At 33.1% G+C, this 72089-nt stretch overlaps 2 protein-coding genes across 4 annotated transcripts in view; one reads left to right on the top strand and one right to left on the bottom strand.

Annotated features, from left to right (window-relative positions):
• LOC124362435 (ATP synthase subunit beta, mitochondrial-like) overlaps positions 1 to 8899 on the bottom strand; it is an 8964-nt gene extending 65 nt beyond the window's left edge. Inside the window, 9 exon segments of the mRNA XM_046816934.1 lie at positions 1 to 283; positions 285 to 347; positions 2262 to 2654; positions 3087 to 3368; positions 3872 to 4056; positions 5162 to 5323; positions 6009 to 6143; positions 6269 to 6445; positions 8738 to 8899. The exon segment at positions 1 to 283 is cut by the window's left edge and continues 65 nt beyond it. Of these exon segments, the coding sequence (XP_046672890.1) occupies positions 230 to 283; positions 285 to 347; positions 2262 to 2654; positions 3087 to 3368; positions 3872 to 4056; positions 5162 to 5323; positions 6009 to 6143; positions 6269 to 6445; positions 8738 to 8855 (1569 nt within the window). The 5' untranslated portion in view covers positions 8856 to 8899 and the 3' untranslated portion in view covers positions 1 to 229.
• A 33336-nt stretch (positions 8900 to 42235) lies between these two features.
• Positions 42236 to 71105, top strand: LOC124362434 (ubiquitin carboxyl-terminal hydrolase MINDY-3 homolog). Of its 3 annotated transcripts, none has more exons than XM_046816930.1 (8): positions 42236 to 42486; positions 50990 to 51123; positions 52917 to 53125; positions 56876 to 56990; positions 59341 to 59494; positions 60111 to 60408; positions 62379 to 62538; positions 63727 to 71105. In XM_046816930.1, exons 1-8 carry the CDS (start codon positions 42378 to 42380, stop codon positions 63871 to 63873), a joined length of 1326 nt encoding a protein of 441 aa, XP_046672886.1. In that variant the 5' UTR covers positions 42236 to 42377; the 3' UTR covers positions 63874 to 71105. The 3 variants fall into 3 exon arrangements, with proteins under 3 accessions (XP_046672886.1, XP_046672888.1, XP_046672889.1); XM_046816932.1 differs by lacking the exon at positions 63727 to 71105 and adding an exon at positions 63277 to 63405; XM_046816933.1 differs by lacking the exon at positions 63727 to 71105 and adding an exon at positions 63127 to 63264.
• Positions 71106 to 72089: the final 984 nt, after the last annotated feature.

The following is a 72089-nucleotide window of genomic DNA, read 5'->3' as shown; positions in this document are numbered from 1 at the left end:
ACTTGTGGGAATACAGTAACAATGCGGTAAACAAGGCTAATTCGAAACATAGCTTTTGATTAAAAAGTAAGTGACAAGTTCTGTGTTAAATTGAACATAAAGTAATGGAAATTTAATGTTTTTTTTATTTGCGTTCTACTTTCTCTTCTTCAACAATATTCACATGGTGAAAATAATAGTTGGAGCTGAAGAGGCTTCAGTCAGGAAATGCATACTATCATTGGTTTGTTTAAGCTGACTTGGCCAAAGTTTCAGCCTTGGCAACCACCTCCTCAATCGGGCCCGACCATGTAGAAAGCGACCTCAGGTAAATGATCTAACTCTCCAGCCAGGATTTTGTTGAATCCCTGAAAAAAAATAAATACTTTTTTATTTCTATTTAGCATTATGTTAAATTACACTTAGGTTTTACCTCACTAACACATGAAATTAAATATTTTATTTCAGAAACAACATCAGTGTTTTTAAAATTGCCAGTGTCAATAAATGGGACAGCAAGTTATTGGTTCATTACCTAAGTACGAGGGCTGCTATTTACGTTTCTGACCTTGGTAACAATGATTGTTGGTAGGCACCAGCTGACGTTTCCAGCGCAAAGTTCACATTGTTAAACATAACCTCAACCAAAAATTGTCTTATTTCATTGTTAGTGTTATTGACACTAGGTTGAAAAATTGATCTTAGGTGAAAATGGAATTGAATTGTAAACATTTTTTGTGCAATAATTTTTCACAACATTCAACATGGCCTGATACGACAAGAGTGCACAGATGAACTTAATAATTCCTTATATGGTAATGAAGTGCCTTCCTACAGCACTGTGAAGAACTGGTATAACGAATTCCACCATGGCCGTCGAGTGAAGGTTGTCCAACATCGGAACATCGGTTGTTGTAAAAGAAAAGATCGATGCTGAGCATGAACTGATAAAGCATGATCGTCATGTGACATATCGTGAGATAGAGACAAAAGTATGACAAGCATCAATAAGATTTTGCATTACATTTGCATGTGAAAAAGATTTGTTCGAGTTGGATAATGCATAACCTGACAAACACTCAAAAGGAGGCTTATTGATGAAAGAAAATGTTGAACAAATTGGCTCAAGGTGTATAAAAAAGTTTGTTCGAGTTGGATATCGCATAACCTGACAAACACTCAAAAGGAGGCTTATCGATGCAAGAAAATGTTGAACAAATTGGCTCAAGGTGTATTAAAAGCAGTTTATGACATATGCACTGGTAATGAATACGGATATACTCTTATGAACCTGAAACAAAACAGCAATCCACTGATTCAAGACAAGCCAAATCCAACCAAAGTTGTTTGTGGAAGAAGCACATCAAAGCAAATGGTTGCCGTTTTCTTCAGAATTACCGGTCACGTGGTGAATGTGCCATTAGAGCAATGTAGGACGGTCAATTCAGTACAGTACACCACTATTTGTTTGTCAAAAGTCTTTGAGAAACTTCGGGGAAATGCCAAAAACGCATCATTCTTCATCATGACAATGCAAACTGCCACAGATATACTGAAATAATAAGAGTTTTTGACAGGGCAAAACATTAAACTGATGGGTTATCCACCCTACAGCCCTGACTTGGCACCTAATAACATTTTTTGTTCCTGAATATCAAGAAAAAACTATGTGGGCAATGGTTTCCTACACCTGAAAAAGCAGTTGTTGCATTCAAAACCCATGTTTTCGAAGTACCTGAAACGGAGTGGAAAGAGTGCTTTAAAAATTGGTTCCAACGCATGCACAAGTGTATCAATCTTCATGGAGAATATTTTGAAAACAATTAAACAGGTTTTGTCCTTAATCTTGTATTTTTATGATTAGGCCAGAAATATAAATAGCAGCCCTCTTAACAAAATCACCTTTTTGCTCATGCATTACTGAAACACTTTCTGGAAAATATATTGCGAAAACTAAATCCGAAAAAAATAAATGTGAATCAGAACAGAACAGTATTAATCATTGTTGTGATCTTCAGCCAGATAAGACAGAAAATGATAGATGATCAGTGCCATAATAAGTTAAGTCTTATGCTAGAATTTAATAACAAAAGTCAGTAACAAAAATCCTCTGTCAAACAACACATATTTTAACTTACAATTGCATTTGATTTAATGAGTGTTTGTATAACATTAGATGGAGTAAAGGTTTAATACAAATCAATAGCAAACTACCAAGTCTCAATTGAAAAAAGCAATAGAAATATCACTCATTAAACACAATATAGGACTATTCCTCGCACCTTGATAGTTTCCTCAAGGGGCACCAGCTTGCCAGCGTGGCCGGTGAAGACCTCAGCCACCTGGAAGGGCTGTGACAGGAACCTCTGGATCTTACGGGCTCGGGCAACAGTCAGCTTATCCTCTTCAGACAATTCATCCATACCCAGGATAGCGATGATGTCCTGTAGGGATTTGTAGTCCTGGAGGATCTTCTGGACACCTCGGGCAATGTTGTAATGCTCAGCACCGATGATGTTGGGGTCCATGATACGGGAGGTGGAATCCAGAGGGTCGACAGCGGGGTAGATGCCCAGCTCGGCGATGGCTCGGGACAGTACAGTGGTGGCGTCCAAGTGAGCGAAAGTGGTAGCAGGAGCAGGGTCAGTCAAGTCATCAGCAGGCACGTAGATAGCCTGCAAGAAACATACTGCATTCAGCTAATATATAAGATATTCCATCTATGAGGAAAATATTTTTTTATTGATTTGGGTAACAAGAAGAATACATTAACCTAAACTGAAGTATAATAAATTATATTTTATTTTATGCACTAACAATAGAAGCTTTGACACTAAAACCGTAACAATAGAACTTGAATCAAGTTATATATAAACTTACGATTAACAAACATTTATGTGAAATAATTATGTTTTCTTAAGTTGAGAACTGAAAAATATTGACAACATATTTATGTTGAATGTATAAACTATTACTCCTAGAATGGATTTCATGTAAGTCGATAATACCAGTATAAATTAGTAACATAACATTAAAATAAAACTTACACGAACATTTTCCATTTCTGAACTGTTACTTTCCAAAAACTAAACAGACAGAAAGCTGACCTGCACTGATGTGATGGAACCCTTCTTGGTGGTGGTGATACGTTCCTGCATGGTACCCATGTCAGTGGCCAGAGTGGGCTGATAACCTACAGCGGAGGGGATACGTCCCAGCAGGGCAGATACCTCTGAACCAGCCTGGGTGAAACGGAAAATGTTGTCGATGAAAAGCAGTACATCCTGTCCTTCTTGGTCACGGAAATATTCAGCCACAGTCAGTCCGGTCAGAGCTACTCGGGCACGGGCGCCTGGGGGCTCATTCATCTGTCCGTACACCAGCGCTACCTAAAATAAATGATTTTTGTTACTCAAAATATTTAGCATTTAGTAAGTCTACAAAAATTACGTGTTATTTTCTCTTAAATGAAACTAATTTTTTTCTTGTCAATTTTCCTGAACAAAATATCATTGTCGTTCAAAGTTTTAAAATAATAAAATTATTTTTATTTGGAATTAAAGTTAGATACTAAAGAAACTAAACCAGTAAAAAATACCTTGGAGCTAATTCAAACCATGAAAATAAATTATAGATAGAAAGAAAAGCTTTTTAAGACAATGTAAACACCATTGTTAATACTGACAATGAAATAGTATTTAAAACACAAAACCGTTGCCTGTCATTTATTTACTAGTACACAAATATTGTAGCATGAAAGAACCAAAAATTGGTGTTTGTAGGGATTTACAGTAGAATTAGAAAGATAATATGCTATTGAGTATAAGTTTGTCCATATAAACAATGTACATTTAAAATAACACACTGAATTCATATGTGCAGCTAGTCATACCTTAGATGTCTTGTCCTTCAGAGAAATTACACCAGACTCAATCATTTCATGATACAAGTCATTGCCCTCTCGGGTCCTCTCCCCGACTCCAGCAAACACGGAGTAACCACCGTGAGCCTTGGCAACGTTGTTGATCAGCTCCATAATCAGTACAGTCTTGCCCACTCCGGCACCACCAAACAGACCTGCCACAGAATATTACATTAATGTCAAGATTAAGACTATTATGTTTATCTCTTCCAGCAGGCCTATAACTCCAGCAAACACAGAGTAACCACCGTGAGCCTCAGCAACGTTGTTGATCACCTCCAAAATCAGTAGTCTTGCCCACTCCGGCACCACCAAACTAACATAAATAACAAATAGGGGACTGAGTGATCCCCTTCTTGCCACCAACGCTTACTTTTTGGAGGCAGAAAGAAAAACTGATCGTCATAATAACATCATTTAATTTTCACAGTACGTCAAATAAAGTCTATTCTTTCTAATAATGTAGTTTTTTAGGTCCCAAGTAAGTAAAACTTCCAAAACTTTTTGCCTTGGGATTATAACAAATTAACGCCTAATCTTCTAGAAATATTAATAAAACTTATTGCAGTTAGAGAACAACCTGAACATATGATCATAATGTAGTTAGTATTGAATATAATCACTGTATAGATTATTTTGTCAAAACATTTTAATTTTGTTTCGATACTCAAAATCAACTTGTAGAATTCGTCTAAAGCACACTTTTAGATAGCTATCTCATAATAAAGTATCAACTATGGCTTAATAAAGTTTTCCAGGAAATTTTCACTTAAGTGAGCATAGAGAAGAGGTCTATTGCAATGTAGAAATAGCATCTAAGCTCATTAAAGAACATAATAAAAAATGAGTATGGTGGATTAATATTAATAAATAACTTGTCGGGAGCAAAATTCAGTAATAAAATTATTGATATGTCACTTTCTCAAAAACTGAATAAAGGGGTTAAATCTACCTATCTTCAAGCTTATCTTAAACAAGAATTTCAATACATTTTTATTTGAACTGAAATCATACATTTGTATCTTCTTTTAGCTTTGGTTAAACAACATTTTTGCCAACATGTTACCATAAATAATATATCAAGAATAGAAATATAGATACATAAAATTAAGTTAAAAAGTTAATGCTCTGTTATAAATAGTAACCACTATTGCTGATTTCTTTTATCAAATATTTATTGACTCTATTGAGTCAAAATAAATTCATAATTTATTGACCAGACTTAAAAGCTACAAAATATGGCTATTGGGACAGACTCACCAATCTTTCCTCCCTTAGCATAAGGAGCCAGCAGGTCTACGACTTTGATGCCAGTGACTAAGATTTCTTGCTCTACACTCATGTCTACAAACTCAGGAGCATCAGCGTGGATGGCAGCATACTTGTCAGTGTTAATAGGGCCTCTCTCATCAATAGGTTCTCCTGTAATTCATATTACATGTCCAATAGTATTACAACGAAACTAGTGAAACAAAGTATGTCTTCAAAATTGTTCGTAAAAACTTGTAAAATTCAAAATACGAGTGTGACATTTCTATCTATATTTTTGGAATATGACTTTCAATTAGAGTCGTTTTTGTATTTTTATAGGGCTAAACAGCAAGTTAAATAGCTAATTGAAAATTATTAAAGTAACTTATTAATACACTTGTATAACGCAAGAGAAGCTATGATTTTTTTTACTTTAACTCATATTTCATTATATTGTGATATATCAAGTAGTCAATGGCATAGAATCTAAATCAAAAATAAATTATTAGAACAAATTAAAACTCTATAAATTTTTTAATATAAAATCCGAGCTTTTATTATCCCATTTCCTTCATTGTGAGATGATCATACATGAAAAAAAAATGTTGAATGCTATAAAAAACTACAAAAAAAAACTTAAAAAAATAAAAATGTACTTAACTTGACTTAAATACAACCATAATTAACTGGGGTTACAGTCTATAAATTTATAAAAAGATGATCATTCTAAAACTAATATAAATTTTGCTTCATAATATAAGTAATAATAAATTTAGCTTTGCATCTAATTTACCCACCACATTTAGCTTTGAAATTAATAATTTATGGACTATGATACAGAAAAAATAAAATTTACCAATAACGTTGATGATCCTGCCCAGAGTCTCAGCTCCAACAGGGATCCTGATGGGAAAACCGGTGTCCAGGACATCCTGACCTCTGACCAGACCCTCAGTACCATCCATGGCAATAGTTCGTACAGTGTTCTCTCCTGTATAGCAAACAGATATTTTATTTAGATTTTCCCCCTTGACTTTCAATCTTTTACTAGAATGTATCAATTTACTTCTTTAAATAAATAAAGATATATTTAAATCAATATCAGCACATACTGACCCAAGTGCTGGGCAACCTCCAGTACAAGCCTGGGTGTTCTGCCCTTGACTTCCAGGGCATTGAGGATGGGTGGCAGGTTGTCATCAAACTGTACGTCCACAACGGCACCAATAACTGCCACTACCTTTCCTTTGGATCCTGCACCAGCAGCTGCTTTTGGTGCTGCAGTCGCATATGCTGAAAAAAGAAAATTTAATTTATATTTCCAACAATAAATACTGACATCCAGACTTAAGAAAGTAAGGATATTTTGCCTATAGTCTTTATTTAAATTATTGATTTTTTTATACATGTGGGTAGTATATTGTATTAAATATCACAAATTTACTTTAAGCATGTTAACTAAAAAAACCATCTAAAGCCGTACTCAACAACTTTAAGTAGTATAACTAAGTTATGCTTTCATTTCCAAAAAAAGAATTTTTAGGTGCTCACAAACTATACATTACACATAAAATAATACATGTTTTTTGTCTTACCAAAACTTCATTGTTTTCCATTTTTTTTATCATTTTCCTAAAAAAAAAAACAAAAAAACTAAAAGTAGTTTAAGGTGGCAGTTTAAGAAAATATTGAAAGAATATCTTTAATTTTAAAATTGTTATGTAGCAAGTAAAAAGTAATTCTGCTGAAATCATAGATTGGTAGGCCTCATGGTGTGCTTGCAGAGTGCGCAAAAGGCTTTTGAGGCATAAGTGCATGTCAATAGGCCGTCCCATAGAAGAAGAACCTTGAATTTGACGGATGTAATCAAGACACATTTCTAGTAACTCAGTATAACTTCTGTACTGTATTCACTTTTGTAAATTAACTTTATTTAAATTTACTATTAACTTTTGTGTATTTGATTTATAAATTATGTATGTAGTTTTATCATAATAAAACATAATAATGATATCTGCCATTCAATGAAATGTAGTGTTTGTGTACTCTTTATTAGTATTATATTCAATGATATAACTTATTCTGAAAACTAAGTTATATATTAGGGTCTAGACAAAACAGTCAGCCTAAATAAAATTTATTTGACTGTTATTTTTATATTTTATTAATACATTTTTTATTTAAATCTCAGTATTTTAGATCTAAAAATGACTCCCACGTGCTAAAATTTTTCAAGTTACAAGAAATCAGTACGAATTTTGTATATATCATACTTTTTAAACTTATTTATTCAGGGTTACTATTCATATGTATTTAATACGACTGTTTATATAAGTTAGCATGTGCAAACAAATGTATATTTTCATATATAAAAACTGTTTTATTGGCCATAGAATAGAATCTAGTTTTGGTGTAGCCTAGGCCTATGTGATTTTTACCACAATTTAGTAAATGTTATACTGTTTTGTTTATTATATTTTATAAATACACATATCCTAAATAGTTTTTTATTCACCATAATATTATTACTTTTTATACTGTAATTTGCAATACAATGTAATTGAAATATAACGTAATTTGGTTTAAATAGTTATAGGGAGGATTATGAATATCGATCACTGAATGTTGGACACTTATTATACTGCAGCCAAATCTGATCAATCATAAAAGAGGAAAAAAAATAATTTAATAACAATAAACGCAAATAAAGTGCATATTGGCAAACAAGACCTAGAGCACAGAGGAAAAAACAATCAAGCTTCACCGCAGAGATAGGAATTGCAAAAATCCTGAAAGTGTATTGAAAAACTCAAACTATCCTCATACGCAATTGGTAACCCTACTAAGACCTCTTAAATTACTTGTTTTATTTAATCAATATTGTTAGCCTATATTGACTAAAATATGTACAAGAACAAATATGTTAAAAATACGTTTTAACAAATATACTAAAAATGTATGAAACTAAAATTTGCAGCCTTTATTGTTAGTTAATAAAGGTGACCTACTTTACCCTTGAGGACTTATCACAAATAGAAGTTATCAAATAAAACAATTTAATTACAAAATATTCTACAATTAATTAATTAAAGTAAAAAATAGGAATCAAGGGGAACTAAAGTAGGTCTAGATAACAAATCTAGGATTAGAATGGGTACATCTAACTTATATTGGAACTGACTTGTAAAATTTAGGCTAGGACAACAAAAAAATTTAAATAGTATAGTGTGAATTAAGGATACAGTAGGATTTTGAAGGTTTACAAGATATTGCTAATAAGAACATATGGATAAATAAAAATAATAAAATTTATGAAAATGTGTATCCCACTCAGAAAGGTTGCAATGGCCGGATCTGAAAAGTTATATTAAATTAAAATATAAATATAACACAGAAAAAAACTAAAAAACACAAAATCTAAATTATATAAAAAGGAGACAAATTAAATTCTATCTAACTTATTAAAAATCTATAGTAAAGTGGGATCATCTGATCGACGACCTCCATTACCCTTGAAATGGGAAGTCCGCCTGGCACAACACAAAACCTATAATATAGTTGGAAAACACAAATTTCAATACTTACATGTACCAGCAAGAGCTCCAATGATAGTTGAAGCTTCATTTTGAAGAAGCTGGGGAGTTTTGGAGGATTTTACTCCCCTCAAAACCCCGGCTGCCGCTCTTGTTACCGCATTCAACATGACGACCGACAGAGGAGAACGATCGATGGAGACGAGAAAGAAGGGTCACGTGATCTAATTTTCTTGGCACTTGCGCAGACTACTTTTATTGGTTGCTTCGGTTTGGATATACGCCAAATGACAAATCTCCCTAGCAGCACTATATAAAAAATTATGGTTTTTTTATTTAAAAGATTAAACACTTCAATTATTAAATAAAACTACTTAAATGGTTCTATAGATCTTTCGTTATTATAAATATTTATTTATAAATGATTATTGAAGGTTTTATCGAATCTTTAATTGTGTGTTAAAGATTCGTATTTCTACACCAAGGAAGTATCCTCATGTATCTAAAGAACTAAGGACGTATCTACTGAGCATATCTCTGATTTAGAATGTAGAGATATTTATAGTATTAAATATCAAAAGCTTTTATTTTGTGGCTGAAAGGTAATTTATTGAGAATCTCAAAGTTTGAGGTATTTGTAGAAGAACGCACTCCATAGATTCCCAATACCATTTCACAATAAGTGATCAGTAGAATGAGTAGAATGAGAAGCCTGTTTATGATTTACATGACCTTGGAGCCATTTAAGTTGGACACCTTTCTTTGGTATGGATTCACAATCGAGGCCTTCATACAATAACTATATTAACACTTTATACTTTTCTATTTTATATCGATGTGTTAAGACAATTATCTTTATTTTAACATTTTCCAAGGATTACAATAGTGTCAAATATAAATAAAAATACATATTGGTATAGAACAGTGTTAGTCAATATTTGATCTCACTGGATCCCCCAATTTACGAACTCATCAACTGTATAAAAGGATTATTCAGCAATCAGGATTTCAGCTTCTGCTTGATGACATTATTTTCATCTTCTTACTTGATAACCTCAGGCTGGATATTAAACAGTTAACTTCTTGGTAAAATTCGTTTTCCGAATACGGTACCGATTTTTTTCTGGAAAATTAAAATTTGTAGCCCTTCCGGCCTTGTAGGTTATTATCCGCCATACCGTTATTATCACATTCATACGTAATCACTGGTCAAAGTTTTAAAGATCAAAGTTTTAAAGACACTGTAGTCATTGTAACCAAATATTGATTTAGCCATTAAACAAACAAGCAATATGCTGTCAGGTGCGGCCTCATAGCGCCACAGCTCACAGCGCCACAACAAAGGGGCCGTTCAAGTATTACGTAAGCACTATGGGGGGGCGGGGGGGGTCTTTGCTTTGCTTATTTTGGATGACATGGGGGGTAGGGGAGTCTAGATGATGATTACGTCATCGGTAGTTATTTTCTTTTTTACACGAATGGCAACCCACACATTGTCTTTGCTTGAAAACGAAACGCATTTTCGGGGATTCCCGCAAGTAATACATACGTTTAGTGAACAGTGCGCGGTAATTCCCCTACTCGCGTTAGAACCGAGTAAGGGAGTTACCGCGCGCTGTTCACTTGTCTAAATTTCCTCTATCAGTGTATTGTTTCGTTTGGATGCTATAGCGAGTAGACGTATTGTAAGCATAGTAAAGCAAGTTAACATTTGTGTTACCATTCATTCCATTAGCCAAAGTTTAATGTTTAAATAAGATATCGTTTCAAATAGACAAATCCAAGTTATACCAAAAATTGTTTGAAAGTTTTAAAAAATCTCATACAAGTACGAAAGTACAAAATGTACAAAAGTTAGTTAACGAAGTGTGGCGAAATTACAAATTACAAGCAAAATCCGACAAGGAACTTGAAATTATTATTGTATCTAAGAGAACCGAAGAAGAATTGCAAGCGGCGACTAAGAATAAATCCAATCTACTACATTTTTTTTCTAAGGTGAGTGACGAAATCATTTTAGGTACCTATGAATACCTACTAGAAATATTAGAAATCGCCAAAAAGTTTCTCTTTGCTAATTAGAAAATATTATGGCCTATCTTAAAGTAAAGAGGTAATATTCATTATATAGATTTATTTCTTATAATTGATTCCGTCAATTGGTCACAAAATACAGGATGTTAGTTTTATACACACACACACACACATATATATATATATATATATATATATATATATATATATATATATATATATATACCTACAGAAAACTATAATCTATTCAAATAGGTATTTAACAGAATGTAAACAATCTTTATATGTCTTTTTATTGAAATATGTGGTTTAAAATTGTAAACTGTGTAAAATCTGTTGTAATTCATTTAAAAACTCAACAAATATTAAAATTGCTTTTCTGTAAGTACATAAAGGTGCGTACAGACATCGCGAGGCGTGCGCCGCGAATGGTTCGCACGTATAGCCTACATGTGCCGTAGCATGCCTCAGGTTGATGTATGCGAGACGAACCATTCGCGGCGCAAGCCTCGCGATGTCTGTACGCACCTTTACAAATATCTGATTTTATAATTGCATATTTCAATAAAAAGACATATCAAGATTGTTTACATTCTTTTAAATACCTACTTGAATAGAGTATAACACCCTGTATTTTGTGACCGGAACGAATTGCTCGTTTAAAGATATTAGATTTAAAGCCATAGGGTTTTGTATTTACCATATATATTGCCATACGTTGTATTTATGTAGCTTAATAAGAGAATCTTTAGCAGAACCCATAGAAAGTTTTTATTTTTAGGCAACCTGTAAACCTGCAGAAAAAACACAAATTACACAGCCAGCTTCAAATATTAAAAAACAGGAAGAAGATAAAATAAAAACCGGTAATGAATCACAACAGCAATGCGAAATTAATAAAAATACAGATAAACAGAGACCAAAACCTTCTCAGGAAGCTATGAAAAATAAGATTGCTCTACTCGAAAAAAATCTGAATGCTTTGTATTCTGCCAGAGATACTATGCCAAGCCGTGCTGAAGTTGATAAACAGATCATTAAGTTGCGCGAGGAAATAAAAACAGCAAAACAGTCTTTAAACAGGAAGGTTCAAAACGTAGTTGCCCAGAAGAAACACAGGGATGGTATGAAAAGAAAGTTAAAAGATATTTGTCATGAAAATCCAGAAATGAAAAAAAGACTATCTCTGAGGGATTCAGTGGGACGTCCTAATCTTGAAAGCAATCAACCTTTACTATTGAAAACAATCGCGGATATAGCTTTATTTGGGAGTGCAGCAGATGATAGAAGACGAACGGAATCAATTCGCAGCGTAAAAACTCTTGATGAACTCACACAAGAATTACGTAAATAAAATGGGATTTGACATTAGTCGCAGTGGGACATATCTTCGTTTGATTCCCAGAAAATCTAATTCTGCAGAGGGACGAAGACATGTATCGACAGTCCCTGTTAAGCTCATTCGGGCTCAAAGTGATCACCACAAGAGCCACTTAGATAGCAAGTTCGCAGAAACATCAATCCATTATTTAGAGAACATAGCATCCATACTAGGACCAGATCAAGTATTTTTCATATCTCAAGATGATAAAGCTCGAGTCCCTATTGGCGTAACTGCGGCAAATAAGCAAGCACCTCTTCTAATGCACATGGAATATAGAATCAAATTGCCTGATCACGATTGGATAATCGCTGAGCGTCATAAATTAATACCATCTGTTTATGCTGGTATCAAAATCACTTCCAATATGCTAGGACAACCGCAAGCCGTTGGATATTCTGGACCAACATACATCACTATTCGAAGTGGAAAGCATAGTTCATCTACTGCTAATACTCATGCTCAGGATTTCGAGACGCTTCTCGAACTTCAAGAGTTTCGACCATTAGCTAAAACTGACCATGGACTAGTAAAACCAGTGGTAATCATGACGGTTGATGGAGGGCCAGATGAAAATCCGCGTTATCAAAAAGTCATAGGGTTTGCTATACAACACTTTAAGCGACATGATCTCGATGCATTGTTTTTAGCTACCAATGCTCCCGGAAGAAGTGCGTATAACAGAGTAGAGCGCAGAATGGCTCCTCTTAGTCGGGAACTGGCTGGTTTAATATTGCCTCATGACCATTTTGGGTCTCATTTGGATGAACGTGGCGTTACAATTGATGAACATTTAGAAAGATCTAATTTCGAATTTGCAGGAAATGTATTAGCTGAAGTATGGAGTTCAATGGAAATTGATGGCTATAATGTTAATGCAAAATATGTTGGGGCAGGTGAACAAGATCTTCCTGATTTTCCAGTCATTAAATGGTATTCAGAACATGTGCGTGAAAGCCAATACTTGCTCCAAATTGTAAAATGTAGAAATACAGAATGCTGTCGTCCAAGAAGTGGCCTATTTAGATTACTAGACAAGTTTCTTCTACCACCTGTAAAAGTAAAACAAACAGTTGATGACTTGGTTTTAGATGAAGGAGGGCAATTTCTTAATCTTCCAGTCAATTTAGCTCTACGCTTAAGTGCTTCACTCAAAGATTTCCTGCAAATGCCATACGATTATTTTTGTCCGACGGTACAATTGAGGCTATCAAGTCGAACATGCAAAACGTGTGGTCTTTATCATGCTTCCGTCAAGTCACTAAATCGTCACATCGAAAAGATCCATAAGAAAGTAAACACGCACACTGATAGGAAAGTTAGACCTGTAAGAGTCGCTGCTCGTCGTGCTAATGAACTGATGTGCATTATTCAAAACTTAGAGCACCATGATGTTGAATGGCTCGATGAGAATGACGTAGACATTCCAAAATCGGATGAAAGCGAGCAGACTCACAACACTGAGCAGCAATCGAAGCAATCCAATGTCATCGAAAACTTAGAATCATGGATTCGGGTTTCATGGGCTGAAGACTGTTAATTTGAATTTAATATATGTACCAAAAATTTAAAATAAAGTTTGTTATGTTAGTAAGATATAATATTTTTGTCCTTTACTCTATGTTGAATACCGTTTCAGTAAAATATAATCTCTATCCTAAATCTATTTTCTTATTTTTCAAATTATAATTATAACGTTATAAAATTAAAAAAAAACAATACATTAATTGACAAATGTTTACGTAAGCATTTGGGGAGGGGGTAAGAGCTTTGCTTACTTTTGCTGACAAGGGGGATGGGGGGGGTAAATAATTGCAATAAATCTGCTTACGTAATACTTGAACGGCCCCAAATGTGTGGCGCTATGAGCTGTGGCGCTGTGAGCATGGATCCGATTATTTATTCGGTTGTGTTGGCGCTGTGAGCACTCGACCAAATCTGTGGCGCTGTGAGCGTGGATACGATTATTTGTTCGGTTGTGTTGGCGCTGTGAGCACTCGGGCCAATTCTGTGGCGCTATGAGCCAGTCTCTACTTTCTGGTGTTGCATAGCGCCACAACCTCCTATTGGTTCAAATTTATTAAATATAATAACCTTGGAGGGGGACACTTGATGTAGGGGAAATATTGCTAAAAAAAGTGTTTGTGTGAGTGGCTAAACGAAGAATTATATTGTGACATTGAGACCCATTCCTTCGTTTCACTTGTAAACAGCATCTAGGTTATGTTGATATGTGAAATGTATTGGTCTCATTGGCCGTTCCCAGATTTGATCATTACAGAGTTGTAAATGTAAAACTTCACATTTTATTTATTATCTCATTTACAGATATAGTTCCAACAGATTACACGAGTTGATTGGAAGCAACATATTTCGACAAAGTAAATTTAAAAGGTAAGTCAATTTAATATAGCCTCTATATACTGTATATATATGTTTAAATATATATTCTTCACTTATTGCACATTACTTGTTCTAGATTTACAAATAAATACTTAAAATAGGCTGGCATTACCTTCCGACACCAGTTTTGGCTGTGGCATTCCTATCTTTCAGACACCCAAAACTATTAGGCCTATAAACTTATAAACCACTATTGTCTAGGTAAGGAAACCTAGCTTCATTTATTGTTCCAAAATACATATGTGAGCCTCATATTTCGTTGTGAAATTGAAAAGTAGGCCTAGGATACACCTAAAGTTAAGCGTATTTGAGATTAACTGTGAGAGGAGCAAATATGGTCTTCTTCAGTTTTCCTAATTTTGGTTATAATAATTTGTTTGATCACTGTTAATATTAAATTCACATTATAACTTTTTTTAACCCAAATTAAAAGTAATTCTTTTCTAAATTTTGAACTACTAGCTTTATATATAATTAATTAATAATATAATTTTATATAATATATTATTTGTGCCATCTTATTTAAGCATTCACAAAATAAAGAGATGCAAATCTCAACATAAACTTAAATTATGAAAATCTCTTTTTTTAGTACAAATTATAATTTAATTATCTTGTGACCTCTTAACAGTTAATGCAGGGAGAACTTCTCACTCATTTAGAGTACCTCAAAATGGATATTTCAACTAGGATCAGTAGTTATTGACTGATCATCAGAGAAGCCTATCACTTGAGCAGCTGGAAAAATGTCTGTGATATTTCTGTCTACCTCTCTGTCTGTCCACATAATATCTTGAAAACGATCTGATCTATAGGCTTGAAATTTTGCATAAAGCTTTATTGACATACAGGCTAAGGCAGACCACCCGTCTGCAATGTAAAGCGGCTGAACAGAGAAACCTACTTTCTTCGTTTTAATAAAAACGCCCTTATTTCAACCCCAAAGAATTCAGAGAATTAATTGTTGTCACTAAAAAATACCCCAAAATGGCACTTTTGGAGGAGTAGGGGCCAAAGATTTTCAAATGTAAAGGTAAGTCGAGCCAAAGCTCATTTTAAAGGTCACTGATTATTTTGGAAAAAGTTTTAAATTTATTTTGTTTTTTGTATACAAGTTGGTCCAAAATGTCAAAGTTGTACATTACACAATTTGTTTTGCTGTTCAGAATTCCAAATTTTTATCCAAGGTTACCGAAGAAGTGCTGTTTACAGTTGTAACTTTTCAGCACATTTCCAGTTTTTTTAATTAGTTCAAATAGATTATTTCAAACTGGTAAAACCTAACAAATTCAAATAGCAAGGTACGATTTTCATTATATAAACCGATAGCTCTCTTAAAACTAAATAACAATGCTAGTTATGTTTTAACCTATTTTTAATTAATCTGTACACAAGAATTAGTTTTAAAAATTTTAATTACAACATAAATGTAACAGTTACATGAACATCAACCCTCCACCACCCCCCAGTCTTGTTTCAAAACTGAGACCACTCCTTGACAAAATTTTGGGTAATTCTAAGCAATATATGGGTCAACCTCGATTTTTCTCATATTACAATATAATGTTCCAATAGTCAATTAGAAAAGGAAATGACTAGAATTTCTTGCCGGAAAGCAGTTATAGGGAGCAGGCAACCGCCAGACGGTCATATATTGCTTAGAGTTACCTATTAGTGATCAGGGGCACTGACGTGATCTGGGCTTCAAATTTGGAACTACTCGAGTTAATTTTTTTTTCTAAAAGAGCAAGCAGCGCGAAGCGCTGCGCAGCGGGCAGGCATCGTGCTTGATCCTTTTTTTTATTACAAATTTCTGATAAATTGTTATTACATATTACAATATAATGTAAGTAATGTATGTAAAACAATTTTAAACACATATTACATGATGGAAAGCAAAGTAAACCAATATAATCCGCCCAATACAAAATCTCCGTAAAAATCTGGTAAAGGAATCTGTGTCATTCCTTTGGCCTGAATCAATTCAGTATATACGAAGATCACGCACGATGCTTGCCCGCTGCGCTTGCTCTTTTAGAAAAAAAAATTAACTCGAGTAGTTCCAAATTTGAAGCCCAGATCACGTCAGTGCCCCTGATCACTAATAGGTAATTCTCGCAGTTGCCTGCTCCCTATAACTGCTTTCCAACAAGAAATTCTAGTCATTTCCTTTTCTAATTGACTATTGGAACATTATATTATAATATGAGTTGCCTGCTCCCTATAACTGCTTTCCGGCAAGAAATTCTAATCATTTCCTTTTCTGATTGACTATTGGAACATTATATTGTAATATGAGAAAAATCGAGGTTGACCCTTATATTGCTTAGAATTACCAAATTTTGAAAGATCCAGCTGCACATATGTGAAGTATACTGCAAAATCCAGTTTTTCCGGGAAGATATCAGGCACCTTGGGAAGAACGATGTCCTCACAAGAAAATTTTTTCATTGCTGTCAGTCATTGAGCCTGGGACCAGCAGAGCGCTACGTCGAAGAATGATATCCACACAAGGAATTTCTTCTGTGCTGTCAGCCATTGAGCCTGGGACCAGCAGAGCGCTACGTCAAAGAATGATATCCACACAAGGAATTTCTTCTGTGCTGTCAGCCATTGAGCCTGGGACCAGCAGAGCGCTACGTCGAAGAATGATATCCATACAAGGAATTTCTTCTGTGCTGTCAGCCATTGAGCCTGGGACCAGCAGAGCGCTACGTCGAAAAATGATATCCATACAAGAAATTTCTTCTGTGCAACTCTTTAACTGACTATCAATCATTGTGGAGGGCAATTTAAAACAATTTGGGCACAGCTGGAGTTCTGAAAATGAATAAGAAAATCAGACCTAAACATTGTAGCATGTTTACACTTCAATTTCAAATTTTGAATAAACTTTTAATTTACTTCACCATGGAAACAATAAAGTGGCATTGTTAAAATTTCTATTTAAAAATTTTAATTTTTCCTTTCCGCCATTTATAAATAATACAGATGAATACTATTTATGCACTGGCAGTAGAGGCTACATGGTAAAGGCTATCATCATTGCGACTGCGTTCACTTTGGAGTATTTACCTAGGTCGTTGAATTCCACTAACTACTATGACACTATGTCCCATGATCTGGTGAATGGAAATCTTTGCATAATGTATTATCATTTTAAAGCCGCGTTTACACTGGAAACAAAACATGTTTACAAACATTGTTTATAAACTTTGTTTATATTTTGCTACTATCATGAAATATTTTGCACGCAATGTTCATAAACATTTTAGGACAGCCACTCTTGAAGATGTCGTCTGACAAGGAGGATGTTCTTCTCCTAGCTGTCGCTACATGTGTTTTGTTATGTGACAGAGAACCCAGGAGGTCTGGGTAAGGCCTTCACTTGCGTCACAAGGTGTTTATATTGGATGTGAGCTATTGAAAGACCTTAAAAAAGACGACGTGGATCTGGGTGGGGAAATAAGATGTGATGGAAGCTTTAAAAATTTTTGTCGAATGACAAGTGAAGATTTTGAGTTTCTCATAACTAGTGTTGGCCACAAAAAAGGAAGGAAAAACAGTAATTTTAGGAAACCAATACCCGTCCAAGAAAGACTTGCTATTACCTTGAGGTTTTTGGCTACAGGCGATTCCTATGCTAGTTTGCAGTACTTGTTTAAAGTTTCTAAAAGTACAATTTCTATAATAGTTCCTGAAGTGTGTGACGCTTTAATAGAGTGCTTGAAAGAAAACATTAAGTTAAGTGCTGGATAAATTAAGCTGGGCAAATCAATTTGAATTTAGTATAATTTTTATTAATGATCCATTAGAACAGGTTAATTGATAAGCTAAGGAAAGTTATAAAAAAACAGGTTCTTCTTCATGATTTTCATTTTGAGGTGGCATTACATCAAGAGAGTTGGAATTATCCTCGTTTGAGACAGATTTTGTAGTGCAACCACTTTGGTTAGAAATTGCTGAAGTCGACCGTGGCGGTGGGTAATGGAAATCAAACGCACCTCCATAAGCGTACTCTTACATTTCAGCTTTAAACAAAATATTATTTATATCATGTTTTACTATGGCCTGTTCTCTTTTAGTTTGTAACTGTCGTATCACTGATGCTACGTGTTCTCCATATATGTCAAACTGATCCTTAGGCTTATTCAGTATTGATGTAATAACAGAGCAGGCATTTTCCGCCATTTTAGTTTTGCTCATTTTCTTTGCGCTGCTTACTGGCATCGCAGAAGCTGGCTGTTGCAAAACTCTTTTCCGGTTTACTTGTGCAACAGATTTTTCCTTGGGAGTACCTTCTGTTGTTTTTGTGGTAGATGCTATATCATCGTCAAGGCCGTCATTTGAAATGTTGGTATTTTCTTCTCCTCCTACCTGAACAGAAACCTGTCACTCAGACATGTATATTATAATAGGGTCTACGTGTTGTAAATACATAGAAACATGTATAATTAATACGAAAATGTTCAATTTCCAGATGCCGAAAACTAAAAAAGAGAGGCTAGCTACAGCCAATGAATGGAATTACCAATGGCAGTTTCCGCACTGCTTGGGTAGTATGGATGGGAAGCATGTGACCATGGAGTGAGTAGTGGAAGTGAATATTACAACTATAAAGGATTCTTTAGTATTGTGTTTATGGCTGTAGTTAATGCAAACTACAATTTTATATATGTAAATACAGGATGTCAAGGGCGTTTGTCAGATGTTGGTGTGTTTGCTGCAACTGAATTGGCTGCAAGACTTGAGGAAAAATGTTTGGATTTACCAGAAAATATAGTATTACCAAATCGAGAAACTTTCAACTGGCCAGTGCCTTACATGTTTTTAGCAGACGATGCCTTTCCGTTGAAGCTAAATATAATGAAAAGATTCGCTGGTACATTCACCCGTGGTACAAGAGAGAGAATTTTTAATGGGCGCCACTCCAGGGGAAGGCGTGTTGTGGAAAACTCATTTGGTATTTTATTAGTTGTTTTTCGAGTACTGCGTAAGCCAATGCTATTGCAACCCGTAACAGCAGAATAGGTAGTTATGGCCTGCGCCCATCTACACAACTTTCTGAGAAGGAATGCATGCACCTCGTCGGGGTACTCTCCTCCCGGGACTTTTGACTCAGAGGATGAAGTAACTGGTGAACTTGTTCCTGGGGAGTGGAGACTCTTAGGATCCCCTACCGACACGTTGTTGAAATTGAAAACAGTACCAAAGAAATCTTGTGAAATAGCAAGGTCAGTTCGCAATGAAGTCAGTTTCTTTTTTCTAACTAAAGAGGGTAGTGTTCCTTGGCAGCACAAATATTAAAGACAGAAAAATGAGGATCTATACAAATATTTAAATATTTGTATCCTAATAAGATTGGCTCCAAGTTTGTACTAATAGTGAAAGGGTCATGCATTAACGGTAGTATTATTGTAAATAGAAATTAACATTGACTCAGGTTGACCTGTATATCTGTAGTAATTTATTGTACTCGCACACCCCGAGTAATTAAACACAAGTAATTAAAAGGTATTAAAAGGATGATGATGAATTAAAAGGTAACAGTATGAGCTTAAAATGTTAACAATTAAAGTAATGCTAATGTTCTGTCAGTTTTAGAAATGTTAATATTTTGAAGCAATTTAAAGTAATAAGTAATGTTAATTTTAAAGTAATGTTAAAATTAACAGTATTAGCTCAACGTTTAGCAATTAATAAAAGCTTAATATGTATGTTCAATTACCTTGTGTGTGTTTTATTAAAATAATGTTACACCAAATATTGTGTATTTAAAAACGTTACCTGTACATGTTCCTCTTCTATAGTGTCTAATGGAGACAAGCCGGATTCTTGAGAACGGATTGAAACATTTTTGTCTTTTAAAAACAATAACAGTTTGTAGCAAAACCATTTTTTTTTTTTTAGAATCAGAATCTCTTTATTCACATTATTATTAAGACATGTAATGGCGTCCAATAAAATTTTACAAAGAAATATATCTTCATGTCTCTTGCTTTACAAATTAGGTTTTGTAAGTTCATAATATTCTTTCACGGTGTACAAAGGTCGTTCCATCAACCAGTTCTGGAGACTTCTCTTGAGATTTTTCCCACTGAGCCTTTTCAAATGCTGCGGCAATGCATTGTACATCTTGCATCCTGTGTATGATGGCTTCTTGCTGTACTTGGTAGTGCGGTGCGGAGGGAGAATGAAGTCTGTGGCCCTCCTGGTGTTATGTGAGTGTAAGTTCTCACCTCTTTGATTTGCCATACAGTCTGCATCTGTTATCACTGAGAGGACATATATACCTACAATGGTCAGTATTTTTAGAGACTTAAAAGCTCCTTTGCAGCTGTTTTGTGGATTTAGATCTGCTAGAATTCTGATGGCCTTTTTTTTTTTTTGTTGGATGAGAATTTTGTTCAGATTATTTACAGATGTTCCTCCCCACACCGCAACTCCATACCGCAAATGAGACTCAACAAGTGCAAAATAGGCTGTCCTTGCTGCCTCAGGCCCTGCAATCCACTTCATCCTTCTGATCACAAAGATTCCTGTGGTGAGCTTTTTACACAGATTATTTATGTGTGCTGTCCAAGTGAGTCCATAGTCGATAGTTAGACCAAGTAGCTTTGCTTGTTTCTCTTGGAGAGTATCTGTGCTTTCTAACACTGGATCATGCTTCCTACTAAAATTTATGTGCATTGTTTTTGAAGGGTTTATAGCCAAGTTGTTCTGAAGGCAGTACTGAATTGTTTTGTTTGTTGAGCATGATATCTGTGAGTACATTTCTTGTGCATTATCATTTGCCAGAACCAATGTCGTGTCATCAGCATACATAATAGTTTTTATGTTATTGTTGCCAAGGTATATAGGGAGGTCATTTGTAAACAGTACAAAGAGGAAGGGACCCAAAACTGAGCCCTGAGGCACCCCTCTGTTCATCAAATATGGCTTAGATCTGAAAGTTAATTTCTTGACTTTCTCTGACATTTGAACCTCGACAATTTGACTGGGCCCTTGGAGATAACTTGCTATCCACTTTTTTGATGTGTCTTGAAAGCCTAGTGTTGACAATTTGTTTACAATCAGGTCATGCCCCAGACAGTCAAAGGCTTTACTGTAGTCTAGTAACACAGCCGAGACATGCTTTTGTTCCTCTAGCCGATCTGTTATGTACTCTACTAGACTTGTAATGGCAGTGACAGTTGACCTTCCCTTTAGAAAACCATGTTGGCTGTCTGTGATCAAGTTTTGACTTTCCAGTTGTAATAACATTCTCTTTAGTGCAATTTTCTCAATTATTTTTGAGAAAGTGGATACAAGCGATATTGGTCGATAGTTTTCTGCCCTTGTTGCTGGGCCCTTTTTGTGCTTGGGGTATACCTTGGCCACCTTTAACAGTGAGGGAAATTGTCCACTGCTAAATGATTTATTTATTATGCTAACCATAGGTGGGGCTAACTGATTTGCACAGTGCTTTACCATCTTTGATGGAACTTCATCAATGCCACAGGAGAGCTTTGGCTTCGTGATCCAATAGTTTCTAACACCTCGTTCTCCTCAGTTAGTGTCAGGCTTAGTGTGTGGTTGCATTGTGAATGTATAATGCCTTCAAAGGTTGTTTCCACATTGTGAAACTGATTCCTGCTTTCCTCCAAAGTTAAATCTGCCACTGTCGAAAAGTAGTTGTTAAGATGCTCAGCGATCAGCATCGGGTTTTCTTCTGTTTTCCCATCTATTTCCAAGTGAAGTGCAGCATTGGAGGAGTGGCTTCCCTGCTTCTCTGCATTTATGATGCTCCACAGTGCTTTAGGTTTGTTATTTGATTTGATTAGGTGTTCATAGGCTGCATCACGTCTCAGATCTCGAAGTTTGAGGTCATAGGTTTTCTTTTTTTCAGCCATTATTTCTTTATCTCTTGTGGTTCCTGTGAGTTCATACATGTGCAATGATTTAAGAAAATCTTCTCTTAACTTATTCACCTCATCATCATACCGGGTTTTCTGCTTCCCCTTTGGTTTTGTCCTAACTATTTTGTTTGGGGAGGCCAGGTTTAGGGCATTGATCACAATCTTGTGAAAAGCATTATATGCCAGCTCAACATCATGAGCATTATACACTTCATCCCAGGTTTCTTTTGCAAGTTCATTTTTTAAGTAGTCAAGGTTTTGTTTGTTAAAACTTCTTTTATATGAGCTGCCTTGTTTATTGTAATTTGTTGTTGTAGTTAGGATTCTGCACAACTGCCCAGTATGATCCGACATTCCACCCTGAATAATGTCGAAGCACAATTTGTCCTCCAGTAGATTTGTACAAATGCAATCAATTGATGTTTTGGTTAAGCTTGTTATTCTGGTGGCTGGTAGTGGTAGTCTTCTAATTCCAAAGGTTGACAGTTCCTCTTCAAGTAGGCTGTTTCCAGGATTTGTAGAGTCTAATCTATCTATGTTGATGTCACCCATTAAGATTAGTGGTTTTACATCACTTCTTACAAGGTTAAGTATGTTTGATATGGCCTCTATTGCTTCCTTAGTTTTACTCGATGGTGGACGGTAAATGCCAAGAATGTGGAATGATTGCTTTTTTGAACTTACTTTAGCCAGTGCGGCTTCAAATACAAGTTCTTGACAGTAATCCTTTACGTCAATTTGTTCCACTTCCAAGTCTTGCGTATCCTCAACATAAATGGCAATTCCTCCCAGCTTATGGACATGTCTACTAAATTCAGTTATTAGACTATAGCCCTTTAGGTTTATAAGTTTCAGTGTGTCTGGATCAAGGCCATGTTCAGTTACAATCAGTATTGATGGATTTGCAGACTCGATGAAGTGGTTTAGTCTTTCTACTTTTCTTGATAGGCCTCTCACATTTTGGTGTAGAATGCTAAATTGCTGATTTACTGTGTTTGATATTTCATTCTTAAGTTTAGGAATACTCTGGGTTTGTATGCTTTCTTGTATCTGGTCTTTTTTTGGCCTTCTATTCCTAAGAAATAAGCATCCTGTACGTAGTCAGGGTTGGACGAACTGTAAATAGTTTTGTATTTATTTATGTTTTGCTCAAAAAAAGTGTTCATATGTTTCTCCTGGATTTAGAAGCTTAGCAGTTGAGGGTGGATTTGTGATCAGTTTCTGAGTGTGCACTGTCGCAGTTTTATCATTTCCAGGAGTTTTTTTGTCAGCTAAGAGCTTAAAAATAGCAGTTTTCCCATTGCAGTTAGAGGGAAAAGATGATCGACCATTTTCATCTTTGTATTTGGTTGTTTCCTGAGGAACAATATCAGGAGTTATATTTTTCATTTTACCATTCCGGGACTTGTTCTTAGCCATTTGAAGTGACACGCTAAAATGGTTCCTCCTAACAGATGTTTTATTCCTGCTTGAGTTGTGCAAGGAGAGACAGGATGGCTTCATTCTGGGTGATTTTAATTGGCTTTGTGGCTGAGGTATAGGTTGTGTACTGAGGACCTGGGTTTGAAATTGAATTTGCAATGCTTGCATAGACCGTTTAATTTGGTCTTGACGAATTTTTAGCGCAGCCAAACCTACCAGATGAGATGGAGAAGGACTTTGGATTGTTTTTCCTGAGTCGCATGTTTGTGTTGTTGACTCTGTATATGCCTTGGAGTCTGTTGGCAACTCAGACTTTTGGTCCAGTTTTAATTTGTTTACTATTCCTTGTAGGTGCTTAATTTCTTTTTCATCTGGTCCGATGTGGATACTTACCAGATACCAAAATTCTAGTTTGCAGCCGCTGCACTATTACTCTCCAGTCTGAAGTGCCATTGGCTGTCAATTTCAAATCTGATAATAAATACCATCTAATATGAAAATCCGCAAAGTCCAGTTCTAAGTTACATTGTGGATGCTCACCAGTTGCCAAAATTCTCATTGTAAGCTACAGCACTCTTGGCCGTCCGCTCAACAATTTTATATCGAACACTTTACAGTTGAACACAATTCACTGGGGTTGCTGATTAATGGTTTCAAGTTGACTGTATTCCGTCACCAGCTCTTCATAATTGTAATGTTTACTATTGTCATATAATTTATAATGTAAAAATAAAAACTGTTCTTCTAAATCCCACTATTTACTTGTCTAGATTATAAAAAATATCTTAAAATTGATTAAGTATAACTATAATCCTCTCTCTTTATTATCAAATCACAGTGTAGTTTATTATATGAATATTATTACTTATTCGTTAAGTATTAATTAGGTTTAATTTATTTATTAAGTATGAACTTTTAGTGTGGACCACTATTAGGTACGGGTCCACGAAAGGACTTACGGCGTTCCTTGTCAGGGACCACAACCATTTAGCAAGTCAGGACTTTGTTTCAGTTTGCATTCCCAGCCAATACGCTTAAATTATATATGCAATTTTATTTTGTCTAAGCGTACACTCTACAGCCAGTGGACATAGGACCAGATGTTGTACGGCCACGAAAGGACGTGGCAGCAGAGTGGTTTAGTGGGGTAAAAGTCCATTATAACCGGGACGTTGGTATCTTTTGAAGGTTCCCTCTGCTTAAAAAAGTCCAATAAATTGCAGTTGGTGGCTTTGGCCACACTTCCAGTCTATTTTATCGTCACTGCTGTCTGTAGTTGGGTCGTGAGCGTATGTGTTATTTCCATCCTCTCATCAACCAAATAACGTCACCTGCACATCTTATTAGCTCATGTAATTATTGTTTGAATACAAAAAACGCACTGCTGAAAGGCTGGGTCGCAACAAACTATTTAAGAAAGTACCTAAAATAGGACATACATTAATAATTTAACGCCTACCTGTGAATGCTGAGATGACTTATCATTAACCTTCTTCATCGACCTCGTTTAACTTTACAGAAGAAGAATTACTAGGCCTAGATATACACATTGATCAGCCCTGCAACAACGTTAACCTAAATGATGAGCCTGAAGTTTTCCAGCAGCCAATTGAAATTAGTGTACAATCACAGGTTGAGGTAACCATTCATCATTTTCCATAGATGATCCTTCTACTTGGAATGCTAAGACAAATGACAATGATGAAAACAAAAAATAATAGTGGAGATATAATTCCTGCGAACTTACTATGATGGAAAAAGCATTGTATGGAAATATATTTAAGCGCACCTTTCCTAATATGGATGTTGTTTATAGGATTGGTTATTACTCACAGTCAGGTGATAATTTATGTTGTATTGAATGTTATTTATTTCAAACAGGTGATGCAAAAACTTTACACATTTTAGTGACTGGAAGCACAGCTTCCCAAATATCATGAACATTCTCATGATCATAGTCATTAAATTCTTACGTAAATGCTTTAAAATTAAGGAACTGATTAGGAATATAATTTTAATATTTTTCTTTTAATATAACCAATTTAAAACATATCTACTCACATTCAATTTAGTAAGTGAAACTTTACTTGACTATTAGTGTTTAAAAATTAACTTTTAAAATGTACTAAAACATGCCATAATGTGTTTTGAAAATAGAAATGTCATTTTTTTCTTTTCGTGGTCTTTTCTAAGTACGTGCAAATGTATAACGTATTATTGGCGGAGCGTTAGCGAAGAGACTGGAAAATTTCATTTTTGTATGTCTGTCTGCACACATGTAGAACTATTTCAACAAATAAAATATAATTATGTAGTAACTTGGTGGGTCAATTTCGAGTCAACTTTATTTTGTATGATTGAATTTCAGTTTAGCTTTCCGCAGAACATCTCGAGAATGTAATGAGCTATAGATTTGAAACTGTACATACAACCCCAGTTTGTTACAATACGTAATGTACCTTGTACATTTTGTATGATTGAATTTCAGTTTAGGTGTCCACAGAACATCTCGAGAATGAAATGAGCTATAGATTTGAAACTACATGCAACCCCAGTTTGTTACAATACGTAGTGTACCTTGTATATTTTGTATGATTGAATTTCAGTTTAGGTGTTCTTTTTTTGCCAGACACCTAGGTGTCCAGTTTAGGTGCACAGAACATCTCGAGAATGAAATGAGCTATAGATTTGAAACTACATGCAACCCCAGATTGTTACAATACGTAGTGTACCTTGTATATTATGTATGATTGAATTTCAGTTTAGCTTTCCGCAGAGCATCTCGAGAATGAAATGAGCTATAGATTTGAAACTACATGCAACCCCAGTTTGTTACAATACGTAATGTACCTTGTATATTATGTATGATTGAATTTCAGTTTAGCTTTCCGCAGAACATCTCGAGAATGAAATGAGCTATAGATTTGAAACTACATACAACCCCAGTTTGTTACAATACGTAATGTACCTTGTATATTTTGTATGATTGAATTTCAGTTTAGCTTTCCGCAGAGCATCTCGAGAATGAAATGAGCTATAGATTTGAAACTGTGCATGCAACCCCAGTTTTGTACAATACGTAATGTACCTTGTATATTATGTATGATTGAATTTCAGTTTAGCTTTCCGCAGAGCATCTCGAGAATGAAATGAGCTATAGATTTGAAACTGTGCATGCAACCCCGGTTTGTTACAATACGTAATGTACCTTGTATATTATGTATGATTGAATTTCAGTTTAGCTTTCCGCAGAGCATCTCGAGAATGAAATGAGCTATAGATTTGAAACTGTGCATGCAACCCCGGTTTGTTACAATACGTAGTGTACCTTGTATATTATGTATGATTGAATTTCAGTTTAGCTTTCCGCAGAACATCTCGAGAATGAAATGAGCTATAGATTTGAAACTACATACAACCACAGATTGTTACAATACGTAATGTACCTTATATATTTTGTATGATTGAATTTCAGTTTAGCTTTCCGCAGAGCATCTCGAGAATGAAATGAGCTATAGATTTGAAACTACATACAACCCCAGATTGTTACAATACGTAGTGTACCTTGTATATTATGTATGATTGAATTTCAGTTTAGCTTTCCGCAGAACATCTCGAGAATGAAATGAGCTATAGATTTGAAACTGTGCATGCAACCCCGGTTTGTTACAATACGTAGTGTACCTTGTATATTTTGTATGATTGAATTTCAGTTTAGGTGTCCGCAGAACATCTCGAGAGTGAAATGAACTATAGATTTGAAACTACATGCAACCCCAGTTTGTTACAATACGTATTGTACCTTGTATATTATGTATGATTGAATTTCAGTTTAGCTTTCCGCAGAACATCTCGAGAATGAAATGAGCTATAGATTTGAAACTACATACAACCCCAGTTTGTTACAATACGTAATGTACCTTGTATATTTTGTATGATTGAATTTCAGTTTAGCTTTCCGCAGAGCATCTCGAGAATGAAATGAGCTATAGATTTGAAACTGTGCATGCAACCCCAGTTTTGTACAATACGTAATGTACCTTGTATATTATGTATGATTGAATTTCAGTTTAGCTTTCCGCAGAGCATCTCGAGAATGAAATGAGCTATAGATTTGAAACTGTGCATGCAACCCCGGTTTGTTACAATACGTAATGTACCTTGTATATTATGTATGATTGAATTTCAGTTTAGCTTTCCGCAGAGCATCTCGAGAATGAAATGAGCTATAGATTTGAAACTGTGCATGCAACCCCGGTTTGTTACAATACGTAGTGTACCTTGTATATTATGTATGATTGAATTTCAGTTTAGCTTTCCGCAGAACATCTCGAGAATGAAATGAGCTATAGATTTGAAACTACATACAACCACAGATTGTTACAATACGTAATGTACCTTATATATTTTGTATGATTGAATTTCAGTTTAGCTTTCCGCAGAGCATCTCGAGAATGAAATGAGCTATAGATTTGAAACTACATACAACCCCAGATTGTTACAATACGTAGTGTACCTTGTATATTATGTATGATTGAATTTCAGTTTAGCTTTCCGCAGAACATCTCGAGAATGAAATGAGCTATAGATTTGAAACTGTGCATGCAACCCCGGTTTGTTACAATACGTAGTGTACCTTGTATATTTTGTATGATTGAATTTCAGTTTAGGTGTCCGCAGAACATCTCGAGAGTGAAATGAACTATAGATTTGAAACTACATGCAACCCCAGTTTGTTACAATACGTATTGTACCTTGTATATTTTGTATGATTGAATTTCAGTTTAGCTGTCCGCAGAACATCTCGAGAATGAAATGAGCTATAGATTTGAAACTACATACAACCCCAGTTTTTTACAATACGTAATGTACCTTGTATATTTTGTATGATTGAATTTCAGTTTAGGTGTCCACAGAACATCTCGAGAATGAAATGAACTATAGATTTGAAACTACATGCAACCCCAGTTTGTTACAATACGTAATGTACCTTGTATATTTTGTATGATTGAATTTCAGTTTAGGTGTCCGCAGAACATCTCGAGAATGAAATGAGCTATAGATTTCTCTGGCTGTTGTTCTTCTGTGATTCTCCAGAGGACTTGACAATATCGATTACATTTGATGTTACCTTGACCTAATACTCTCGATTAGCTTATAAGAATAAAAGTAGGCAGATGCTAATTTAATGAACTAAACTAATTTTATTTTATTAAACTATATGTGTCTGAGATAGTAAGAACAACTACTTATTGAATGAACTTACATGATGGCCTCTTAATATACTTGAACGTTTGATTACAGAAAGGAGATGACCAGTAGCAGCATCTCCAAAGAAAGCAGTAATTCAAATGTTGGGAAATAGGAGTACATGCATTAATCTAGTTATTTATTGTATAACTAAAAGTTAAATTAATTTAAAAATTGTTTTATTATAATCATAGTTTATTTTTTTGAATGCATTTAATTTTTTCTTGTTAATCATATATATTTTAATATATAAAATTAAAATGTTTCATAGTAAATTTTGAAATGTCTTGTTTGTTGTTTAAATGTTATTTTTTCATGACTATATAAAATATTTTGTATTTGTTGTATTTTTAAAAGTTAATTTCAGTTGTGTTTGTTTTTAAATTGTTAGTTTAAATTTGTATTATTAAAAAAAATTATTAGTTTGGCATAAGACCAACTTTCCGGTGTTTCCACACTTGTAGAGAAATGTCCTGCAGTCTTAGTTTAATTCAGTTTTCTTTAGTTCAAATATGTTTATGTTCAACTGTGATTTTTGTCCGAAATAAACTTTAATAACATGTGTTTGTTGTTTTTTAATACCAATGTTATGTCTCGTTATATGTGGTGTGTCAACTGTATTATTTATATACAACAGTTTTTCAATTGATTCAATTATTTAAAACTTTTCCTATAATAAAAATATTGTGTAATCATATTCGTAGCTATGAAATAATGGATATTTTGTAATAAACACAGTTAAGACCAGATTTAGAATTTCCAAAAACTGTATTATACAAGTAACTAAACTTAAAATAATGCATTTGAATTTTTCTTGTTCATTCTTGCTATTCACATAAACTTCTAATACCATGTACATTTCAAAGACTAATAGTAAATAAATGCACCTGAAACATGCTAGTTACGTGTTTGTTCATTATTGTAACCGATATATTACTTTGAAACATATCAGATGTTACTTTGAAACATATTGTATAAGTTACTTTGAAATGTATCAGATATGTTACTTTGCAACGTATCTGATATGTTACATTGAAACATATACATATATTTGTGACGAAACATGAGAGGACATTCTTGTCAGTTAGATACGTGTCTGAAACTAAGCAGATACATTTTGAAATGTATCTGAAACATTACCAATATTTAAATGAAATATTTTTGATACTATTGGGTGCTATGTGGGTTATTTTGATAGATGTGAGACTTCAGGAGCAGTTGCAGTCATGAGTTCTTCAGAGATTATTCTTCGTGTTCAAAGGGTTCATATACAAGAGGATAAGATTTGAAACTGCAATGTTTCCACGTGGCATAAAATTTATAATAGAACAATTAGAATAACAAGTGATTCCTTTACTAAAAAGTTCTTTGATAAAATAGTAAATTATTATTATATAAATAATAATAGTTTAAATAAGTATTATACCACTTTTTAAGCCTTACGAAAGTATATTTATTTTTCTTATTTAAATTGGAGGCGATTGGCATGGTGCGCCTGAATTAGCACCCCCTGGACATAGCACCCCCTCGCTACTGACGTCATTTTGACGTCACCAAAGGGGGTGCTAAATCAGCACAGATGCCGTGTCCAGGCCCTGAATAAGCACCCCCTTCGAATAGCGGGGTCCTAATTCAGCGCCTTGACCGTGCTCATGTGCTGATTTAGCACCCCCTTGAATCTGGGCCGTATTGATGAGATGTATAATTACCCCAACGGAATAGAATATATAATCGTTTAACCATATTGCGATTTATTTTTAAACAAAATAAAATAATATATATATATATAATATAATTTAAATATAATGCAATGAGTACATTTACTGCATTGCTGTCGTTTACTTAATATTTTCAAAAAGAAACAGTTCATTACCAATTGTAAAAATACTATGCATGAAATATACTTAAGTAAACAACTAGGTTCTAGGCATTCAAATACAGGGTTATTTTAGAATAAAATTAATTTGGAATCATGGTACGAACAACGCAGAGGAACTGATATTGCGTAAATCCGGCATGTGTAATAAATATACATGTTCAGAGATTACATCAACCTATTAACCAATTTAAAAACAATTATTTATTTATTTTAATTTTTCGAATACCAACCAAAAGCGGGAAAATTTAGAAGCGTGAAATTGTAATTTTGTGACGGCTAAGAGCCAATTATTTTTAATGACGCATCTCAACTGAATTATACTATTTAAACTGAATAGTATAATTCAAACACACTTGACAAACAATTTAAATATTATTTTATATCTACAAGAATCAATATCATTCAGTTATATCCATATCAGTTAGTTCAACTATAATTTAAAAAAAAAAGTTGAAAACAATGTTTAAACACGTAGCAATAAATATACTACTGTATTTTCAAAAGCGTTATTGCTTAGGTCAAAACATACATTTATATACTGAGTATTATGGATCTACATTGCTTAATTTCCCCTCTGTCGGTTAGTGTGCGTTTTTTTGTTGTTGTTAAAAATGGAATATCTTGAAAAATCTAAAAGGAAAACCTAATAAATTTAATCCTACCAAGTCTTGGTCAAAACTTTATGGTGGCTAAAAATGATTGTAGGACTGTAGGTCCACGCCTAGTTTTGACGAGGGTGGCTGACGTCACTTTTCTGCAGGGTAGGACAGTTAGTCCACGGGTGTCGGCGTGGACTAACTGTCCTACTTTTCAAAACTGACCTGGCCGTGAAATAACTTTTCTACCTGCGCTCAATCTTCAATCTGTGGAAGAATGTGAGTGATACTTCCACTACACACGCACAGCGTACTGCTTAGGCAGTAAATATAACAGCTTACTCAAACCAAAACTCAAGGTATCACATATGAAGTGGGTTGCTAATTGGGATTAAATTTGAACAAATTCCATACATCACTACATTACTATCTGAGTAATTCGACAATATCCTAATGAATGATAAACATCTACAGTCAGTTTGTTATAATTTTATTATACCTTATCTTGGTCCATCGTTAGCGTAATACGGTATATGCGAGTAGACACGTCACTCATAGTAGGCAACACGTTAATTGAAATGGATAGTTGATTGTTTTATTATTACTGTTATTAATTAAAACTACACTTTAGATCATATTTAATATATCACATTTATAATTGTATCAAATTACTTTAAATATATAACTATAGATAGGCAAAATATTGTATTACCTTAAATAGTGGCTCTTGGCCTATAAACCAAAATTTCTCTCTTGTCTTCAGAGACATATTAGCTTACACAAAAGAGTGCGAGTATATACGAGTACTAACATGTCTCAGGAGGTAAGACTTTATTAAAAATTAATCTTTTAAAATAGGTATAACTCAATTAGGGAAATTTGTTGATTATTTGTACTAACAACGAACTTTATGTTTATTAAAAAAACAACTTGCAGTATAGACAATTTTACAAAGTGTTATGAAAACTAATTATGGTCTCATATTAAAAATTCTTATTTTTGAATTACCAATACATGATTAATTACAATTTACAAATAAATGCTGAATTGGATAGTACCGCTAGATTAACCTAAAATGTAAGTTAACTTTCGACTTACAAATTGAGTATAATTTTAGAAGAAAATTACTTTACCGACGGATACTTCTTATTGAAGAAAACAATAACTTATACAAATTTAATAAGCGGGACTATTGCCCAAAGTACAGATAGGTGATAAATTAAAACAACGTATATTACTCATATATATGTATTTATATCCATAGTACAATTTTAGAAGGAGGACGATTAACAATAGAATAATATTTTCAACAGAAATGTTATGAACATGAAATTTATTGCATCTTTGTGTGTTTTATTATTGTTTAGCGCTAGAGATTTATATGTTAGTCTTAAAATAAATATTATACCTCTATTTTAAGTTAAACTGTACATTTACAAAGTTAGAAATGTAGCTGATAAAGAAAACACCTGTATACCTATTTTATGTAACATGTTCTGCTCAGTGAATTGCTATGTTATTTGGTATTCACGGTTTTGCTGGGACAAGTTTAATCCTGTCATAATATAAGTGCTAAACCACAAACATTTATGACAATCCAAGTATTATCTTAAAAAACTGACACATATTTTAGCAAATTTGGATTTAAACAATCGTATCATTACATTTACAGCGAGGACAGTATTTAAAGGCATTTGACCTATTATATTTTAGTTGATGATACATAGGTGAGATGACATGCCCCTTTCATATTACATGGGAAATGTTTATGTGGACATTAGATCCACTTAAAGTAAATTAATTTCTAAAGAAGGAAGTCCTTTAAGCATTGACGCATAAAATAAACGTATTTGCACCGGACACAAGAGATTTTTAAGTTCCATTCAAACTTGCAGTTGCTATTCATGGGTATATGCCGTTACGACATAATTTTAAGTTCGTTCAAATCCCGGAAACACAGTATATAATATTTTTAGTTACTAGCAAGTTACCAGCGACTTCGGCCACAATAAACTATTTAATAGCTTCTTAAACTCTATTAGTTTTATTCCTCTTTAAAATAAATCAAACCGTTAAAAATGTGGAACATCTTAGTTAATAAAAAATACAAATGATGTAAAAGTGTTGAAAGGCCACGATTACAATATGTTAAAACTAGTAGTTCCCTGCGGTTTCTTACACAATTTTAGACAGCTGTCGTATGACCACTTCTGGTTCGCATAATTCATATTTCCTACACCAACGTTGAGATTTCTTTGTTCCTACGATCCAGGAAATATGTCTAAAAGTGTATACTTATAGTGATTGTATTTATTCCTGGCTTAATATATTTTGTGCCTTAGTTCGCTTTGTTACTTTGTTTGCTCGATCAAGTTTGCGTTTTAGAACAGTCTTTAAATTTATAGTAAAAGTTATATAGTAAATGCTTCTTTGATATCAGCTTTACAGTACTCACCAAACTCTGCATACTCAATATTTGCTAAAGTGTACAATTAAAAGTAGATCTTTATTACCAAAACTTTTAATTTTCTTATCTGAATATTTTTGTTACTATGTGTTCAACAATGGTTGCATAAAAGGTTAAATAAGTAATGGTTACTATCAAGCTAATTCTATGCTTTCAACACCAAATATAAATAAATTGAAAATAATGGTAAAATTATTACACATATGATTGTGCTATCATACATTTAAACAGAACAGTTTAACAGACTCGTATTATATAAAATTCTTGTTCTAATTACCTAATTTTTTCCGTGCATTTTACGATAGTTTAATAGTTGTTTTAAAAGACCATTATAATCGTTACAGCAATTCTTAAGTTATAAATGGTGTATTACTTAACAATATACTTAAGAAAATAAACCCGACTTTCATTTATGCATTTAACTTTTTGTTTCATTCTTTCTGTAGCTGTATACTGCAGCTAGTTAGAAAGAACTAGTAAAAACACAATAGCCTAATGAATAATAGTTAAAATATACAGAGTATAGATCTCGAAACATCCGTTCAAGGACAGTAGAGTGAGTACGGCGATCCCCTGTCAAACCCTCGTCAAAAGAAACCCGTGAGTCGGACAGTAGGTCCACGGTCCCGGCCTGGGACCCACTGTCCATCCCTTAAGAAGTAGGTAAGAAATGCTTCCGGCAGTTTTACGACGTGGACCTACAGTCCGTTTACCGTCTGAGTCAGCTCATGCTTGTCGCGCTAGGAGTACCACAGGAGGCCTTTTATTAATGTCCATTAAACATCTATAAAGCAGAATATACATGTACAAATAAAACATTTTGCCTATGATGTTGCAATTTTTATTCTGACAAAACCATTCAGAGATTTTTAAAAGAAATTAAATTAAATCTTCTTTCCATTTTAAATTGGTGTAATATAAATTAAATGCAAGTCGTAAGTAAAACCTTGTTTGTTAATTTTGATCTCAGAGGCTACACTTTTCAACATACTCTAAAAAATCACAACTCAAATTGTAATTGTGTTAATTTTGCAAATTGAAACTGTCAAATAATAGGACTTGTTCTAATTTTAAATATGTAGGATTAATTTTTGGATAAAAATCTTTCTTGGATTAACTAATTTCAACAATGCACAACAAAATATTTTATTACATATGAGGTCGATGTGATCACACATGCTTCGTAATAAATGCACTTATTCAGTTCAGATTACAGTATGTTTTGAATACACCGGACCGAAATACTTTAGTAGCCTACTACATTAGTTATAAGATTAAATGAAATAGACTACGACTATTTCAAAATAATATTATTGAATTTTTGAACTCAGTATCAACCTAAACTTATGGTTTATATTAAAAATTAAATATTCTTTTCTGTTGTAACTTACTTATTATAATATTGCAAACTAAAAGGTACTTGTGGTTTATTAATTTTGTGTGTGAAAAATCATTTGATCTCTGTTTACTTGTAAATTAATTTTAACGCCACGGAATGCCGACGTTATTTACGTCTGGTATCTTTGCTTTTGTATATATATTTCACTTAGGCTAAGTATATTTAAACGTTAATACTTGTAAATATTTTTTTCACTTCTTGCTGTCCGTATACTGTATAATTGGACAGTAATTTTTCCGACAAGTACTATGTTGTAACCTTTACTTTAGAACGAAAATAAATCATTATTATCATATACATTTCTTTTGGTTACAGTTAAAGAAAAACTATTATTGAGATCTAAAAGAGGAAGCACATGAGGATGGCTGAAAGTGTTATAATTTGTGTGATTTATATTATTTAGCGGCTAATGACTGTTTCTCATATATTCACCCGTCAATAAAACTATTCCAGCAGTTTATTGTAAAAATGTAGGCCTATTTTCAAATTTAAAGGTGAGCGATTACACTGCACACAATAACCATCATGTAACCAAGAAAATAAGTACTGACCAACATGCTTTTGCTGTAGAAACGTTTTAAGAACAGTGATTCTTATGTAAAAACTCACAGATTTTTTACAACTCACTTTAACATTGGTTGGCACGGCGCTGTTCAAGATCTAAAAACAATTAAAATCTGGGTAAGTTCATTTACAAATACGGCCTCTACCCAAAATAAAACTGAGGGAAGTCTACAAACTGTTCAAACACCGAACAATGTGGAAAGAGTGAGAGTTGCCGTTAGTCGCAGGCCAAAGCAGGCGGCCTGATTGCAAGCTTTAGCTAGGGTTTTCAAAAACAGATCCCCGCTAAGGATTTTTCACCACGACATTCATTTTTATCTTTGCAAATTCAAATTATGCAAGAACTTGTTATTACTAAATACATACAATATTGTTAATGTTTGTATGTAATATTACAAGTTCAGGTCTAGTACACTAAATAGGTATCTGAACGTCCATTAAACAATAACTGTATTCTTTTTCAAATACGCATGTCATTCATGAAGAATTTAAAACAATCTGATCATTTAAAAAATGTATAGGTACATGATAAAACTTGTTTGAACTAAAACCAAAAAGTATTCACATAGTCCACACATAGTTCAAAATAGCATGTTAACAACAATTATGCATGTCCGAGTGTGAGGACTAATTTTAAAGCGATTTCAATTCAATATACAACATGCAAATTCACAATGACATAAAGCTGATGTGTACAGAAAATAAAAAACTACAATCAATTCGTGATAATTAATACCTGTTCTACTATTATTTCATTAACAATCTATTTTTAAACATTATAAATACAGATATACACACAAAGGTTAATTAATTAATACAAACGTGATTAACACATAATAGGTTTTAAAATACCGGTTCAAACAATAGAAACAATGTTTCTTGGTTATCACGGGAATTATAACTTTGGAGGTTGGTACAGGGAAGGCGGGTTACCCCTCCAGCGGGTGTTTCCCCCACTCTCAAATCTGTGGCGCTATGAGCTGTGGCGCTGTGAGCACTCCGGCCAAATCTTTGGCGCTATGACCTGTGGCGCTATGAGCTGTGGCGCTGTGAGCATGGATCCGATTATTTATTCGGTTGTGTTGGCGCTGTGAGCACTCGACCAGATCTGTGGCGCTATGAGCTGTGGCGCTGTGAGCATGGACCCGATTATTTATTCGGTTGTGTTGGCGCTGTGAGCACTCCGGCCAAATCTGTGGCGCTGTGAGCACATTCACGTTGTGGCGCTGTGAGCAAATTCACGTTGTGGCGCTGTGAGCTTAGGCACTGTGAGCCACCACCTATGAAGCTTATCCAAAGAATAGCAAGGGCTAATTAAACTATACCAAAGATAGGATCATCTGATCGACGACCTCCGGAGCGTGCTAAATACTATCAAATTTGAAATTATCAGTCTAAATTTGAAATTAGGTAATGATCTTACGTCTAATACCATTAAATTAAATATTCTCAATCATACACCATGATGTGATGGATACACTTGCGTAGCCAACATCAAATAAAAAGGTATAAAAAGGTCGTGTCTATGCTTCATAAATGAACATTATCGTTAGAAGAACATTATTAATATTATCCTTAATAGCTACTAGGAAATAATAAATGTACACAGTTAAAATTTCATGCCTTACAAAAATGACGAAGTTGTCGCAATAAGCGGCATCACTAAAAACTCCAATTAAAATGCATCAGTAAAAGCCTTTTACTGTAGTAACAAAGTGTCATGTACTATGGATGAGATGCCCCATATCAAGATGCCATTTAAGATATGACAGCGAGAAAGAGAAAATTAGGCCTGGCTAATACAGCAAAGAGGAAATTCTGACAAGTTTTGGAAGTGTATTACACCATTAGATAAAAAATACATGCATTTACACTTAGATTGATACAAACTAAATCCATGTTCTTGATACGTTTTAAAACTTATTTTAATATTTTGAAATGCTTTTGATTATTTTCCCGGGTGACAAAAATATTGTAAAGTACAAATGCAACACCTTGAAGCCCATTTAATATATAATGCATCCTTTTTTGGAAAATAGCAGTATCTGGAGAAACACCAAAGCAATATGTGATGTAATGCACAAAGTTGTATTAATTACTGAAAAGTTCTTCGATTCTTCGTTGGACTGGTATAGCTTAAAAAAACATTACTGCATTTTTCGGTAAGTATAATTGAGCTGGCACTTTGTAACACTTACTTTCGCAGGGATTACAATTCTCCGCATATGTATGACATCAATCAATTGAACCCTTTTCGCAATTTTTGATGTGTTTGGTCAGAAATCATGTCTTACAAACTTATAAATGACCGTATGTAAGTTGAGCTGATCAATCCAATCCGTCCCAAGTATGTTATTTAACGCTGAAAAATGCATGGAGATTAGGAGCATTAGTGATATCTGCAAGTTTAACGCGACATTCACTTGTCCCAACAGCTTATCAGTTCATTGAAAGAAGTCAAACATTGTGAGTTTGAATAAAAAGTAGGTTTCGCTATTATTACCAGGTTTCTTCAGACAATATCGTTACATAACTGCCAGTATCAAATTGCTCATAGACTAGGTATTCATTAATGGATAGCTTTAAATTCAACATGTTGAAATCATATGCCCTGTTCTTAATAGAGAAGAGGACGTAGTGAATAGTCTTCATTATGTAGAACAGTTCTTACAAAATTCAGGGGATTTAATGGACAATTGTCATAACGGACTTTCATTTTACAAATTCTTGTAATGTGACTCTTACTTTCACATTTGAAGCGAATAGGGCGTTTTATCCTGCAATTTACCTTAAAAGTTTTACCACCACATACAAAACAGGGACCTTTGCGAATGGCTTTACACTCTTGTTTTACGTGACTTCCAGTAATCAGTAAGTCACTCCATGCAACTTGAATGCATAATATGAATGCCGATAGCGTTTCTGGAGCTTTTTTCATTAATGCGCGTCATTTATTCTCAAAGTGAAAATAGTTATTATTGCTTGCTGATAAAAACTGAAAATCACAGCCATTAATCATACATTTTAAGTTTTTAGCAAAAACTGTCACTTATTCGCGGTTTTGCATACGTGCAAAAGCTCAACCCTTTCAGCAACAGCAACTTTTAAGCCTTATAGTTACATGATAATATCTTATATACTATTTGAAAAGAAAAACCATTGACATAATAGATTTTACACAAATTAATAACGGTTCCCAAGACATTCGGGCTTAAAGAATTTACAAACAGTAATTAACAAACGACTTAAGCTCTTGTGTCCCTGAGGCTCGCGTCACTCAATATGCTGATGACACCACGGTCATTGTTCGGGCAGACTCTTCAATAGCGTTAAATCTTCAATTAAACACTACAATCGAAAAAATGAACTCTTGGTTCATTCGCAACAATTTATTCCTCAATGTTGACAAAACATCCATTCTTCACTTTCGATCTCAGACAGTTTCTAAGGGTTTTATTGCTTTAGACGAGGTTGACATCATTGAGGTTGATTCAGTATGTTTCTTGGGCGTTCATCTGGATGCTGGTTTTTCTTGGCGTCAGCATGTGGAGGCCCTTTGCTCTAAGCTCAACTCGATATTGTTTTCCTTAAGATGTCTTTCAAATTTTCTGAAAAGTAGTGCACTGAAAATGGTATATGATGGTTACTTTTCCTCTGTGATGTCATATGGCATAATGTCATGGGGAACTGCTTCATCTTCTCTGTTACAAAGAATATTCAAATTGCAAAAGAGGGCTATTCGTTTAGTGTTTGGGTTGAGGGGCCTGGAGAGCTGTAGGCAAGTGTTTCACCAAGAACGTATACTAACCCTCCCCTCCATTTTTATCTATTCCGTATCAATTTACACTTTTAAACACATTACCGATTTTCCTACCCACAATCATATATATCCCACCAGAAATAAAAATAGTTTAACAGTACCCCACCATAGTAACAATATGTTCCGCAAATCAATAGAATATTTAGGACCTACAATTTATAACAGATTGCCAGATTATTTAAAAGCCAGCACTTCACTTGCATCTTTTAAAAACAAACTAAAAGACTTTCTTGTGAAAAACTGTTTTTACTCACTCTCTGAATTTTTGTGCCCCACCCAACCTTACAAGTAAAACTATCATTAGTACTGTTTTTCAATATATTTTTAATTTGTAGTTTTACCAGATATAGCAATATTTTTAGTATTTAGTTATTTTATACATATTGACAATTCTCGATACATGTTAATGTTAATGAGAAATAAATGATTTTGATTTGATTTGATTTGATTTGATAACATAGTCGGCTATTATTAGGGATAGTGAGAGATAAGACAAGTAAAGAATTGAACGGCCAAACCTCAATGACCAGCTTTTTCCGGATTGAACTGTTCATAATTGGACTCGGAAGCTGACCCTCTACTGAACATTGTTGTTCCCTCGCTTCTTATGGGTAGTTCTGGCGTTTCTTTGGCTTTTTATATGAATCAGTTTATAAACAAATGAAACCACGTCGCTAAATGAAGTGTGTTATACCATTAAATAACCATCAAAGTAGAAACTGTCTATTTTCAAGTACATAAACAAAGAATGTCTATTTTCAAATACATAAACAAAGAATGTCTATTTTCAAATACATAAACAAAGAATGTCAACAATAACAGTTAAACATGTGAAAGAAAAAAACATGTTTATAATTATAATGTATAAACGAAACGCCATTCTTCTCAGCAGAAACAATACTCTACTTAGCTTATTACAACGTTTCTCAACGTAAGATCTCCAAGTACGTTGGTGATCAAGAGTTAACCTAAGCAGCCTAACTGTAAAGTAGCCGAAACGAAAGGCCAGGGTCTGTGTTTTAGACCTATTAAATATATTGATAGAAACCAATCAGCTACTGGTTAATGCAGAGACATTTCCCACAACAGTGGAAATCTCACATTGAGTAGATTTGTGTCATTTGCAAAGAGTACAAAATTACCAATGAGATGGTAGTACAGATTGTTAATTGAAACTAAGAAAAGGAGGGCACAGTACGGAGCCCTGGAGGACACCATGCTTTATCTTGCTTGATGGGCTGAGATATTTCACCATACTATCTAACCATCAGTTACCTATTATCAAGATAGGATTTAATAATCCTGAGTGCACCACACCCCAGCCCGTAGGGAGCCTGTTTCTTGAGCAGAATTTAATGAGAAGTACAGTGTTGAAGGTGTGTGAGAGATTACAAAACAAAACAGAAGTAGATTGTTTGGCTTCGAAAGATCTTAGACATAACAGGAATTAGGGTAATTAGCCTATAGCTAGATATATAATAATGAGGGCATTTCTTATATACCATATACATGTATATATATATAATGTTATAAGATTGGAGCTATGCTAAAAATAATCTTTAAAAATTGGTTGACATACTGATCCTTACTATTGGTAGGTTAAAATATATTCACTATGCCAGTGGTATTCATAGATTCCCACTCAAAACAGGGTTTATTAGAGAAAAGTATGAGTAAACACGTGGCAAAAGGCCCTCTGCTCGGCAAGGCATTAATAATTTTATCTATTGAATTACTAAAATAATTATAAAACTTTCAACATTAGCAACAAATTTCTATAGATTTGGGCACCCAGTGTTCGAAGTTAGTTCCGTCTGTATTCGGTCATAATAATTGATTCAGCCTGTTATAATACTGATAATAGACAACCATTCATTTAAGGGTTTCCTACAATTAAGTATATATATGTTGAATGGAAATGTGGCTGTTCGGAAAATATCGACAAAGGTGGGATATGTTGAAAGACTTGGTACAACACCAATATTCAGCTGTATTTAATGTAACAATACATTAAATACATAGATAATAGACAACCATTCATTTAAGGGTTTCCTACAATTAAGTATATATATGTTGAATGGAAATGTGGCTGTTCGGAAAATATCGACAAAGGTGGGATATGTTGAAAGACTTGGTACAACACCAATATTCAGCTGTATTTAATGTAACAATACATTAAATACATAGATAATAGACAACCATTCATTTAAGGGTTTCCTACAATTAAGTATATATATGTTGAATGGAAATGTGGCTGTTCGGAAAATATCGACAAAGGTGGGATATGTTGAAAGACTTGGTACAACACCAATATTCAGCTGTATTTAATGTAACAATACATTAAATTTATATTAATATTGAAATTGCCTTTACTATGTACTGGTTTTAGTCGTACACAATCGGGCAAAAAAAAAGACTGTGATTCTGAAAAAATGAAGGTACTATCAATTTGGAATTTGGGAAACTGTCAGGTTTAAAATTTAGGTTATGTGTGGATGAGATATGATTTGAGATTGTTGAAGTCATAAATGGTGCTTGTTAGTATTATTGGATTCATGTTTTATAACACTTGATACTCAATGGCTTCTAACGTTTCCGATGATGGACCAAATAGTGAATTAAATGAGATAATAAAATTAATGTGGGGATCCAATGTGAAGGAAGATGTTTTCCAAAGATGGACTCAGGGTGTGTAACTACTCTAGACATCAATAGTTACTGCTCAGGTTTTACAGATTTTTGTGATTAAAACAAATACTTAGTAAATATTTAATGTGTGGCTAGCCCTTATGTGTTTGGTTAACCAAATATCTATACAATATAATCCTAATGAATGGATGTTTGGTTAACTCTTAGCAGTACTATTCATTTTAGTCTTGATTAAATTATACGTTACATTTTTGGAAACTAGTATAATGGCTTATTATAATACTTATATTTTGTAAGAACCGCTCACTTTCTAAAATCCTATACATATATTTAAGTTTGTTTTGTGGTTACTAAGACATAGGTTAAACTTTCCTTCAGACGTTTTTGTTGTTAAAAAAAAATTAAAAAAAGGTCTCATTGTAACCATATACTACTCATAAACAGTTGTGATATTTTAAGAATTACACATATTTTTCAAGTTAAAGTAAGATACATAGAAATATTAAGAAAGTACACATAAAAAATAAGTTATTTAATCAAAATTCTGTAAAATTTCACACATAGATTCATGTTACTTCTTATATTGTTTACCCTAGGTCTCCATTCCCAGTGGCCTTTAATGTTAAAGAAATATGAACAATTTAAAAGATCATGCAACCATGCATTATGTAATCTTGTTACCTTATTTTTGTGACAATAATCAATGGTACTTCATCCGGAGGCCACTAATTTATGGCGAGACTTTAATAAGCAGCCTACATAGCCTATTTGTTATTCAAACATCATTATCAAATGATTCAGTATATTACCCAACTTCGATATTACATAATACTTGTACAACAAGAATTATTATACATTATAACAATAAATAACAGTAGCATTAAAAATAAAAAAAAAACAACTTTAACCTGGACCACATGTTGGAGATACTTTACAATACTTACATTTTGCCCGGATAGCTGTGAGCAACCGCTTTTGTGAAGTGGAGGAAAGGATTCTCATCCGATAGGCGCGCTTCTATGCAGTATAAACAATTACAAAGATAGTCTGCTAGACAGTCTGCCGATATTACACTTCTCAAACTCTATAACCGCTCGCCAAGAACTTTCAATCTCATATTCATTGCCATTTACAAAATCTCAAAAAAATAGATATTACTCATTGTTTATTGTTTACATTAGACATTATAATAATTTAGGGTCATTCCATGTCAAGTCAACCAGGTCATGACACCCACCTCTTTAGATTTTGATCAAACTTGGCACAATTGTTGCATTTGCTATCCTATTGATAAATACCAAATTTTATTTCTCTTTCTCCTATAGTTTTTTTTCTACAAATTTTTTAATTTTCTTAATTTAACACGATTTTAGGCCTCGGATTTTGCGTCATGCAATGTAACTTGTAGGTTAAAAAATTAATATCATGAAAACTATTTGAGATATCACCATGAAACTTTGCATAATATTTAATTAATATATTTAAAATAAAGAAAAAATACATTCACTAACCTATCTCAACTCCAAAAAATAATAAAAATATTATAATCAGAATTTTTTTTTATTTGAAAACCGTTGTCGGGATTTACTAAAATTGCAATATCTCAGGTCTCAGACCTGGTAGAGTGTTCATATTTTTTTTACATACTCCTAGATACATAGGCTAATATATAAACAAAAAAGATGTATGGCTTTTTCACATGTTTGACTGATATTCAACATTATTTATGAGTAACAAACTTACAGTCCAACTAAAAGAATACGCAATTTGAAACATTTGGTTTGAAAGTAAATTAAAGTTTAATTTTAACTTTTCTTGTATTAAGTTGTTATCAGAATAAAAATACTCAATTAAACTTAGTACTCAAGCCACTTTCAATTTAAAAGTATTTACAAAACCTTTATGAAGATAAATTGTAAATTATTTACTACTGATCATGTTTGTATCAACTATGAAGTGTTTAAAATTTTATATATCCACTTATTTTGTATAATTATTTCTAAAATCAATTAATTATTGATAGAGCAAGGGGTCAGAACCAAGACATGACAAAGATTTATAAAAAAGACATTATAAGCACTAATATTTACACAGCATGTATGACTCATCTATCTTGTCTCAACAGGATCCTTTCATGTTGGTTCATGCTCCTAGCTCTACAGCTAACCACTGAACACTGCCTCAGTTTAGATCTTGCTTTGAGTGAGTGAAGACCTATAGTGCAAACTTCTTGTGCAGTGATTGTGATTTTTAATTTTATTAAGTGAAAAGTGAAACATAACAGTTACAGTATATAACTATGTGATTTCCATTCAATGTTTTTTAATAAAACTATTTAGTTTTGAAGTAAAGATGCACCTTTTAATTTTGGAAATCAACAAGAGTCAATTTTCTCTGACTCAGTGATTGTGTAAAACTAAGTGAATAGGCTAGTTACAGGTTGTACCTATTTTTCTTCTTGGACTTTAAAATGGGATAAGCGGAAATCAAAATGACAAATCCTCAACCTTGTAGCATTGGACTATTTAAACAATCAGACTGTTTTCAGACAACTTATACACCTTCCAAAAAATTACAATCTGTATCAGAATTAACTGAGGAAGAAAAAGAATTTCAGGTGACCGAATATATGATAAAACAAGCAAGAAAACTTAAACGAGAGAAAGGTATCCTAGCTATCCCTGACTCTAAAAAAGGTAACACTCTCTCCGAAAACACAGTTAAACTTATGACAGACTTTTACCAAAGTGATGAGAATTCAAGAGTTTTACCCGGAGCAAAAGATAAAGTGAGCATTAAAAAAAATATTTATATGAAAAAAAGACTTATTCTCAGTAATTTGAGAGAGCTTTACTCTTGTTTTAAATGGGAATGCCCCGACTTAAAAATATGATTCTCGAAATTTTGCAGTTTAAGACCAAAGTGGTGTGTCCTTGCTGGGTCAGCAGGTACCCATACAGTATGTGTATGCAGCATACACCAGAATGTGAAATTGTTACTAGATGCTGTAAAAATTGAAGAAAGTTACAAAGATTTGATCAAGATGTTGGTTTGTAATGTTGAAAACAGTGTCTATGCTACGCCATTGTGACAACTGTCCGTCTGATGATGCCCTGATTGAATACTTAACTGCAAAATTGAGCGACGATTATGATTTAGAAGAAGAAATAATTATAAGCCAATGGGTTAATACTGACAGGACAGAAATGGTTAAGCAATCAATCAGCATTGAAGACTTTATTTCTTTACTGAGCAAATCTGTAGAAAACCTAATCCCACATTCATATATTACAAAATCACAGTCTAAAACTTTAAAAAAACTGAAAGAAGACCCGCCTTTGAATACAGCAATTGTAGTAATGGATTTCAGAGAAAATTATTCTTACACCATTCAAAATTAAATCCAAAGTTATCACTGGAACAGAGGTGGATGCACAATTCATCCAGTTGGTCTCTACTTGAAAAAGGATGATAAAGTTTTAATTTCCAACCATTGTTTCATAAGTGATGATTTACAACATGACACTTGTTTTGCGAATTACATACAAAAAGAAATTTTGAAATGGCTGAAAGAAAATCATTCCGAAATAAACCAAGTTTATTATTTGACTGACGGCTGTGCTGGTCAATACAAAAATAGAAATAGTTTCAAAAACCTAACAAACCATCATGAAGACTTTGGAATGAAAGCCGAATATTCATTCTTTGCAACAAGCCACGGGAAATCAATATGTGATGGCTTGGGAGGAACTGTTAAGAGAATTATGAGAAAAGCCAGCCTTCAACTTTCAGATGAAAATCAAATCAAGACAGCAACTGCAGTTTATGACTTCTGTAAAGTCAACATTGAAAAAATAAACTTTCACTTTATTGACACAAAAAATGCTGAAGCTTTCAGATTGGAGTTAGTGTCACGATTTTTAACCACCAAGACTATTCCCGGTACTAGAAGTTTCCATTATTTCAAACCATTAAATACAAATGAAATTGAAATAAGAAGGACTACTGATAGTCCTAATCGTACTCTAATGTTTTCTTTTGATTCTGCTACGGATTGGGTCTGCATTCAACCATCTTTAAACGATTATGTGGCTGCAAACTACGATGGAAAGTGGTACTTTGGAGTCGTTAAAATTGTGTTTCATGAAGAAGAAGATGCTGAAATTCTTTTTCTTCACCCTCCAGGACCTGCTGCCAGCTTTTTCTGGCCTCAAAGAGAAGACTTGTGCATAATACCTTTGGAGCACATTATCAGTACAGTTGATGCACCGCAATCAAATAGCACTGGCAGAATGTACTACTTCAAAAAAGAGTGTATCAGAAAAACAGAAGAGTGTTGGATGAAGTGGAAAAATATAACAAGCAGAACTAATAATTGCTATAAAACATATTGATTCTTAGACTTCAGTTTTTATTTTATTTCACATTTATTAAATGTAAGTAAACCGCAAATTTATAATTTCTTAATAATATTCTACTTTTTGGAATATTAACTTAACTAAACATGTGAAAAAGCCATACATCTTTTTTGTTTATCTGTTAGCCTATGTATCTAGGAGTATGTAAAAAAAATATGAACACTCTACCAAGTCTGAGACCTGAGATATTGCAATTTTAGTTAATCCTAACAACGGTTTTCAAATAAAAAAATTTCTGATTATAATATTTTTATTATTTTTTGGAGTTGAGATAGGTTAGTGAATGTATTTTTTCTTTATTTTAAATATATTAATTAAATATTAGGCAAAGTTTCATGGTGATATCTCAAATAGTTTTCAAGATATTAATTTTTTAAGCTACAAGTTACATTGCAAGACACGAAATCCGAGGCCTAAAATCGCATTAAATTAAGAAAATTAAAAAATTTGTAGAAAAAAAACTATAAGAGATAGAGAAATAAAATTTGGTATTTATCAATAGGATAGCGAATGCAATAATTGTGCCAAGTTTCTTCAAATCTAAAGAGGTGGGTGTCAAATTAATTATTTACTGGGTGATTTGACATGGAATGACCCTTTATCAATACGTCAGTCATATGTTAGGTTAAATAAATTATAACATAGAATTATACATAGAAACAATCAATACATTCGATAAAAACAACTGAGTTATGAGTGTTGAGCGCTTATTAACTGGAAACGTTGGATTGTTTTTTGAACTCTTGATTTAGATATAAGGTTTCGATTGGGATAAGTGTCATTAAATAAATTCCTTACTTCATCATAAGATCTCACGCAGTCTCCGCAGCCTCACATCATCAGGATCATATTGGCTTATGTTCACTTAAACACTCCATTTCTATGTAAAGTATCACAAAAAAATCTTAACATTGTTAATTGTGACAAGAAACTGGATGAGATATCTGTACTTAACAATAAACTTCATGACTAAATTAGCCTTTAATTTTTTATGAGTGTGTATATTCTTGTTACACAAATGAAAATAAATGTATTCCATTCACACCTCACCAGAAGTACAGAGGTACAAGGTTCTACTACAGCTCTCTTGGTACCAAAAATTTAATAGACATATAAGAATTATATTTTGTTGAATAAGGACTCTTTCTAAATTTGTAGAAGTTGTTCATCACCAAGAAGCTATGACATAATATCTTACACGAGACTCAAGAAAAGTGAAATAGGCAGATTTTATTGCCTCTAGAGTACATAATTGCTTGAGTCTACATATGAGAAAGGTTCCTGAACAGAGTTTTTTGTGTAGCTGGTCCACATGTGGCATCCAAGATAGATAGTATTCAATTATTATGGCAAGGTACTTTATGTTGGTTTTACAGTTTTGTCCTGTTAAGTTTTGTATTTATTTAGAACTAGTGATTTGGAACACAGTACTATTAAATCATAGTGAAAGATCTTTCTGTGTTAATTAATAGTTGCTTTGATATCATCTGCATACATTAGTGATTCACAGATTCGTGATAAGTGAGTGGGCATATCGTTAGTTAACAGAAGGAACAGTACTGATCTCAAGACTGACCCTTAGGCATAGGTGCTGACTTATGAAATTTATTGCAGGGGCGGAACTGTAGGATCACGGAGTGGGGGGGCCTGGAAGGGTGGGCACATTTTTTGGATTATATACAATATGACTATATGCAACATACAGTATATACCTATATGAACAATTACCATCTCAGGCAGTACTAAGTTATTTCAAGGCCTTCCAGATAACAAAAAAGTGTTAAATTATACAAAACACTTTAGACTAAAACAGAATATAATTTTAATAGGATTCCTTTCACAGTTTATGAATTCAAATAATAAACATAACTTTACTTTTCTTTTAGACTATTTTTGCTCAAATTGTTGCTTTTTGATATATTGTTACCAGTGATTTGATTTTATTTTTTTAAGTTCTGTCAACACAAAACATTTTGTAAATTGAAAAGTAAACAATCTCAGAATAAAGATGGTCTGGACCTCCTCTGAAAATGTTATAGGACTAAGGTAGGTTATTCCAGGCTTGTTTGAGGATGCTTTCCTTCAAGGATTTCAAGAAGGCACTATATCTTTGATTCTACCTCTATAGCATCAATATTGGGCCATCGGATACTAATGTTGACTTCCTCTACAGAATCCATTACATGAGAAAACAGTAAAAGGAAGAAAAACGTCTTGAAGTGAAGCATATTATCAAGAAACCTAGAGCATTTTGAAGCGGAATCTGAATTTTCTTCTTGGGAAAATGTTTTCAAAAACATCAAAATGTTGCCATAGTGCTTTATAATTCTAAAAATGCTGTTTGGTCTCATTGTCAATATTGTTGGACAAAGTGGACTTAGATTTGTTGAATTAGTTTTGTCATAATTTATAGTTTTATAAATATATATATTCATTTTGGTAATGCCCTTATTATATTTATAAAATCTTTTGCAAGACTCATTATGTCCCTCATGACAGAAAGGTTTCTCAAATTGCCTTCTACAGCTAAGTTCAGTGAGTGTGCCGCACAGTGAATATAAGTAGCCAAAGGGTGCAAATCAGTAATTAATTTCTGCAAACCTTTAAACTCGCCATTCATGTTTGATGCCCCATCATAGCACTGACCTTGTAACTTGTCGATTGGAAGTCAAAGTAGAATGTCATTAACTATTTCAAACAAAGTTATAGCTTTCATGTTTGTGGTTTCATATAAACCAATAAAGTCCTCATTATTATTGAGATCATTACTTACAGTAGGAATGCAAATCACAACTTGCACTTTAATTGAAATATCACTTTTTTCGTCAAGCAAAATTGTAAAGTATTTGCATTTTTTAATTTATTTTACAACAATACGCAGAATGGCGTCTGCTATAGTTGGATTATTTCATTTTGAGTGTCATGAGACAGTCATTTGTAACTTGTACACCTCATCCATTTCTTAAGCTCAGGGGTGCCATTTTCTCTCAAATCGATTTGTTGCCAAAAGTTAGAGCTAAGTTCTTCATATCTACGGTTAGCTAGACCCTGGCGGCATAAGAACTTTAACAAAATAAAAATAACCATAAGACAAGAGCATGCCTTCTTCATATCGGTAATATTTTTTTCATTTAACTGAACCACTACATTCGGACTAGAGTTGAAGGCCAGTTTCGAGATACCTTCATTGTGAGTTTCAGAATTTTCGTGGACTTCAAACTTTTTGATGGCATTTTTCCAGTTATAATACCCGATATGGATAAAACTATTCTCCTTTTACTTACAAAACTGTAATAACCCCTTGGAATTTGCTTCCCAACATATTTTACAGAATACCTTATCAGTTGGAGCTGATTCAATCTACTCAACAGACTTCAACCAAGAATTTTGGAAAGTTCTCCTATTACCATCAAGAGACTCAAGCCTCTTGAGCCCCTAGTAGTCAGTGCCTATGCTCTTAAGGTGCTTCTTGGTGTATATGTAGTAGTTCTGATTGTGCCTTTACTGTTACAGTAGATTAGTATACATCAACTCAACAAGCTGTTTCCTGTTAGTTAAGTAGCTGTGGAACCAGCTTGCTGATTTTCCTGCTATACCTAGTCCTGTAGTTTTACAGCTAGGCAATTGTGATTAAGGCAATCAAAAGCATTCTTGTAATAAAAAAAAGTCCTCTTCTAGTTTATCTATAATAAAACAAATTTAAAATAATAATAGTAAAAATGTAAAAATGCTCTATAAGTTGTATTAAAGCAGTTAGTGTTGATCTGACTTTCTAGAAACCACGTTTTTTATTTATAAGCTGGTTACTTTGCTCAAGATAGAGCTGCTCCAATCGCCTTTGAGAAGGTTATTATAAGAGATATTGGAGGGTAACGATTTATTTATGAAGCAGACCTCTTTTTGACCTTGATTTTCTAGGCTAATTCACTGTTTACCTCAGTTGTTGATGGCCGTTTTTACCATAATAGACATTGTCCATTTAGTCTAAAGGTTTTTATGTGAGTCGAAGCTTTACCTGACTGTACCAACTGATAATAATTCTGCCTCCACCACTTCTTGACCTGCACAAAAACAGAGGGGATACACTCCAAACAGATTTTATAAATGATATATTTTTGTCGCAGGTTTTCACTTTAGTGCGGATGAGCCGACAGCTCTGGTGCAGTGGGAAGGAGGACCTTGTGCAGTCTTAGCTCCGGTCCAAGCGTTTATCCTGAAGTCACTTGTATCAGAAACTTGGACTAGCAACTGGAGAGAGGTTAAGCTCATTGAATTCTTAAATAAATAATTCTTGTACTATTTTATGTATTTTGTATGCATTTTCAGGTAAAAATTTTTGTATAGAAGAGAAGAATTACCATCTATTTCCACATAAAATATAATAAGTGGTTTTTCGTACGGTTGTGTTGTGGTTGTGGTTGTACAGACACAAAATATTTGTATATTTTGAATACTATTCACATTTGTTATTTCATATTTAATAACAAATGATCCTCTATTATTTGGTTTATAAATTTGAGTTAGCTACTATAGTATTGTTTTATTATATTTATAAAAGTTTATAAAAAGCACATTGTTTATATATTTATGACACTTATACCGACCAGAAAATATTGATCTACTGTTTTTAATAAAGTGGTTATTTAATTTTTCTACATAAGGAGAAAACAATTTGCCCTTAAGGTAAACAAACTTCACGTATAAGTAACAGACAATTGGAAACAAAATCTTTTAGAATGGTCTGAAACAAAAAATTAAAAATATAAACAAGTTATATATGGTAATTGACAGCTCCCAGAAAAGGAAATGTAGGATGTTACTTTATATTATTAATAACTCTTTACTGTTTAAACAATTTCAAAACAATTGCATACAAACATCAGTCACTATGTTATAAATAAATTGTAAGCCACTCATACCTGCATTCACAATTTCAGTCATTCCCATTTAATCCCTCTGTCATTCTTATCAATTTGCTCACCAAAACTAGAGCATTCCAGCAGCTCATCATTAACTTGTCAACCGAGTAAGACACCGTTGACTCCAAAAGGTGTCTTAATCGAGCTTTAAATCATTGCTCGTTGTACCAAGTTGAATTTGAATCGGCAGTAAATTACAACCTCAAGAATATAGAGAAAGAGCAAATCCAGAAATCCCAACTGCCTGGAGGAATTTTTGAAAAAAAAAATGTTTTTTTAGATGAGCTACCCCAAAGCCTTAATCCGTATGTTAAATGTGGGTACACTAGGTTAAAATAGACTGTTCGTAGTAAATCCACAGAACATAATTTTGAGAGGTTTCATAAAACATAGATGCCTGAAGAAACCTTAGAACATATATTTTCAATATGGTTGTCTCAAGTCAGCCTCTGATCAAGGTACATCATAAGGAACTTGGTGGACTAAGTTTCCTCAATTAAGATGTTATCCACTCTTAGGGAAACACTATCATTATGATCTTGTTGACAAAGACAGAAATTGATCATGTTTGATTTGAATTGTTGGCCCTCAGATTTACTGATTAGAAATACTGAGTACATAAATTAAGTTCTAGAGAGAAATTCTTGTTTTGATTTAGCTTTAATGCAAAGAGTTGTCTCGTCTGCATACTGAACCATTTTTCTTGTCTAGAGGAATGAGTTCAATTTGTTGATGTACACAATGAATAGGAATGGTCCCAAGATATATCCCTGTGGGATACTATAAGCCATTTTTACTGTTTCTGATAAAGAATTGGCAATCTACACACAATAGTTTCTATAATTAAATATCATGAAAATTCCTAAAGTGAAAACTGTATAAAAACAGTAAATAAATGTCTTGTCCCTGGGGGGTAAGACTAGGGTCATTCGAGTGGCAGACCTCGAACACAACATGTTGTTAACTGGTGTACTTGTCATATTGTAAGCAATGTGTAAAAAAATCATTTGTTATAATAATTAATGAAAAACAACATTTATGTTCATGCTATTATACAAAAGAAAGAAGATGTATGTGTGATTCTTAATGAATGGTTTATTTCCAAAGTAAAGTGATTGTCAATGCTCCCCAGATGGAGGTGGAAGGAGTGAATCGGTTGCTGATAAGAGCAGCCTGTGAGATACTCTGTCAGGCGTATGGAGGACAGAAGTACCATCTTGTCCACATGAATGACCAGGATCAACTGAGTAACAGCGAGGTGACCGACCAAACCCCAGAGAATAGCCAAAACACCACGCAAGAGCCTAAACTCAACCACTCTTATTTTCATTCACAACTGAGGTGGGTTGGCAATTTGTTTATTACCATTTATTGAAAAGATTTTTTAAAACCTTATGAATTTGGCTATTGCCACTGGTAGACTGGACTGATCTTAAAAATAATTGCTATTGACAAATTTATCATGAACAGTTGTCAGTGCAACAGTAATAGACAGAATAGAAGGTTCACACACAATTTTCACACTTATTAAAATATTTATTTACTGTGTGGTCTCTTAATTAAAACATGCAGTACCTTTAGAGAGGGTTAGGTTAGAGATTTTAAAAGGAAACAACTTGAAGTTCATTATAATCATGACTATATTGTTACAAAGTTTTTTTAAACACATTTTGCACAAATGAACACATTAAATGTTTGTTCCCAATTAAAATGTGGATAATCCGCTTTTTGGCTCAATTTACTTGCAGATTAATAGTACCTATTAAAAGTTCAGTATCAATAACAAGATATGTAACAAATAGAAACATCATTAAGGAGTTAGTTATAAAGTGTGATCGCCTGGTTACATTTCACCACTATAACTAGTTACTGAAACCTTACACCTTTGAGTGTATTAGTTATACAGGAGATAAATCATTCATACGGATGAGGTATTCTGTGGTCCAGGAATTAGTTCACTTACTTCTGAGAGCCAACGCTTGGGCTGCGCCCTAACCATCACTTGCGCACATTTGTTCTCCTTCCATATTTTTCTCAAGCTTTCAAGAAAAACATTGTTCTCTATATTAGTAGTTAATAAAGAGTCATGTCAAGTGACAATGCTAGTGTTACAATCGCTCCCTTCATTCCTCTTCCACCATCAGCAGCACTGAACATGGAAAGTGAGCTGTAGTTGTGATTCTAATGAGCCAACCTAAACAGAGGCATCAAATCATCATTTGCTACTCCATCAACTGAGTGAATGAGAGAGATGATAAGAATAAGAGAGCGCCACACTGAGCTCTCACTTTCTCGCACCTCAATTTATAGCAATGGACGAGTTGTCTCTTGTCGTAACCAGTGATATTGAGCAGGAATATTATCTTCCACTCTAATCCTAATAATCTTCCAAATCATACAATTTCAGTAATAAACTATTTGCAAAGAAGTATTGATGCAAGATAATACTGTTACTGAAGTGTTATTGAACATAGTACACTTAAGATATTTTAACTAGTTTCAAATAAGTTCATTGATCTTGCCGATTATAATAATTGGATAGATTTTGCTTTTTGTTTGCTGAACTGTCATGGTGATGAATGGTGGTGTGGTTCTGTAATTCAGATACTCTGAGGTCTTATAATTTTGAAGATTGTAGGAGGCTAACTAGTCTTTGTGTAATTTTTCATCTGCATTAAACCCTTTTAATAATTTGAAGGTTTGTGTGTAGGTCATCCCTGAACAGTAGTATTTTTAAAATAAAACAAGTGTGTTGATCTCTCTATATTGTCGTGATAACATTTGTAAAATTGTCTAACATGTATATACTTCTACTAATAACTTTAGTAGAAAATATAGTATATTTAAATTATTTAGACATTTAATTAACTGTAGCGTTAAGAATTCAAATTAAAACATGAATATTGATTTGGGAGTACAAAATGTTCATTAGTTACTTCCATCCAATCTGATCAATAATGTTTTGCGGCACAGTTGACATGGCATGACATGCAGACTTACACTTTGAATCGTGATACTTTAAAACTGTATTAAAAACTCATAAATTAGGCTTTTACATTTAATTATTAAACTAAAACTTCCTTAATTTTTATCATAATCATATTTTACGAATACCATAAGAATCAGTGTTAAACAAAATTATGCAAAAATTTAAATCAGAAATCTTTGGTTACGTGCTTAGTTAATAAATCTTGCAAACTTATATCGACTTAGATTGTAGATATTAATATTCCAGAATATTAAGATTTAAATTATCAATGAGACATCCAAGACGATATAAAATATTTTTTTATTAGTAATCTCAGAGTGAATATTCAGTACAATTTATTACTAAATTGTTAGTTATTAAATATTATCTGGTTCGTCTAAAATAAAAATCACAGTTCTAAATAAAAATAATGGATTTATTTTAAACTGGCAAATTAATAAGTACAATGTTTCAGAATTTTCATCACTCTATTTTCCACAAAGAATTGACAAACCGTTTAGTAATTTGAAAAGGTCCTTTGGCAAGAAATAAAAATATCAATCAAATATTTCAAACTAAAAATCAAAGTTCTCTTCTGAAATAAAATAATAAAGTTTTCAAATAAAAATCAAATACCGCTTGGAAATAACTAAAATAAAAATGTTCACTTCTAAGTTCACTCAAAATTCAAAATAAAAAATCAAGCTTCTCTTTCCACTAGTTGTACATTAACTTTCAAGTCTACAATTCAGATACAACTCTTTCAAACAATTATTAAAGTTCAATTAATTTCCAATTAATAATTCACAATAAAACAGTACAATTTAGATATTAATAAATTACTAAATTTCCAAATTTCAATTAAAGTTATTAACAACGTTCAATTTTAATTCACTTTTCTTGCAAGTTTGAACCAAATGTAACTTGTATGATTCTATTGTGCTCGATTGTTCATCAAGAATCAGTTATGCGGATTGCTCTGTAGTTTCTATAAATTTAATTTTTCCTATAAAAAAGACAACAAAATTAATTTAATATCAGATCTGGAAGACTATTTCAATATAACGTACAGTAAATTTGGTGCTTACCTCAAAATCCCTTGTGGAAAAAATTTAGAAATACGGTGCACTGTAATCAACTTAATTCACAATAATAACCAAAAGAAGGGCAAAAATTATGAGCTGGCGGTTTTATAGTTCCCCTTCCTCCTTTTCTGATGGACATCCGCGGCATTTTCTCATTGGCCCAGCCATATCCAACTTGAGAACAATAGCCTTCTCAGATCTAATGTAACTGCAGAACGAGACAAGTTCTTATCAATTCAAGGCAGTGAACCGCCTTCTTAATCATTTAAAATTACCAGCACTAACTTGCCAAAGGATTACATATTCGTTTTTATCCTAACTTCTCACAATCTAATTAAAATTAAATCCCAATATTTCTTTCCCAACATTTTCATGTAATTTAAGTTTTAATAAAAAAAAATCAACCAATGTAGCTTTAAAAACGCTACAAAACTTATTGTGCTTTTTTTAGGAATCTTTATTACAGCTGAAATCTGTTTTAGAGGTTTCTCCAGAGAGGAAAAAATAATATAGAAAAATAAATGTGTAACTAGTTCTTGTTATAAAATACAGCTTTATTTACATTGATAAGCAGATTAGAATGATGATTATATTCAATGCTTTTATAATCAAATACAGTTAATAATTTCTCAAAATTTAGGTTTTCTAGCATTTATATTTTTAATGTAGAATTATCATAAAAGATGAGGTTGATCCATTCCCTTCCCTATCTTGACATATGAGGAGATGGTTAAAACCCTGAACACATCACTGTCTAAGGGCATAAATTTGCTTAGAAGCTTCATTTCAACACCAATTGTTAATACTGTAATACTAGTTTATACTCCAGTAAAACTATAGAGCTCCCTAAATTAGTATTGATTATTGGGCTGTTAATGACAGTGTGGAATAATCAATATATCTCGGCTAGTAACAGAACTATATTTCATTAACCCTTTACTCTCACCCTCCATTCATATTCAGCTTAAAATACATACATGTTGGCTGTGTTGGTGTTCAAAAGCACTAATAATCAATAATATTCTGTATTTGTTTCAGGGTGCATAGTGTAGACAGTTCTGATGAAGTTGAGGCATTTTATCTGGAAAGGATACAGATGCTGAGAGAGACCTTTGGTGTCCTTTTGTTCCTGTATTCTGTCATGTATACAAAGGTAACAGAGTTAATATGCATTAGTCTGGCTACAGCTACCACTATGGCCAACAGTATAGATAAAGACAGGGCCAACTGACCACAACAGCTTAATTCTTCAGCTGGCAGTGGTAAAAACCCTAAGGCAGGTGTTTTTTTTGGTACTGCTTATTTAACTTTACCTTTATTTCAATGAAAGGTAAAATTATGAAGAACACAGTAATACAATATAGAAGTTTCAGTGATTTTTCATGGTTGTTGCCATATTTTGAGACAAAAGTTTACAAACATTGAACAATTGATATGTTTATACATATACATGGTATAAAAACTGTAGTACACAGTAGTAGGCATATAACAGTCTATGTGCACGACTGGAGCAGATTAGTTGTACAGTTATGTGTCTAAACATCGGTCTGTGTTTAATCAGGAAGGTAAGTGGTAGCAGTGTCTAGTCTATGTTTGAAGAAAAGCATGCAGTTCTCCTCTCGTGGCATTTCTCCTCATCACCACCCTTACTCGCCAAGGTTGTGGGCACTGCTTTATGCCTCCTACTGTATAGATGATTACTGACATATTGGTATTTATATTTATAGTTTTTAACATTGTTTTAAATTGCATTCTCAAATGTAATGATGATAAGTCAGAAATTCACATTTGCCTCTGGAGCGTGGGGTGTTGTGTATCTGCCAACAGGTTTTAGCAACTCTAATTCCAATGTAATTAGATTGCAATCAAATTACATCTTATGTACACATGATCCAACCAGTGTTCACGACACAAGCAAGTTCAGGATACAGTATGGACATAGGGAAGTGATAGTGTCTGCTGTTTCTTTAGCCGGCACAACACGTGCTGTCACTGTAGTATTGCATGTTAATTCCTACATAACTCATTCAATATTATATGTTCATAATAGGAATTAGTTGTTATCAACATTGTGTTTAATGTTTTCTGAAAGTTTATTTGGAACATTAGAGAACGGTATCAGATTTTGCTAAGCTTCAGCAAGTTAATAGTATGAGGGCTATTCAGAAAGTAAGAACGTTTTAGAATTAAATAAAAACCAAGTATAGAAAAACATTTTATTTTATATATGTGATCTCAGCCACTCAGTGACACGTACTTGGATCTCGTCATCATTGTCAAAATGCTGTTTTGATAGTGAGGTCTTCATTTTCGGGAACAATTGAAAATCACTTGGAGCAAAATCAGGACTGTAGGGGGGATAAGGAAAAACTTTCCAGTTGAACGAGTTCAAGAGTTCTTGTACATGGTTTGTTGTGTGAAGTCCGGTTTTGTAATGCAAAAGCAAAGTTTTGGATGACAATTTTCCTTGGTGCTTGTTTTTGACAGCTCTCCTTAGCTTTGCAATGTTGGCAGTACCGCTCAGAGTTTATTGTTGCACCACTGCAAAACAAAACCAATAAAAAGAAAAACAATAAGAAGAACATCTTGCCTTTCCCAGAACACTGTTGCCCATGATGTTCCTTGCCAACAAAATTTACAGGCATTTCCTTGGTTTTGTAGGGAACTTGTGTATTCCCACTCCATAGACTGTAATTTTGTCTCACAATTTACATGTTTGACCCAGGTTTCATCTCCTGTTACAATTCGATCCAGTAGAGCATCACCACTGCAGGACCTCGAAAAACGTCAAAGATGGCCATTTGTTGTTCTTTTTGGTGATCTGTTAGCATTTTTGGCACCCATCTTGCACCACATTTGTGGTAGCCTAGCTTCTGTGAAACAATTTCAAACAATAAAGTCCATGAAAATTGTGGGAAACACAGAAAAAGCTCAGTTATTGTAAAACAGCAGTTTTCACGAACATCTTCATCAACTTTGGTGACCAAATTGTCAGTCACAATGCTCGGACATCCATTCTTCTCTTGATCATGAACGTTTGTTCTGCTATTTTTAAACTGAATGCATCATTTCATAACAGAACCTTTACTCATTACTTTGCTCCTGCACACCTCACACAGTTCCCGGTGATTTTTCCAACAAAAATCACATACTGCATTTCACAACTGGTGGGATTTTCAATTGCAGCACAACTTTTCTGCATAATGTTATAAGTGATTCACATGTCATAATATTTAAATAACATCAGTTTCCACTACAATTTTTTCATTAACCCTAGAATTAAGAGTCAGAAAAAGCCATATGGGTAGGGGTATAAAATTAAATTTTCATACTCATCCAAAAATATTTTCTCTCAGTAGTAGCTTGACACTGTTATCTGATCGCATAAACTCTTCACGGTACTTGTCAGGTCATATTAGTCAAGTTTTTCTCTTTAGAATGTCTCAACAGTTTGTCAGAAACAGTTTTAAGTATTAAAAGATAATGATGTTTTTTGTCTGTAGGGGCTTGAGCAGCTGCATACGGAAGTAACAGATCCTGGAGAGCCTATGATAGATGGCGAGTATGGCTATGGAAGCCAATGCCTTATAAATCTCATGATCACAGGCAGAGCTGTTGCACATGTGTGGAATCATGATCAGGATGTTGGAGGCCTTAGTAAGTTTTTTGATCAGTTTAACATTTTTATTTACGTAAGAACATTTTAGAACAAATTTTAATTGGTTTTAGTGCCTTGGTGACTAATGTTTGTTACTAACTGTATTTGTGAGAAATGCCTATGTTTCTTCAAGTTGTATTTCTGTCAATTCTTTGCAAGTTTTTGGGAATGTATATTAATGTATAATTTCAATAGTATACAATAATCGATATAAGACTTATGTGTAAATATTCTGTTTTTGTGTAAATTATTATTCTTAACTTTCTAAAGATTTCTGTATGTTGACTTCAAACTGTAAACCTACGTCCTATCATACCTTTTATTAAAACTAAATTAAAATGTTCAATTAAATGCAACTAAATTAAAATGTTCAAACAAAAGTGGAATTGGTATCTACCATCACTGATGTCTTTTCACCATTCTTTGCTTTAGTGTGACTGAAGAAGACATAAAAATCTTCAATTTGCTCATAAATTGAATAATAATTGGTTCGATCTCAAATTGTAAACAATGATTTTGAAAAACCAAATAGCAATTGGAAGCTTTTAAAGGAATAACTACAATTTTAGTTTTGAATATTATATAATTCAGTAATTGTAATTGTCCGTGTTGCAGAACTGCTAGGGATCGACAAGCAAAGTACCGTTGGTTTCCTGGCTCTCCTAGAACATCTGAGGTACTGTGAGGTAGGATCCTTCCTGAAGAATCCCATGACACCAGTGTGGGTGCTAGGCAGCGAGACACATCTTACGGTGCTGTTTTCCTTCGAGAAGCAGCTGGTCAGTGCGGAGACACCCACGGAGGTAGCGCGGAGAGTGTTTAAGAGCTTCGACCCAGAGGGCAACAACTTCATCTCCTCTGACCTTCTACAGGATGTGCTCAGCATGTTGAATCTTGTATCCGATCCGGAATAGTAAGTCAATATTCCACAATGTTACATCCATATTATGTTTTTTTTCTATGACGTGCATTGAGTAGGGTTAAGGGTGAGAGTACCCATAAGAAACTGAAATTATTTATTAAATGCTATATATATATAATCAAATACAGGATTTCATTTCTTTTACGAAACAACTTAATCCTCTTAAAGATACTCTCAATTATACTTGATGCAATTGTCCAATTGGTGATTCTTTGTTTAAATATTTTTTATAATATTTTTCAGAAGTAGGCAACAGCTCCTCTCGTCTTTTTCATGATTTCAACAATTGATACCCCTCTTCATATTTATAAATAAGACACACAGAGCTAGGTCAGCTGAGTAAGGTGTTTGAGGCAACAATACCATGTCATTCTTTGTTGGCTATCATAATATATGTGTATGCAGGTGTGTTTTGAAGGTGGAAAAACCAGTCTACAACAAATTGTTTTTCTTGAAAAACACTGTTGCGCAATCATCATACGCTTATTGTTTACAGTTGTTCAATGGTCCTTCAATAGTATAAGTTCTAAAATTTCTCACCATTTTTATCTCTACAGTAATTTATGGTCATCTAGAATGAGGTTTGTTGTCAATCGATATGTTACCATTTTTAAAACAAAAGCCACTTGTGCAAGGTGTCATCTTTGTAAGCTGTTTTTTTAATTTAAGATGTTCAGCAGCAATTTACTGAGCGGGAAGTAAAATTTCACAGCTGCAAATTGTTCACTTAAATTAATTCTCATAAAAATTGAAGAAACACGACTACAACACTATCCAAAACAATCACTACAAACAGAACAAGCCATGTTGGCAACACAGGCATGACTGATCTGCCATTGAGCTGTGCTATATACTCAGTAGGAGAATTGCATACTACAAAAATCTTTCCCCTGGCAGGGCTTTGTTTAGGGCACAGCCATTTTTTAATTTTATGAAAATCTTTTGATGAGCTAAAGCACCTATGCGTTTTTCTGTGGCTATTATAAATATAGTTAGTTTATACAAATATTAACACACCAAATTGTATTTAGAAAAGAATGTAATTTAATATAATTTGAACAATAGTGTTCTACTAGTTTTCATGTATTGCAAATAATGTGTTTTTTTTCAGATATAAAACCTGGTTATTGTTTGTAAATAATTTTATTTATATGTCTATACGCACAAATACACAAGCTAAATTTTAATGTAACTCCTGTAATTTTAGCTCTATTAGTTAGTTAGTAGTTAACGTTCAAACTCGGGTATCTATACTGTTTGATCTGAGAGTAGGCAGGCACTTTCCAACTACATGGTTCGTTGGCCAGCTGTGTGTCGTGGTGTCTAATATTTTATAGAATCATTGAACAGTAGTTTTTACACTGTAAATAGCTTTTTCAAATGCTACATACTTTTTGTGTCTGGTCATCCTTTCTCGCTTTCATCACAATTTAGAGACATCATTTTAAACAGCATCGCATTTTCTTGGGTCCTCTCACAAAATGTGACTAATACGATCACAGCTTAAAACTTGGAGGAAAGTGAACTGGAGCTAAACTTAACATTAAAATTTAATTGATCTCACTATAGCTACATTATGTGCTTAGAAGACTGTCTGAAAACATAAAAAGTAATCCAAGAATACAACTTTATGATAGAGGGATTTGCATAAATCAGAGAACTAGCTATATTTTATATTAATCTCATCGATCATTTCTAAAATCTTAATCTCTTTTTGAAAGATTCAGTGGATTCGTGATTCAGTTTCCACACATCACTAATCTGGAGAATCAATATGTGGTTGAAAACTTTGAATCAGCTGCTGAAATCTGTTTGTGATATGTTATGTTTTACCTAGTGATAACATTATAACAAATTATCTATCTGCTGAATAATCAAACCTCTGGTACTAAGAGGGTTAATTAAGTTTTCAACAAAGAGAGAATGTTTTACAAAGGTAAATAATTATGATAAATGTACAGTGTAGAAATAATGAAGAAGAAACTGGATGCTGATAGCCTGGGTATCATCCTGCTGAGTGCTTTCATGGAGGAGTTCTTCCCGGAGGAGACGATCTCTGTGCCTGACACCTTCACTCTCTACCATTACAATGGGCTGCCTCGTTCGTGTCCTAACAACAAGGTACAGCATTAACATTTGATTGGCAACAGTTTTTTTTTTCTAATTGCGCTGATAATTGTTAGAAAATTTAATCGTACAATCAAAACTCAAAATTATAGTTATAGGAACATTTTAAGCATGTGAGTCTAATTTATAAAGTTTATATATTTAATAAGATTATAAATAAATAAAGATATTGTTTCAAATTTAAAACTAGTTATTCAACTTGTGTCCTACACATTTATGAATAAATTAGAAATTTTAACTCTTTTTTCACAAAAATGTAATTTTTTGTAATTGTTTGTGGTTTCTAGCTAATAAATTGATGAATAATTATTATTACCTAGCATTTAGCATAATGGTGTTATCTAGGTAGTGTATCTAGAATACAGTATCGTTCCACTATAGTGCATTGTGGACAGTAACTCTCAAATGACATTTCGAAACACCAATTGGTCGATAATTACAGTAACTGGTATTGTATAACTGATATTGTAGCATTTTATTAGCATAAAGTATAAAATATATATTGGACAGTAATCCTTACCAACATGTCTATGATTATAGTCAGTAATGTAATCATAATAATGATAGTGGATGTTTTCACAAGTTGTGTATCAAGAAGGCAGTGCTGTTCTGCTAGAATGCAATATGAAGTGTGTGTTGGACAGTAACCCCATGCTAACATGTCTACACACAATGTCTGAGTATTATTGTCAGTAATGTAATAATACTAATATAAGTGGATGTTGCCTACAGGTTGTGTATCAAGAAGGCAGTGCTGTTCTGCTAGAATGCAATATGAAGTGTGTGTTGGACAGTAACCCCATGCTAACATGTCTACACACAATGTCTGAGTATTATTGTCAGTAATGTAATCATACTAATATAAGTGGATGTTGCCTACAGGTTGTGTATCAAGAAGGCAGTGCTGTTCTGCTAGAATGCAATATGAAGTGTGTGTTGGACAGTAACCCCATGCTAACATGTCTACACACAATGTCTGAGTATTATTGTCAGTAATGTAATCATACTAATATAAGTGGATGTTGCCTACAGGTTGTGTATCAAGAAGGCAGTGCTGTTCTGCTAGTATGCAATATGAAGTGTGTGTTGGACAGTAACCCCATGCTAACATGTCTACACACAATGTCTGAGTATTATTGTCAGTAATGTAATCATACTAATATAAGTGGATGTTGCCTACAGGTTGTGTATCAAGAAGGCAGTGCTGTTCTGCTAGAATGCAATATGAAGTGTGTGTTGGACAGTAACCCCATGCTAACATGTCTACAGACCAAATGGCCAAGTATCGAAGTTCGATGGCACTCCACTCTCACACCATCTCTCAATTAGTATTTCGATACCTGTATTTATTGTAGAATCAGTCTCGTGTTTTGAGGCTGCTTTTGACAGCTATTTGTATTATTTATTTTCTCTACAGTGATACTATTGTGGCATTAATTTTCCATATATATTATATAATTAATTGTTATTATTTGAATAGTTGTTGAGAAAATTATTGTATATTTTTGCAGAAACAATATTTATTGTGTACATTAAATGTTATAGATTAACTAATGTGTTAATTATACCGAGTGGTCGGTTTCAGATCTAACTATTGGAATCTTTGTGCTACTCTCAAATATATTTGTGTGTACTGTACAAAGTCAGTTAAGCTGCATTAAATTAAAAATAAAGAAATAATGCCAAATACGGTTTTTTATACTATTAAAACAAATAAGTAATTGCCTTCAGGGCATCATTGTCATTTTTAACTGAAATAGTTTATCATAGAAATGCTCCCACAACTCAATAATGAACTTACTAAACTAACAGTAAACTCGCGATTATTTACAGAGCCATTCTAGTTACAGTGTTGGAAAATTTATTATTATTTTATTATTTTCTTGGTATTTTATATAGCATCTATTAATATGGATATCATGGATAATCCAAATGGTAGGTATTGAGTTTACTGTACTTAATAATTGAATATTTATGTTAAAAGTTGTATATGGTATAGACAGATCTGATCTGTCTTTATGTGTAGTTGAACACACATTTATTTATTATAAATGTTAAACTAAACACCTTATTATGTTTTAATTTTCATTCATAGTGAAATATTTTAGTAATACTGGTTCAAAATATTAATAAAAACAATCCAAGAGATGTCTCATCTACCTAATGTTGTATATATTAGATCAATATGAAAAGCAAACCGACCCTCTGTATTAAATTCTAATCAAAACTGCTCATTGTAAATTATACTTAAAAGGTTGACTAATATGTAAACTCGTTTGTTTCAATGTTTAATGCATAATGAATATGACAACTACTTGACAAATTTCAGAATTTCATTAATTCACTTTATAATTGAAACTAATGTGCTACTTAAACAATTTAAATTGAAATATAATGCTTCTTGAATTTATTTTCTAAGTAAAGTTTGTCCACAAAGTCATGTTACACTTTTAAATAATTGTATTTACAAAAGTATATACAGCAAAAGAATGAGATTAACATAGGATTAAAGAGTACTTTTAATAGTTTTAAGTCAGTGTATCTGAGTTCAACATGAGCATCATGAATTGCCACACAGATGTCTGAGCGAACATAGATATCTTCCGATACTCTGATTAGGACTTCTGGGTTAACTAATTCAATCGCAGCTCTGATTTGTTGCATTAAAGTGTTCAATATACGAGTTTGTACGATATGATGATGCATTTTGTTTTTAGCCTACCTGTTCGCTTATTGTCTAATAAGTTGCCTGTTTCCTTAAATGTCTTATTCCAACGATAAATCCTGCGTAAATCGGAGGGATTTTCATAAAACACATGACAATACTCAAGTTGCACTGAAATCTCAAAATAAAACTTTGCTAGCTACAAAATACACTGGTATTATTTACAAAGTTACCATTATGACTGTTTTTGTTAAAACTTGGGTAAATGGGTAACTCAACTAATGAAAATAAAACTTTATAAATAGTTGTTTTAATTTACTCGTACATCTGTTTCTTAGACCTGTAATTAATAGTAGAGTGGCTATAAACAATTGAAAGTGTGATATGACTGTGGACGCACTGTAAATTCTGTATGAAACATTTTTTACATTAATTGTTTTAAGGAAAATGTATTATTTTTAATTTTGATGAATTTTTTATTTGATGAACTCATTCTAACAGAAATAAAAAATGAGATCGACTGATTGTAATTTTCCATATTACATTTTCTTTTTGCTCATTTTTAATACTGACAGTACTAATTTAAAAATATGTATTTAGAAAAAAATAATCAGTTTTTTATTTTTGGTACCATTAGTTCTCAGTAACATACATAGAGGAATAGAGATGACATAACAGAAGTTAGCTCTTAAATCCAGCCTTTAAAAAACTCGGTACAATCAGATAAAGTACCTGCCAGTCAAGGCTGTCTGTATATAACCACATTAACAATTCTATGCAATACTTATTGCACGTTGTTAACCCTTTAACACAGTGGAGTTTAAATTTAATAAGTGTCCAAAAATGCATAGTTTTTTTCTAATTTGGTTTATATCTGTCCTAGCTTTTAAGCAAAGTATACAATTACCTAGTTTATCCTTCATATTTATACTTTTTAAAAAAATATTTCAATGGTGTTGTTTTCTTTGGTTTATAACTACTGAGAAGAAACACAACAATATCATTCAGCATGAGTATGAAGGTATCCTCTAGAAATTTTGATTTGGGTGAAACACGTTTGGAAGTGTTCCTAACCAAATCTGGAAAATCAAATTCAAGTAAACAATAATATTTTACAGTTCAGACTAGAGTACTGTTGAGTGCAGGATTAATGTCATAAGGGTTTAAATGGCCCTTTTCAAGGTAAAAATTATCATGCAGCATAATATTGTTTCAGTTGACTATTCAAACCTCAAAGACTCGTACAATGAGAAATAGTGATGTCAATGAATTCCGAGTATACTTACTTACAAGTAGTACAAATTTGTTAGTAAGTATTCTTAGTATTAATTACTACTAAAAATATCTGAATCCAATTCAAAGTCGGGAAAAAATTGTTGCAATGCTGCAGTACAATTTTGTTGGAATGAGTCCATCGATATGAAAATTATGCAACGGAAATATTTATTTTTACCTGATCAAGAATATACATCACTGGACATTATTCCATTTCCTATTAAGTTCATTCTGCTAGTCAACTATGTACCAAAAGAGTGAAAAAACCAAAATTAAACAAAATGTTGATCATGGAATTAATTAAATAGCTATCAATTTTATTTATCAATCTGACAATGATCTGTAGTTTTTTTAGTTGGATAAAAATTGTATTATCAGTTTACAGAAATAAAAAAAAAATAACTTCCATACTTAGTTTATTCTGAGTGAAAAAGCTTATGTGAGTTTTTGGTTGTCTTTTTATGACAAAAATGTTAAAACTGTTTTGAAAGAAAATTTGAAATTTTTTACTTTTAAGTACAATTTTTACGTATATTTTATTGCATTTCAGAATTCATTCATATTTTTATACTATTTTATTGCACATTACGTACATAATTATTAGTTACTCTTACTGCCATTTTTATTGTAGTACTAGTAAACTATCAACTAGTATTGGCTTCACATGTTCAAACTGTTATTTCACATCTGTTTGGTAGTTTTTATCTCTTTAGCATAATATTGGCTTGAAACAATCATTATGTCATTTTGTAAATTTTTCTTTTCTTTATATTTGAAAAAAGGATTTTTTATTTAATTTTTGGATTAGCTTTTTTTGTGTTTGTTTTGTGTCATGGAGGTTGTGATGTAAAATTAATCATTCTATTGAACTAAGCAATTTGTACACTATAACTGAAGTTCAATATGAATTCCAGTAGTAAATTGGTGCAATGTTGGGTTCAAATTATCATTTTAAGCATAGTCATGAGTATTAATTTATTATTTAAAAAATAGTTAATTGTCATTGCACTAAAAGAGAGCATGTCACCTAGGTGTGTGCATGTCAAACTGATATGCATAACCTCTATAATTCTGTATTGTTGGATATATATTGATTCCTGTGGATCAATTCAGCTGGCTGTAGCAATATCTTAACACGTTCACTGCTAAAAATCTCTATATAGAGTTCCCTATATGCTGAAATTTTTTAAATATATTTTTACTTACTTTTGGATGAAATATATGAAAATTACTCATAAGTCACAAACGTTATCACTCTTTACCGTTTTGGGAATGTGGTAACTGTGGTTACTGCTAGCTCCTGATAACAGTCTTCTTTGCCAGCTGGTAACTCTAGTTACCGCTCGCACTATGAAACGCCCTTTTATGGCAGTGGGAATATTCCAAATGAATACATTGTAGCTAAGTAAAATGTGTTTTATTCGTTTTAGACAAACATGAACAATATTTATACATAAATTAATGTGAAAACCAAAATGAATGTAAAAGTTTATAAAAATGTGAAAAAGTTTATATAAATCTCCGCTAACTTACTCAAATTCAGTTACTATTTACAAATATGTGGTGAGTAATTATAACAAAATATATTTAAATGTTTAATTGAAGTGATACAAAAAATCTTGTAGTACATAAGTTTATAAAAATGTATTCCAATCCAGTTGTGAGCGCTCCATTGGCGTGGGTTGGTCTCGTTATCAGGATCCTCAACTTCCGAGTCAGTTTGGTACTCCACATCGTCCATGTTTTCATCCTCGTCGTTTGAACTCAATAATGGCTCTGTTGTACGCTTTGAACTTGGTTATTGTACACCACTTGGCCCCGGGGGAAGATGCATTGTGTTGCACAATCACTTAGTACTATAAAAACTTTAGACTTTTTCATTATTTTTAATGTGAAAATTAAATGCATAACAATGCGGGAAAATTACCTCCCGAGGAGCGAGAAATACATCGTTGTGATAGCTCGAGTGCTGGCCGCACACTGACCTCATTTCAGAACAAAGGCTCTGTGGTAACCACAGTTACCGCCCGCTCCTAGCGCAGCATAACAGCGGTAACCAGAGTTACTGCATGCAGCGAACGTGTTAAAACAGCTATTTAAGTTAATAGGTAGAGTTTTCCAGTCAGTGACGTCATTGGTTAATTCCATATCCTCACCTCGATATTTATTGTTTTTTGCCTGTTGATAGTGACAATACTTGTGCGATACAGCAGTAAAACTACGACTACCAAAATTATCTTACTGTCTGCTAAGGAATAAACGTAACCTAAATGATCACTATTGTCTACAATATTGTAGTAAACTCTAAATAGAACTGGCGGGTCAAGTAAAGCTTGAAAAAATATACAAATGTAATATTTTTAAGATCAATCAGATGAATAAGAATACGTTTATTGTCATAGAGCTTACACAAGCATTGACTCAAGTCATGTCTAAAATATAAAAACTAGCAGATTGTTTCAAAACAAAATTCAAAACTGTTTCAAATTTCATCTTGAACTACCAGTTCAACTTTGAGTTTACTAGAGTTAAAAGAACAGTTGAAAGTTTGTATAGATAAGTTTCTTATTTAGATTATGAAGTAGGCTGGAAACATACCTTTAATATGTGAGAATAAAATTAATCTTGTGCGCTAGAAAGGACCAGAATTGGAGCCTTTAGCTTTCTTTTGCTTAGTTCAGAATTAATAGCAACCTCACCATATCTCCACCTTCATTGGAGTATGAATGATGAGTGAGTGAGTTCAGCTCCATTTCACCTAGCTCATTTGAAATCTGATGCTGTCTGTAAGGAATCTTGAAATCTGCAGTAAACTGGTGACAATGATATATTGTAGGACTAGTTTGTAATGTTCCAACACTAGCAGAAAACAAACTATGTTTTAAGTTCTAAAAAGCTCTTTTCTTTCTTGAGATACATGATCCAGTGTGTGAACCATTTAATTTGTAGAAAAAGTGCTGATGTTAGCATTTCTTACCTGGCTCTGTCAGTTTAGGTTTATTATCTCTAGGTTGAAGCTGGCTATCCACACTATGGTTGAAATATCTCAAAACTGTAATTGAGTTAGTAATGTATTGATTTGTTGTGAATGAAAAAAACTTTGATGATGGATGACTCTGTATACTCCGATTCCTTGTTCTAGTATACGTTGAGTAGTATTAAGTTATTGATTTGATTATGTTCTAACGCGGGATTTGGGTGGTTTTGATATTTTGCATGAATTGCTTAGAAATGTCATTGTACTGTGTCAATTAAAGAAATACAATATAGATGCTGTAAAAGTTGAGCTAATGGATTGAAATGGCATAGCCATAGAGTAAAGATGAAACAACCATGCATAAAATCGCCAATTGTGAATTAGTCTATAAATATTTGTTACAAGTATTATACAATACAAAATTATAAACATCATAAATATATTTTAAAAATATGAAGAACAAAAAAAGTCCTCGGCCTCACCATTAAGCATTACTGTGTTACATTTTAGCAGTTAAATTATGCAAATTGATTAAAAAAAACCAGTACTATTGGCTGCTTGGTCCAATTTTCGGCTGACCTTCAAAGGGTTAACAAAAACATACCTATATCACTGTGAATTCAAATTGAAAAACTCAGTTATTGAATTTTTTAAAGAAGCTAAATGATGGTAACTATATACAATGTGAATATTGAGCTAAGTACCATTTCATCTTCTCTTTAGTGCAGCATCTGAAATCTCAGATTGACTCCTAGAAAGAAGGTGAAATGGAGCTTAACTAATATTTGCATTGAATCAACAATTCCCACCATAGTTACGTAATGTGTATTTACAGTGGTAACTTGTAGATGACAGTATTCTTCAGACAAAATTGCTAAATTTAAAAAGACAAGAGAAACCTGTGTTCATAGATGATTCTCACTGCCATATTTTCAATATTTTGAGAAATTGTACATTTATGGGCACTATATTTGATGTCTATTTTTTCATATTAGGTGACAGCATTGAAAACAATTTTTACCAGTATTGTCTGCTCTGTGAGCGCAAAGGGTTTAAAGTACTGTTTTTATTTAGTGTTTTTGCTTGCATAATGCAGGAATAGAATGTTGTACTATGTTAAGAAAAGAATTATTTATTTATCTTGGAAACAGATTTCAGTTCTTATGATTAAAAAAATATGAAAATTAGCTGTGGCAGAAAAGTTCTTTATTATGTTCTTATTACTACAGTTCTTACAGCATACTAACCACTAACAGTTTATTTCATATGTGTAAGATTTTCACCAGTATACAGGGTGTCAAGCCAGTCCATAATAACATCATTGATATTGTTGTATGGTAAGTCGCTGACTGTAAAATAGGGCTAACATAGATTTTTACTCTTTGTTAAAATAAAAAGTTTATTGACTTTCTTTTACAGTGTTAATTGAAATAAAATAAAGCATACATTAATACTGTAAATACGTTCAAAGTGTTAAAATACGGTAGATATTTCTAGAAAGTGTTCATTAAACAGTTTCATAGTATAATCCTCTGAAATCTCAAAAAATAGTTTGTAATCATTCGTAGTTTACTAAACCGGTGATGTAAATAAAGAATCTGTGTAATTTTCTCATTGAATAAACAATGATTTTGAAACATTGAACATTTTATATTCCTCTACTCCCATTATAGTCATGTCCTCATATAATGGTGTTATCCTGTTTAATTTGTTTACATGATATGAATGACTTCAATAAGTAAGCATTGAAATACATGATTTCAAATCTTTATAATATAAATTCGTAAGTCCCTTTGTTTGATTGTTTTGCTTTCAAGCGATTGTACTGAAATTTTACATGGACATTTTCAGGGTACATGATACGAATATAGGCATATTTTTATTTTGAAAATCCCTCTTGGCTACGCCCAACTGGTCTCTAAAGTAGTGAAATATTAATTGAAAGAGCCTGTTAAATATAATCAACTATTCTGTATAAACATTGTTTTATGCAAATACAACCATATATTAATTAATTAAAACTCTAATTTCTATTTGTTTACATTTATAGTGTGAAAGTAGAATAATAAAACTTCTTATTTCAACCTTTTTACTGCAACAACTGTTGAGCACAGAGTAAAGAAATAAAAATATGTACTTTTTAACTGTACATTTTTAGCAAATATTAAGTATTAGATATAAAAAACAAAATTGCTATCTAACTTTTACTATAAATTTAAAGGCTGTTATAAAGCCCATCTTAAATGTTGAAGATGGAGCTTGTATTGGCTTCTTGTTAACTTATTAACATTCAAACACATATACCAATATTTAAAACTTTTATTTTCGTGAGGCCTTTCAATAGCAAAAGTTGTGATGTGTCTGACAAAGACAGCCTTGCTATTGAAAGGCCTCACAAAAAAAAATAAATAAAATTTTAAAATATTGGTTTATGTGTTTGAATGTAAATAAGTTAAACCCATCTTAGTTGGCCTTTTACAGAAGCTGGTTTCTCAGATCTGTGTATGTACTATTGTATATGTATTTTATTGATCGGAAAACAAGGCAAAATCAACTATGGAACAAAAATAAGTAAATTACAATGGCCATAGATATACACTTTTACACATTTTCTTGATCGTAGCAACA

The sequence above is a fragment of the Homalodisca vitripennis genome, chromosome 5, assembly GCF_021130785.1.
Source record: "Homalodisca vitripennis isolate AUS2020 chromosome 5, UT_GWSS_2.1, whole genome shotgun sequence".
Lineage (NCBI taxonomy): Eukaryota > Metazoa > Arthropoda > Insecta > Hemiptera > Cicadellidae > Homalodisca > Homalodisca vitripennis.
The sequence above is the reverse complement of the archived record's forward strand: the minus strand, read 5'-3'. Positions and strand labels throughout refer to the sequence as shown.

Bases quoted from the DNA above. Each gene is read 5' to 3' on its own strand.
- LOC124362434 (XM_046816930.1), top strand. From the start codon at position 42,378: ATGGCTTCTAACGTTTCCGATGATGGACCAAATAGTGAATTAAATGAG. The intron at 60,409-62,378 runs GTAAGTCAATAT...ATAAATGTACAG, and splicing joins CTTGTATCCGATCCGGAATA to TGTAGAAATAATGAAGAAGA. The intron at 62,539-63,726 runs GTACAGCATTAA...TGTTGCCTACAG, and splicing joins GTTCGTGTCCTAACAACAAG to GTTGTGTATCAAGAAGGCAG.